Genomic DNA, 71,895 nt, shown 5'->3' on the forward strand with positions numbered 1-71,895 from the left:
CACCCTCATCCATAAAGAAAACCAGCTTGCAAGATCTATTTGCAAAACCTATTTGCAAGATCTGCCTAAGATCAAGCCAGACAAAACCCAAGTAAGGTGGGTAAGGGGTTCATGGCATTTTCTCTTAAGGAAATATCAAGTTATCCAGCTGTGAACTTAGTAAGTACCATGGCCTATCTTATACAGTTTGTTCACCTAGATATAGTTAAGGAGCTGAGGATCCACATGGAATTCCTTGAGATTAACATTACTCTTTTTATTTTTAAGCCTGAGCAGCAGAAATGTGCTATTCTCTATAGACCAATGACACCAGGTCATTCCCCACTGTTTGACAGCGCCACATTTACCAGTGTCACCTTTTATCACCAGTCAGTTTCGAGGGTGTCCATTTGAAGCTCTTGAATTGCAAGTATTTGTAGGTTTTCTTGCTCAAGAGAATGGCACACTTTTTTCGCAGGTCACCTCAGGTCAATAACAGGAAGGGCTGAAGTAGCAACCCTGCTATGTTTACGCTCATTCTTGTAACAATAGTCAAGATGTGCAAACAACGCAAGCACTCATCAGCAGTAGATGTATAGAAAAACCAGGCTGTGTAATTCCATTCAAATAGGTTTCTGAGTCAGAGTCAGGGAAGAAAACCACAGGAAGGTTTTTCCAGGGGTAAGAGCCATCGAGAAAGTTTTCAAGGGAATAAGGTAAGAGACACTTGGAGCTGGTAGCCATTGCCTGTTAACTTCCAATTATTCCAGAGATGAAAGAAGTTATTGGGTGAAGTGTGTTTGTGTGTGTGTGTGTGTGTGTGTACGTGTGCACGCATGTGTGTGTACGTTTATGTGTGTGCCACAGTACTGTCCTCTGAGCCGAACAAGTGCCATCACAGAGCTGTGGCCCTTAGTAAAAGACAATCCAGCAGGACTTAGTTACTGTTTACATCCCTCACAGGGAGTTGGGAGTGTTAGGAGTCCTATGTCAGAGTATGTCCCCTACCACCAGCTGCATGCAACTCTGCTCCAACTGTGGGTGGTCTTGGGGAGGGTCCAGAGAAGACTAGAGATGGATCTTTATCTATGCAGCTATGGGAAAGCTCTACTCCTTACTAAATAAAGGCATTCCACTGTAGCCTTTTCAGTGAGGCACATCCATGTGCCTGTAAGCAACCCATCATCTATGCTGTGTAAGGAGGCCCAATAAACTCATTGACTCCTCAGAGATAACTTTTGTGGGACTCTGCATTGGTTTGTGGGTGGGACCTTAGGAGGAGTAGATGCTGTTTATGTTTCCTGCTGCAAAGGAATTGTAACAACACTGTGTGCTCAAGTGAGAGAGAAAAGGAGAGAGAGAGAGAGACAGACTTCATCATATTGCACAATAAAAAGTCTTTGGAGCACATGACTCTACTTACTATCAAGTAATTTATCAAGTGTAATGATGACTGACAACATGGAATGAATAACAGTCCATAGTTTATTAAGTTCCCGTACATTTTTGATGATTTTATGTAGAGTATCTTTCTCAGATATCCAGAGGGAAGGATGAAGATCTGGGCTCAGAAGAGAAAGCGCAACAGGGCTTCATACAGTGAGAAAAGGAGAGTGAGAGAGAGTGGACTTGCATTCCATCAAGGTGACTGATGGGCTTCTGAAGTGCTCATAGCCTCAGAGGACGATGGGAGCTTCTGCCCACATGGCAAGACTGGTGTGACACAAGGACAGTTGTTTGGGCATTGTTCAGTTGGAAAGTTGATGAGCAGTAGGCCTGGGACTCAGCAGCAGGATTAGAGGGCCCAAGTGGTCACATGAGTTGGTTTACATCAGGTGGTCTAGCAGCAGGTGTTTTCACAGCAGGTTAGGTAGCAGCAGGGCTCACAGCAGCAGGGCTGGCAGTAGCAGATTTCACAACAGCTGGGTTGGCAGCAGGGTGTGCAGCAACAGCTGGTCACACAGGTAGGCTTACAACAGGTGGTCTTGCAGCAGGTGGTTTCACAGCAGTTTGGCTTGCAGCAGGGCTGGCAGCAGCTGGTCACACAGGTTGGCTTACAGAAGATGGTCTTGCAGCAGTTGGTTTCACAGCAGCTGGGCTGGCAGCAGGGTGGACAGCAGCAGCTGGTCACACAGGTTGGCTTACAGCAGGTGGTCTTGCAGCAGGTGGTTTCACAGCAGCTGGGTTGGCAGCAGGGTGGACAGCAGCAGCTGGTCACACAGGTTGGCTTACAGCAGGTGGTCTTGCAGCAGGTGGTTTTACAACAGCTGGGTTGGCAGCAGGGTGGACAGCAGCAGCTGGTCACACAGGTTGGCTTACAGCAGGTGGTCTTGCAGCAGGTGGTTTTACAACAGCTGGGTTGGCAGCAGGGTGGACAGCAGCAGCTGGTCACACAGGTTGGCTTACAGCAGGTGGTCTTGCAGCAGGTGGTTTCACAGCAGCTGGGCTGGCAGCAGGGTGGACAGCAGCAGCTGTTCACACAGGTTGGCTTACAGCAGGTGGTCTTCCAGCAGGTGGTTTCACAGCAGCTGGGCTGGCAGCAAGGTGGACAGCAGCAGCTGGTCACACAGGTTGGCTTACAGCAGGTGGTCTTGCAGCAGGTGGTTTCACAGCAGCTGGGCTTGCAGCAGGGCTGGCAGCAGTTGGTCACACAGGTTGGCTTACAGCAGGTGGTCTTGCAGCAGGTAGTTTCACAGCAGCTGGGCTGGCAGCAGAGTGGACAGCAGCAGCTGGTCACACACACTGGCTTACAGCAGACAGTACTGCAGCAGGAAGGCAGGCAGCAAGGAGAGCAGCAGGAGCTGGCCATGGTGTCAGCAGTGATTGGACAGTTCCTGTCAACAAGGGAGTTTTCTACAATACGGAGAGTTCTTGCATTCTGGACCTTTTATATGTCAGGCCTCCAAGGTTTGAACCAATCAGCAGACTTTTCCTTGATGTTGTTTACCTCATTTCCATATTCAGTACATGTTTCATAAGAAAGTGCTTCTCTGCTATGCATCACTGGAAAGTTTATTCTGATTCTTCCTCCAGAATAACTCGTAGGAAAACTTTCAATAAAGGGAAGGTTATGGCACAACCAGTCTCACTGTGTTCTTGGTCATCATCTGGTCATGTGGTTGCCCTTGCTGTCTTGGGATGGATAGTGAGTATGTCTGTCTACATTTTGTCTCTCCTCTTTGTAATTGATTTTTCTTTGGGCTTTGAAGGCCTATATTTTTACATGATATGGCAACCAGGCTCTCAAGCCATAGTTCGTACTTGAAGTGGTCACATACCTTTCAGACAGGCTGTTGTTAACTAACAAAGGGTCAGGATGTTGTTTTGCTCCTTCTCTGTATTTTGGAGGATGCTTGAATAGAGATGCTGATTCAAGCCTACCTGACTGAGCTAGCATACTGACCAGGAGGACTTGACAGAGCAGGCATAGGAAACAGAATGCTAATGAATTTCCCCCTCAGTTTTCATTTTGGTATAAAGGTTGCTTGGAGAATAAATGAGGAGAAAATTTTCAGACATGAACTCAGGATTTCCTGAGGGATCACGGAGAATCTCCCTGCTGATAAAGTCATATGAGTTGTGCCTTTATTCCCCTGCTTCCACTCTGGTCCAGAGAAATAATTTATGGTCTGGCTGCCACCGGACCTGCAAAGGGCTGCCTGCTCACAACAAAAACAAAAAAAACAAAAAATGAAAAACAACACACAACAAAGAGACTTTTTCTTCATTATGAAAGTTTGATCTTAGCTTAGGCTTGTTTATAACTAGATCTTATACGTTAAATTCACACATTTCTATTAATCTAAGTGCTGTCACATGGCCCATGACCTTTCTCCCTCCTGCATGTCCTGCTTCCTCTGCGTCAAGCTCATGCTATTGCCTTTCCTCTTCCCTGAGACATCTCTGTACTCAGAAGTACTGCCCTGCATATTTCTGCCTAGCTACTTGCCTTTCAGGTCTTTATAAACTATTCACAGTGACACATCCTCACACAGTGTAAGGAGTATCTACAACATTCTTTAGCTGATGAAGTACCTTCACGATGATGTTGTTACAGTCACAGTGATGGACTGTTTCAGTGTCTGTCCTTTTACACACAGAATCCTCACTTCAGATTAACCAAGGCATCTGTTTCCTTACCAGCTCCTCCACTGGCGTGTCTCAAAGGCACCTGGCAGAAAGATATCTGGCACAGTATATTATGTTACAGGGTAGACTAGAGGATAGATGATGTGGAAATGGAAATACATTAGCGTGAGAAGATTTCAAGATTTCAAAGTGGTGTGTGTGTGTGTGTGTGTGTGTGTGTGTGTGTGTACGTTCTGATTTCTCCTGTCCCAAGTCTTTAACCAGGAGGATCATGTTGAGATCTGGTATACAATGATTCAACCAAGGCAACCCGAGCCAGCAGGGAACTGCCAACAGACAGCAGATTCAACGCTCTTAGGTCAGTGTTCTTTCCCTGTCTTTTTGCCTTTTTTCTTCTGCCTTCCTTCTGTCTTTCCGTCTTTCTATCTCATTTTGAGGTACTGTCTTTATTTTCTTCCTCTATTGCCTCTTTTATGTGCAATAATGGATTAAAATAAGTTGAAATGGCACCTAATTTTGCAAATCTATAAATGTATTTAAATGAAATCATCTTAAGGTACGCCTACAGTCAAATGGTGAATAAACAATGTTACTATGGAGAGAGTATCATAAAATTAACATGTTCTTATTGTTGTTAATTAGGTGAGAAATAAAATTCTATTTTTTATGACAACCTCTCATTCGTCTTCAAGTAGAGATGATCGTTCTCTATCAACTTTTATTTCAGCTGATGGTGCCACCTTTGGGTTCTTTATCTTTTTGCAAATAAAAATTATAGTTGGCTTCTCCACTCAGCTTATGATTGTGGAAACCCTCACTATAACAATCTATTCTTTTTTTTCTTATTGGCCTATAATCTCTCCATTAATGGATTTGACACAATCTATGTGTGGGTTTTCTATGTGGAAAATGACAGCTTGTTTAAGTTTGAGTAAATTAAATTCAAAGATGTGATAAAAGCCATATATTGCACTTTTGGGAAGTAGATACAAATGCCTCTCCTGGGTGTATAACTATGTGGATAACTATTCATACAATTCTTCATTGTAATGGTTATTACTTCATATATTTTTAGCCACATTTCATGATTAGCTACAGAATTTACATATTAAACAAACCGTAATACAATGATTTGATACTATCTTAAGCAAAGAAAGAGAGTAATTTCAGTTTATAGAGCCATCTACACCCTCTAACACATACGTAAATATCACTTCTTCTAAATGGGTCAAGGTGACAAATGTCTGACCTAAAGTTGACTAGATTATTCTTAGATAATTATTTTTTGCTACTATTTGTGAACTAATTTAAAACCTCACATGTACTGTTTCTGAAATGTAGAAAAGCTAAATTTTCCATAGCACATATAAATTCTACAAAAGAATATATTAGACTGTGATTTCTTCCTCCCTGTGCATAGCACACTCTGATCACACTACTGTCAGCATAAAGCCCTCTGTACACCCTCTGCTGCCTCACTCAGGTCTGCTTTGCTCCCCTGTTATGTTCATGTCATTTTCTTTGTCTAATGTCCACAGTCAATACTTGTCATTCTGAATCTTGTTTACTTCACTTAACATGGTAACTCAATTCCCACAGTTTTCCTGCAAAATAATCATTTCAGTCTTTAAAGCAGAGTGATTTCACTCATTTATATACTGAACAGTTTACCGATTCATGAAATCTCTTGATGTGCTCTTGGTCTGATCTTACAAACCGACTAAAGTAATAGTTGCTTGATGGCCATGGTGGCAGATTTCCTCCACTGTATATCGACTTTGGTGTCTTTATGTGCACACAGAAGAGTGACAGTTTTATTTTTAACTTTCTAAGGAAAATACTTATAGAAATTGGTTTCTATCAGTAGTATGTCAATTTACATTCTCATCAAAAATGAAAAGAATTCTTTTCTTTTCTCTCAATATATCCTAAGCATTTATTGTTTGTTTCCTTGATGGCAGCCTTCCTGACTGGGTGAGGTGGAATTTAATAAGTAGTTTTGATTTGCATTTCCTTGGCGACTATTTATATTTACTTTTTTATGAATTTACTGGAAATTTGTACTATTTTATTTTTAGATTTTCAGACTATTTTCCCATTTTTGAATTAGGTTACTTTCTACTTTGTTTTTAATTTTTAAAGTTATTTTATATTTTCGATATGAATCCCTGGATGAATAGTTGGGAATGGATTTTGCTTACATCTTTCCATTCTGTTACCTGTCTTTTACTCTTTTCATTGTGTCTTTTTATTAGTGAAGAATCTATTTAATTTGATGCAGTTATATCTGCCATTTGCTGCTATTATTGTCTTATCTACTGAAGAGCTGTTGAGAATCTTATTGCCCATGTCCATGCCCTGAAGTGTTTTCTTCATGGAAGGCTTCTGCATCATTTGATATCTTCTTCAAAGCTTCATTGCCCTGGTCCTTCACATCCTTAGTGAAGGTCGTTGATAAGAACTTTGTTTGTGGGGACCTATTCTAAATGGAATGGTTTTCCTATCTTTTTTTCCCCGTGGAGTCATTATTGTTAGGAATATTTCCTAATGTGAGCTCCCTGCTGACACAAAAATTCCCAATCAAGCCAAATAAAAACAAGCCAAATTAAGAAATATCCAGGTTTAATGGGAGTTCTGCACTCTCAGTTGGCCTCAAGGGGAAACCAGAAAGCTGCCAAACGCAGACCCTGGGAGGAAGAAAGGGAGACCACGCATTCCTCTTTTGGGAACTCCTTTAACTACCCTGGGGAGTGGACCTGGCCTGCTGGGATTTGGAGTTCAGACCAGGCCTTGGGGGCTGGGATAGATGCAAGGGGCTGGGGCCTATGCTCCCAACTGGACAATTATTACTATGCAAACTACTGTTTTTGTATGTTGGTTTGTATCTTACATATAAAAGTGCTTGCCAAACATAGAGCTTTCTTTAGAGTCTGTAAAACCTTTTAATATTAAAATCATGCAGCCTCTGAACAGACACAATTTTGCTTTCTCTTCTGATGTTGCTGTTCCTTTGATAGCTATCTCTTGTCTTGCTGCACTGCCTGAGACTAAGCACAATACACAACAAGAGTGGAGGCTGTGAAGACCCTCATCTCATTCCAGCTTTAAAGGGAAGTGTTCCCAATTCAAGGACAATTGGGAGAGTTTAGGGGCCCACTCTCATATTTTACCACAATGTCACTGAATATCAGAGTAAACCTCAGCAAAGAAGATTTGCTTTAAATTCTACCATATGTCAACTGGACTGAATAGATATATACAGAATATCCAACCCCACATGTTAGAAATACATATTCTTTTCATCAGTACATGGAATCTTTTCAAGCAGTTGTCATATCATAGGCCACAAAGCAATCTTCACAGATTCAAAAGGAGACAAATCTTTGCATCCTTCAATAGTGCAGTGGAATAAAAGGAGAAACCAATAGCAAGAGCATGTACAGAAACTTCATGAATAATTAGAGATTGAAGTGTTTTTGAGTGAACAATTGGGCCATTGAAGTAGCAGGGAAGAAATCAAATTTTTTTTGACTCAAATAAGAATCAATGTACAGGATATCAGCTCTTCTGGGGAACATTTAGCACATTCCCAAATTTGCAGCTACAAGTGTTCCCACACACAAAACCTCAAAGAAGTCTTAAATAAACAACCTAATGATGCACCTTTATATGCTAGGAAAACAACAAACAGCTAATCTAAAACTTAGTATTTGGCAACAAATAACAAAAAGTAGGGCAGAAACCAATGAGCTAGAGACTAAAAGAACAATCAACCAACAAAGAGCTGATTCTTTGCAAAGATTAACTAGATTGACAAACCTATATCCCAATTAATCAAAATGAGGAATGCAAATATCAAAATGAATAAGATTGTAAAATAATGGGAGAAGTTACAGTAGACCCCAGTGAAATTCAGATTATTAGTAGATATAGCAAAAATTAGTTTTCCCCAAAGCTGGAATGCTTAGGCGTAATGGATAAATATAATATATGAATATAAAGACAACACAGTCCAAAAATTAACAATGAGACTGATATTCTCATAAAGAAAAGCCAGCACATAGACACTGCTGAATGTCATTAAATTCCAGGAACTACTACAACATTTTTCGAACTCTTTTATGAACTAAAAAGGAAGGAACATTACCAAATTCATCCCCATGAAACCAGTATTATCCTGACACCAAACCCAGAGAGGAACAATGTAAAAAAAAAAGCCTATTTTCCAAGAACATAAACACAATGTTCTGACCCTAATGCCCCCTTACCCTGCAATCTGCATTCTAGAATATGCTGAGAATGTCATATATCAAGAATAAGCAACTTTCTCATGGCATGGTGGCACATGCCTTTATTCCCAGTACTTGGGAGGCAGAAGCACGTGCTTCACAGTGAATTCTAAGTCAGCCTGGTCTGCATAGTTAGATCCTGTCTCAAAAACAACAACATCATTAATAACAATAACAACCAAGACCATGTAGATTTCATCCAAGGAATGCAAGATTGGTTCTAATGCAAATAAATAAGTGTAATTCATCATATGACTAGTCTTAAGGTTAGAAATCTCATGATAATTTAGAAAAGGTACAGAAAAGGCATTGGATAAAGCTCAACATGTTTTAATAATAGAAATCCTAGAGGAATTAGAAGTAGATGGGCCCCATTTCAAAATGCTAAAGGCTATATGAGAAACATAATTTAATAAATACAATTTAATGTTATATTAGATAATGCAAACTGGAAACATCCTTCCTTTTTCCCTCTCTCCGTCCTTCCCTTCTTCCTTCTCTCCCTTCATTTTTTCCTTATTTTTTCCCTCACACTCATAATCTCAACAGGAAGACCCCATCTGACCAATGCTGAGTACTTTTTTGACCTCTGCTCATCCATCAATGTCATTGTATTTGTTCATAACTTGATGCGTGTTCCTCTTCCGTACCTGACATCATACTCAATGTTGACTCACAAAAAATATTCCATGAAGCTTTGGAGGAAATTTTCTCTTCTATAGGTAAGGAGAAGATGAGAGTAGTGACTAGTATATCAGTCACAATCCAAACAAAGTATGAGGTCATTGTGAAACAGAGAAAGAAGAGTTTAGACAGTGAGTAGGGGATTTGAACTTTCATTGTTTTTCTACAATCAATTATCACTCATATCCTTTTTTTTCTTTTATCAAACTCAGTGGAATAAAAATTTCAATGATTGATAAGTTTTTTTTTTTAAAGTTTAATATCCTTTGAAACCATTTAGTGTTGCTTTCATGTGCCGGAGAGTGGGACCATGTACTGGAGCATGAGTAGGGTCTCAGTGCCCTCATCACTAAACAAACCAACTTCCCCTTTTGTTAAGATGTATCTAAGATCAAGCCAGACAAAACCCCAGCAAGGTTGGGGAAGGATTCATGGTATTTCCTTTTAAGGGAGGGTTTCAAGTTATCCAACTGTGAACTTAGTAAGTACCATAGCCTATCTTATGCGGTTTATTCACCTAGATATAGTTAATGAGCTAAGATTCTACACCCAATTCTTTGAGTTTAACATTAGTCTTTGCATTTTTAAGCCTGAACAGCAGCAATGCACTGTTCTGTTTAGATCATTGACATTGGGTCCATCCCCACTGTTTGACATAGACACATTGAACAGTGTCACCTTTGTACCACCCGCCAGTTTCATTTGCATCCATTTGAAGCTCTTGAATTGAATGCTTTTGTGGCCTTCCTTGGTCAAGAGAGTGGCAAACTATTTTCACAGGTCACCTCAGGTCAGTTACAGAAAGAGCTGAAGTACTCCTTTGTTTATGCCCATCCTACTAACAATATTCAAGATGTGTAAGCAATGTAAATACTCATCCACTGTAAATGGATGAAAATGCACAATAGAAAGACCAGTGCTGTGTGATTCCACTAAAATGAGGCTTCTGCAAGTCAGAGTTAGGGAAGAAAGAAGCACAAAGTTTTCTTTCCTGGAGCTGGTAACCATTGTCTGTTAACTTCCAATTGTTCCAGAAATGATGGATGATATTGGGTTCAGTGTGTGTGTGTGTGTGTGTGTGTGTGTGTGTGTGTGTGTGTGTGTGTTGGTGCATGTGTGTGGTACAGTACTGTCCTCTGAGCTAAACAAGTGCCATCTTAATGTTGTGGCCCTTTGTAAGAGATCATTCCTCCAGGACTTGGTAACTGTTTACATCCCTCTCAGGGAGGTGGGAGAACGAGGAGTTCCTACCTGAGTTTCCAGCTATCCCTACCTTCAGTTGTATCCAACTCTGCTCTAACTGGGGGAGATCATGGGGAGGGTCCAGAGAAGACTACGGATGGGTCTCTATGCAGTTATGGGAAAGCTCTCATCCCTACTAGCTAAAGACATGAGAGTGTAGCCTTTTAAGGCAGGCACACCCAAGTTCCTTTAAGCAGCCTCTCATCTATACTTTGTAAGAAGGACCAATTAACTCATTCATCCCTCAAAATCAACTTTGAAGGAATTATGCTTTGGTTTTTGGGTGGGACCTTAGGAGGAATAGATTCCAGTTACTCCAAGAGGAAGATGAGCATCGAAGAAGCTTCTTATGGAGTTGGTTAGCCATTTGGGCAAAGAATTGCTCTTACCTGGACTGCTGAATTAGACAAGCAGGATCCACAGAGAAATGACTACTAAACTTACCTAAAGGTGAGATGATCCTTCTAGGTTCCTACTTCATGAAAAAGTCTGTGAGACATTCTGCAAAATACAGAAAAAAGTGGCTGACAAATTGCCAATATAGGCAGATCTGTCTTTGAAATTTCCTGCTTTATGGAAAAGTCTGCTGGGTACTATGGTCCTGTAGGGCCCCAATGGTACAGAAGACTTTGGGTGGCTGTCCATGTAAAGAGATGTCTCTGTCAATCCTAGTGTTTGGAAGTTGCTTACAGTGCACTTCCTGTTTACTTTGGTAATAATATATCCTTATGGAGTGTTTGATGAAGTTGAAGGATAGATATAGTTTTCTGTACTTATGATAAAAGATAAAGTAGATATACATATTGTAAATGTAATTCTTGCTCAAATTTTACTATGTTAAAGCCTTCCATTTTGTTTAAACAGAAAAGGGGAAATATGTGGGGTGTCATTCTGTATATGAATTGCTTTTCTTGGTTAATGAATAAAGGAACTGTCATGGCCTATTGATAGGGCAGTATTTAGGTAGGCGAAGACAGAACTGAATGCTGGGAGAAAGAAGGGCAGATTCAAGAGACATTAAGGAGCTGCTGCAGGAGTCAGACATGGTAGAACATTAGCTGGTAAGCCACTGCCACATGGCAATACAAAGATTAATAAAAATGGGTTAAATTAAGATGTAAGAGTTAGCCAATAAGAAGCTAGAGCTAATGGGCCAAACAGTGTTGTAATTAATATAGTTTCTGTGTGGTTATTTTTTGGTTCTGTATGACCGGGATAAACAAGAGGGCCCTACTCCTACAGGTTTTTGGGTAGGACCTTAGGAGTAATAGACGGTGTTTATGTCTCCTGTTGGAAAGTAATTTTAACAACTGTGTGGTAGAGACAGACAGACAGAGATAGAGATAGAGAGAGAGACATCATTATATTGCAGAATGAAAAGTCTTTTGAGCATGTGAATCTAATAAGAAGTGATTTATCAAAGTGTAATGAGGACAGACAATATGCAATAAATAACATTCCAGAATTTATTAAGCTTCCATACATTTTTGATAAGTTTATTTAAAGTATTTTTCTCAGTTGTTCAGAGAGAAAGATGAAGATAGAAGATCTGGGCTCAGAAGAGAGACTGAGTACTGGGCTCCACACAGAGGAAGAAGACAGTAGGAGTGAGTGGATCTGTATTCCATCAAGGTGACTGATAGGCTTTAAAAGTGGTCATAGCCTCAGATGATAACGGGAACCTCTGCCCACATGGCAAGACTGGTGTGACACAAGGACAGTTGTTTGGGCATTGTTCAGTTGGAAAGTTGATGAGCCGTAGGCCTGGCAGCAGCTGAACTCACAGCAGCTGGACTAGAGTCCCCAGGTGGTCTCAAGCATTGGTTTATATCAGGTGGTCTAGCAGCAGGTGGTTTCAGAGCAGGTTGGGCAGCAGCAGGGCTCACAGTAGCAGGGCTGGCAGCAGCAGGGCTCACAGCAGCAGGGCTGGCAGCAGCAGGGCTCACAGCAGCAGGGCTGGCAGCAGCAGGACTCACGGCAGCAGGGCAGGCAGTAGCAGATTTCACAACAGCTGGGTTGGCAGCAGGGTGTACAGCAACAGGTGTTCACACAGATTGGTTTCCAGCAGGTGGTCTTGCAACAGGTGGTTTTACAGCAGTTTGGCTTGCAGCAGGGCTGACAGCAGCTGGTCTCACAGGTTGGCTTACAGCAGGTGGTCTTGCAGCAGGTGGTTTCACAGCAGCTGGGCTGGCAGCAAGGTGGACAGCAGCAGCTGGTCACACAGGTTGGCTTACAGCAGGTGGTCTTGCAGCAGGTGGTTTTACAGCAGCTGGGCTTGCAGCAGAGCTGGCAGCAGCTGGTCACACAGGTTGGCTTACAGCAGGTGGTCTTGCAGCAGGTGGTTTCACAGCAGCTGGGCTGGCAGCAGGGTGGACAGCAGCAGCTGGTCACACAGGTTGGCTTACAGCAGGTAGTCTTGCAGCAGGTAGTTTCACAGCAGCTGGGCTGGCAGCAGGGTGGACAGCAGCAACTGGTCACACACACTGGTTTACAGCAGACAGTAGTGCAGCAGGAAGGCTGGCAGCAAGGAGAGCAGCAGGAGTTGGCCATGGTGTCAGCAGTGATTGGACAGTTTCTGTCAACAGGGGACTTTTCTACAATATGGAGAGTTCTTGCATTCTGGACCTTTTATATGTCAGGTCTTCAAGGTTTGAACCAATCAGTGGACTTTTCCTTGATGTTGTTTACCCTATTTCCATATTCAGTACATGTTTCATAAGAAAGTACTTCTCAATGCTATGCATCATTGGAAAGCTTAATCTGTTTCTTCCTCCAGAATAACTCGTAGGAAAACTTTCAATAAAGGAAACGGTATGGCACGACCAGTCTCACTGTGTCCTTTATCATCATCTGGTCATGTGGCAGCCCTGGCTGTCTTGGGATGGACATTTTGTCTCTCCTCTTTGTAGTGGATTTTTTCTTTGGGTTTTGTAGGCCCATAGTTTACATAATCTGGTAACCAGGCTCTCAAGCCATAGTTTGTACCTGAAGTGGTCACATACCTTTCAGACAGGCAGTTGTTAACTAACAAAGGGTCAGGATGTTGTTTTGCTCCTTCTCTGTAATTTGGAGGATGCTTGAATAGAGATGCTGATTCAAGCCTACCTGACTGAGCTAGCATACTGACCAGGAGGACTTGACAGAGCAGGCATAGGTATACGTAACTTGTTGCCTAGGAAACAGAATGATGATGAATTTCCCCCTCAGTTTTCATTTTGGTATAAAGATTGTTTAGAGAATAAATGGTGGAAATTTTTCAGGACATGAGCTCAGGATTTCATGAGGCATCACGGAGAATCTCCCTCTCGATAAAGCCATGTGAGTTGTGCCTTTATTACCCCGCTACCACTCTGGTCCAGAGAAATAATTTATGGTCTGGACTGCCACTGGACCCAGTCAGGGCTGCCTGCTCACAACAAAAACCAAAAATCAAAAATGAAAAACAAAGACCACACATAACAAAGAGACCTTTTCTTCATTATGAATGTTTGATCTTAGCTTAGACTTGTTTATAACTAGATCTTATACGTTAAATTCACACATTTCTATTAATCTAAGTGCTGTCACATGGCCCATGACCTTTCTCTCCTCTTGCATTTCCTGCTTCTTCTGCGTCAAGCTGGCGACATTGCCATTTTTCTTACCTGAGACATCTCTGTACCCAGAAGTACTGCTCTCCCTATTCCTGCCTTGCTACTTGCCTTTCAGGTCTTTATAAGCCAACCACAGCGACACATCTTCACACAGTGTAAGGAGTATCTGCAACAGTCCTTAACTGATGAAGTACCTTCACGCTGATGTTGTTACATTCACAGTGATGGACTGGTTCAGTGTCTGTCCTTTCATACACAAAATTCTCACTTCAGATTAGCCAAGGCATCTGTTTCTTTTCTGGTTCCTCCTCCTGTGTATCCCAAAGGCACCTGGCATAAAGATATCTGGAAAAGTATATTCCGTATCAGGGCAAACTAGAGAACTGATGTGGAAGTGGAAATATATTAGAGTGAGAAGATATCAAAGTGATGTGTGTGTGTGTGTGTGTGTGTGTGTGTGTGTTTAGGTCCTGATTTCTCCTGTCCTGAGGCTCTAACTAGGAGAATCATGTTGAGATTTCTGTTATACAGTGATTTATTCAAGGCAACCAGAACAAGCAGGAAACTGCTGACAGACAGCAGACTCAGCACTCTTCGGTCAGTGTTCTTTCTCTGCCTTTTTGTCTTCTTCTTTCTGCCTTCCTCCTGTCCTTTTGTCTTTCTATCTCATTTAGAGATCCCGTTTTTATTTTCTTCATCTATTGCCTTTCTTTGTATGCAGTAATGGGTTTAAATGGTGCCTAATGATGCAAACCTATAAATTTATTTAAATCAAATCATTTTAAGGTGTACATACAGTTAGAAGTTGAATAACCAATGTTATGATGAAGAGGGTATCATAAAATAAACATGTTCTTGTTGTTGTTAATCAGGTGAGAAATAAAATTCCATTTTTTTTAATGACACCTTCTCATTCTCCAAGGAGAGATGATATCTATCAACTTTTCTTTCAATCGGTGGTGCCATCTTTGGGTCTTTTATTTTTTTGCAAATAAAAATTATAATTGGCCTCTCCACTCAGCTTATGATTGTTGAATCCCTCCCTGTAACAATCTATTCTTTTTTTTCTCATTGGCCTGTAATCTCTTCATGAATGAATTTGCCACAATCTATGTGTGTGTTTTCTTTCTAGAAAATGGCAATTTGTTGAAGTTTGAGTAAATTAAAGTTAAAGATGTGATAAAAGCCATCACTTTTGGGAAGTAGATACGAACACCTCTCCTGGGTGTATAACTATGTGGATAACTGTTCATCTTTGAAATGTTTATTCCTTTATATTTTTTTAGCCACACTTCATGAATGCTATAGAATTTATATATTAAATGATCTGCATAATAGTATGAGCTGATATTATTTTAAGCAAAGAAAGAGAATAATTTCAGGTTATAGAGCCTGAACACATTCCATAAACATCACTTCTTCTAAAGGAGTTGAGGTGATAAATGTCTGGCCTAGGGTTGACTGAACTATTCTTAGATAATCATTTTTTTCTGCTACTATTTGTGAACTATTTAAAAACCTTACATATATTGTTTCTGAATTGTAGAAAAGATAAATTTTTATTAGCATATACTAATTTTACATAGGAATATATTAGACTGTGACATATTTCTCCCTGTGCAAGGCACACTCTGATCACACTACTGTCAGCATAACGCCCTCTGTACACTCTTTGCTTCCTCACTGAGGTCTGCTTTTCTCCCCTGTTATGTTCATGTCAGTTTTTTTTCTAATGTCCATAGCCAATACTTGCCATTCTGAATCTTGTTTTCTTCAGTTAATATGGTAACTCAATTCCCACAGTTTTCTTGCAAAATAATCATTTCAGTCTTTAAAGCAGAGTGATTTCACTCATTTATATACTGCAGAGTTTACCGATTCATGAAATCTGTTGGTGTGCTCTTGGTCTTCAACTGACTAAAGTAACGGTCGCTTGATGGCCATGGTGGCAGACATTTCCTATCAACTTTGGTGTCCTTAAGTTCATACAGAAGAGTAATGTATCTGGATTATGTGGCAGTTTTATTTTTAGCTTTTTGAGGAAACTCCAAACTGGTTTCTATAGGTATTATGTTAATTTACATTCTTACAGCAGTGTGAGATGGAATTTAAAAGGCTGTTTTGATTTGCATTTCCCTGATGATGACTTTTATTATTTTTACATGAATTTCCTGTCAAATCATTGTTTCTCTTATGGATTGGGTTACTTTCATTTTTTTTTTAACTTTTAAAGTCATTATATTTTCTGGTTAGAGTCTGTAGAATTTTTTAATTATAGAATTATGTATCCCATGGTCAGGGTTCTGCTCTTTTGGACTTCGCTGCCTCAGACTTGCTCTGACCTAGATCACTGGCTCAGTCTTGCTCCTGTCTTGTTCACATCTTGATGCGTGTCCCAGTATGCATACCTGACACCAAACCCACAGTGAACTGACAAGAAAACATCCTATTAAGCCTGAAGGAAATTTCCTTTTTTTCCCCTATAGTTAAGGAGATGAAGGGAGGAGTGATGAGTAAATCAATTCCAGTCCAAACAGAGAAGTTCACTGTGAAGATAAACAGGGAAAAAGAGGAGTTTAGACACTGAGTAGGGAGTTTTGAACTTTAGTTGTTGTTTTTCTACAAGTAATTATCACTCATATACTATTTTTTAAATCAAACTCAGTGGATTAAAAAATTAATTATTTTTAGGCTTTTATTTAAATTTAATACCCATTGAAACTATTTAATGTTGCTTGCATGTGCATGAGAGTGGTACCATACATGAGTAGCACCTCAGAACTCTCATCCCGAAAGAAAACCAACTTTCCCTTTTCCCAAGACCTTCCCAAAATCAAGCCATCAAAAATGTCAGCAAAGTGGGGGAGTTGTTCATGGGATTTGGTCTAATGGAAAGGTGTCAAGTTGACCCAACTGTGAACTTAGTAAGTACTGTGGTCTATCTTGTGCAGCTTGTCCACCTGAACATAGTCCATGCACTGAGAATCTACATCCGATTCCTTGAGATTAACCTTAGTCTTTTCATTTTTAAGCCTGAACAGCAGCAATGCACTGTTCTGTTTAGATCATTGACATCGGGTCCATCCCCACTGTTTGACATAGACACATTGAACAGTGTCACCTTTGTACCACCTGTCAGTTTCATTTGCGTTCATTTGAAGCTCTTGAATTGAATGCTTTTGTAGACTTTCTTGGTCAAGAGAGTGGCAAACTATTTTCACAGGTCACCTCAGGTCAGTTACAGAGACAGCTGAAGTTGTAACCCTCTTTTGTTTATGCTGATTCTACTAACAATAGTCAAGATGTACAAGCAACCCAAACACCCATCAAATATAAATGGATGAAAATGCACAACAGAAAGACCAGTGCTGTGCGATTCCACTCAAATGAGGTTTCTGAAAGTCAGATTCAGGGAAGAAAAGAACAGGATCATTCTTTCAGGATAGGAGGTAAGAGACATGGGAGCTATTAACTATTGTCTATTTACTTCCAATAGTCCCACAGATCTGATGAATGGCATTGGGTCTAGTTTGTGTGTGTGTGTGTGTGTGTGTGTGTGTGTGTGTGTGTATGTATGTGTGTGTGTTTATGTGTGTGTATGCGTGTGTGTATGGTACAATACTGTTGTCTGAGCCAAACATTCAGCTTTGGCTCTTTGTAATCATTCCAGCAGGACTTGGTTACTGTTTACAACCCTCACAGAGAGATGGGAGGGTCAGGAGTCCTCACTTGAGATTCCAGCTATATCCTACCACCAGTTGCATGCTCCTGTAAGCAGTCCCTCATCCGTGCTCTGTAAGGAAGCCCAGTAGACTCATTGGTCCCTTTGAATCAACTTTCTTGCAATCCTTCTTTGGTTTTTTGGTGGGACTTTAGGAGGAGTAGATGCTTTGTCTCCTCTGGGAAGAAATTTTAACAACATTGTGTGTGTGTGTGTGTGTGTGTGTGTGTGTGTGTATGTGCGCACGTTCACACGTGAGAGAGAGAGAGAGACTTCATTATATTGCACAATAAAGTCTTTTGAGCATGTGGATATACTATCAGTGATTTACTAAAGTATAATGATGACAATGTGTAATGAATAATAGTCCAGAATTTATTAAGTTTCCATACATTTTTGATAATTTTAATTAAAGTGTCATTCTCAGTTGTTCAGAGGGAAAGATGAAGATCCAGGTTCAGAAGAGAAGCTGCAGACTGGGCTCCGTACAGAGAGAAAAGGAGAAAGAGTGAGTGGACATGCATTCCATCAAGGTGACTGATAGGCTTCTGAAGTGCTCATAGCCTCAGAGGATGATGGGAGCTTCTGCCCACATGGAGAGACTGGTGTGACACAAGGACAGTTGTTTGGGCATTGTTCAGTTGGAAAGTTGATGAGCAGTAGGCCTGGCAGCAGCTGGACTCACTACAGCAGGATTGGAAGCACCAGCTGGTCACATGAGTTGGTTTACATCAGGAGATCTAGCAGCAGGTGTTTTCACAGCAGGGCTGGCAGCAGCAGGGCTCACAGCAGCAAGGCCAGCAGTAGCAGATTTCACAACAGCAGGGTGTGCAGCAACAGGTGTTCACACAGGTTGGCTTACAGCAGGTGGTTTTACAGCAGCTGGGCTGGCAGCAGGGTGGACAGCAACAGCTGGTCACACAGGTTGGTTTCCAGCAGGTGGACTTGCAGCAGGTGGTTTCACAGCAGGGCTGGCAGCAGCAGGGCTCACAGCAGCAGGGCTGGCAGCAGCTGCTCACACAGCTTGGTCTCCAGCATGTGGTTCTGCAGCAGGTGGTCCTGCAGCAGGAAGGCTGGCAGCAAGGGGAGCAGCAGGAGTTGGTCATGATGTCAGCAGTGGTTTGAGGGTTCCTGATAATAGGTGCCTTTTCTACAGTATGGAGAGTTCTTGCATTCTGGGCCTTTTATATTTCAGGTCTTCAAGGTGTGAACCAATCAGTAAGACTTTTCCTTGATATTGTTTGCACCATTTTCTGCATTTGCTTTATTTTTTATGAGGAAGTACTTCTCAGTGCTATGTGCATCATTGGAAAGTTTAATCCGATTTTCCAAAATATCTCACAGAAACCATTTCAACAAAGGAAGGGTATGGCACTACCAGTCTCACCGTGTCCTTGGTCATCATCTGGTCATGTGACAGCCCTTGCTGTCTTGGAAAAGTGAGAGTCTCTCTCTTAGATTTTCTTTGGTCTGCCACCTCATAAAACACAAAATAAAGAACTTAATAGTAATTATGAGAGCTTGACCTTAGCTTAGGCTTCTTTCTAACAAGCTCTTATAACTTAAATTTGCCCATTTCTATTTATCTATATGCTGTCGCATGGCTCCTAGCTTTTTCCTCTACTCTGGCATGTCCTGCTTCCTCTGGGTCAGACTGGTACCATTGCCTTTCTTACCTGATTCATCTCTGTCCCCAGAGGTTCTGCCTAACCTCTTCTGACTAGCTGCTGGCTGTTCAGATCTTTATAAACCAAGCACCGTGACATATCTTCACAGTCTGAGTATTCTGTAGCAGTCCTCAGCTATGAAGAAGCTGCACAGTGGTGCTATGTTCACAGTGATGACTGTTGTGTTTGTCCTTTGACACTCAAAATCCTCACTTCAGTTTAGCCCAGCTATCTCTTTTTTTACCAGCTCCTCCACACAAGTGTCTTAAAGGCACTTTGGAGAAAGATATCTGGCTTAATACGTTCCAAATCTGGGATCACTGCATGACAGATGTGGAAGAGGAAATTCATTAGTGTGTGTGTGTGTGTGTGTGTGTGTGTGTGTGTGTAGGTCCTGATTTCCCTTTTCCTGAGGGGCTTGCCAGGAGGAACATGTTGAGATTTCTGCCATCTAACAATTTAACGGAGGCAAACCTGGGTAAGCAGGGAACTGCTAGTATACTGCATATTCAATACGCTTAGTTCAGTGTTCTTTCCCTGTCTTTTTGTCATTTTCTGTCTGCCCACCTGCCTGTCCTTCTGTCTTTCTATCTCATTTTTTTTGTCCTTTCTTTATTTTCTTCCTCTATTGTTTTCCTTTGGGGGCAATGATGCATTTAAGGTAAGTTGAAAGGTATATAATGATGTAAATACACTAATTTTCATTTATAACATTTATAAGGTCTATATACATTCAGAAAGGGAATAAATAGTGTTATGATGGCAAGAGTATCACAAAATGAAAATGTCTGTTTGCTGTTATCAGGTAAGAAACAAAAATTCATCCTATTTTATGTCATACTCACATTCTTTTTTAAGGAGAGATGATCGCTCTGTATCAATTTAACTTGCAGCTGTTGGTATCACCTTTGGGTTCTTTGCTCCTTTGCAAATAAATATTACAAATAAATAAATAATGGGCTTCTCCTTTCAGTTTACGATTGTGTAATCTGCCACTATAATGATCTATTGTTTCTTCTTTTCATTGAGCAGTATTCTCCCCATGAATCAATTTGACAATAGTTATGTGTGGGTTTCCTTTCTAGAAAAATGCAGCTTGTTTAAAGGTTGAGAAAATTAAAATTAATAATGTGATGAAAAACTTTCTATGGCACTTTTGGCAAGTAGATAAGAATATTTCTGTTTGGTGTGTAACTATGTGGATTACATGATTGTAATTGATTATATGATTCCTCTCTGAAATGTTTATTCCTTTGTATAATTTTAGCCCACATATCACACACAACAATAGACTTTACATGCTAAATAATACTGTAATAGAAGATCAGGTTTCTAAGCAAAAGAAAGAGAATAATTTCATGATACAGAGCCCTCCACACCCTCTGAGCACATTTATAAAAAAGTAACTTCTAAATGGGTCAAGGTGCCAAATGTCTGAATTTTAGTTGACTAGATTATTCTTAGGTACTTAGCTTTTCTGCTAGTATATGTGTTCTAATTAAAATCCTCACACCTACTGCTCTGAAATGTAGAAAAGATGAATTTTTATTAGAATATATTAATTTTTCAGAATAAAATACGAGATTGTGACATCTTTTTCACTGTGCATAGCACACTCTGGTCACACTCACCTCAGCACAATGCCCTCTGTACACCCACTGTACTCTCCCTTGGGTCTATTTTTCTCCCGTGTTAATTTTATGTCATTTTTTCTTCTAATTTCCATAAGCAATACTTGCCATTTAGAATCTCTTTTATTTCACCTCTATGGTAACTACATTTTTAATTCTTGTTTGAAAATCAAGTAATTAGGTTCTTTAATGCTGAATGATTTCCATCATTTCTATATTAAAAATTTACCTTTTCATTGAATTCATTAATGGACTCTTGGTCTGATTTTACAAACTGACTAATATAATGTCATGGTGGCAGACATTTTATTCTTTAGGCACATACTGATGAGCAATATATCTCGATCATGCAGCAGTTTTATTTTTAGCCCTTTGAGGACACTTCAAACTGATTTCCATAAGTATTATGCCATTTTGCATTCTCATTAACACTGAAAAGAGTTCTTATTTTTTCTTATATCCTAAGCATTTATTGTTTGTTTCCTTCACGGCTGCCTTCCTGAGTAGGGGTGAGATGGAATTTCATAGGTAGTTTGGATTTTCATTTCTGAGATGTCTACTTATATTATCTCTATTTCATGAATTTATTTTACCTTGTTGTGATATTCAGACCATTGGCCAACTTATGGACTGGGTTACTTTTAAGTTTGTTGTTAACTTTTAAAACCATTATATATTATGTATATAAATCCCCTGGATCAGTATCTGGGAATGAGTTTTCTCACGTTTTTCCATTCTGTTGGTTGTCTTTTACTGTGTTAATTGCTGCTTATTTGTAAAGAAGTTATTTAATTTGATGCAGTTACATCTGTTATTTCTTGCTGTTATTATCTGAACTATTGAGATCTGTTCAGAATCTTTTTTTTTGAGGGGGGGGGACAGCATTTCTCTGTAGCTTTGGAGCCTGTCCTGGAACTAGCTCATGTAAACCAGGTTGGCCTCAAACTCACAGAGCTCTGTCTGCCTCTGCCCCTCAAAGTGCTGGGATTATAGGCATGTGCCACCACCTCCCGGCTGAGATCTGTTCAGAATCTTATTGCCAGTGACCATGTCCTGTTGTGTTTTCTTCATGTAAGGTTTCTGTATCATTTGATATCTTATTTAATTTTGTTTATAAGCATGTTAAAGTTTTCATTGCATGGATCTCCCACATCCTTGGTGAAGTTCATTGATAAGAACTTTGTGGTTGGGAGCTATCATGAATGGAAAGATTTTCCTTACTTCCTTCATAGTGGGTTCATTAATGTTATGTATGCTACTGTTTTTTTTTAATGTTGGTTTTGTATCTTACAAGATAAATGTGCTTGGTAAATATAAAAGTTTTTTGGTAGGGCCTGTCAAACCTTTGAATTAACTATAGAATCATATCACCCATGAACAGACATAGTTTTGCTTCCTCCTCTCCTGTTGTTTTCCCTTTAATATCCTTCTCTTGTCTTGTTACTTTGACAGACTACGCACAATATGTAATGAGAGTGGAAATAGTGGGGACTTTGTCTCAGTCCAGGCTTAAGAGAAAATGTTCCAAATACAATAACAATTGGGAGAGTTTAGTGCCTCATTCTCATGTTTTACCACAGTATCATAGATTATCAAAGTAAACATCAGCAAGGAACCTTTAGGGTTAAATTCAACCATATGTCAATTGGACTTAAAGATAGTTACAGAATATTCCACCCCAAACATAAGGAATATACATTGTTTTCACAGCACTTTGGAATCTTTCCCAAAATTTAACACATCATAAATCACAAAGCAAGCCCGAACAAGTACAAGAAAGGAGACAATCTCTTGTATCCTACCAGACTACAGTAGAATATAAGTATAAGCCAGTAGCAGGAGTGTGTACAGAAACTGTACAAATTCTTATTTATTTATTTATATTGATTTTATTGAGCTATACATTTTTCTCTACTTCCCTCCCTTCTTCTCCCCTTTCCTCCAAACCTCTCTCAAGATCCCTATGCTCCCAATTTACTAAGGTGGTCTTGTCTTTTTCTACTTCCCATGTAGATTAGGTCCATGTATGTCTCTCTTAGGGTCTCATTGTTGTTCTCTGGGATTGTGATTTGTAGGTTGGCTTCCTTTGCTTTATGTTTAAAAATCACTTATGAGTGAGTACGTATGATAACTTTCCTTCTGGGTCTGGGTGACCTCACCCAATATGATGTTTTCTAGATCCACCTGTTTGCCTGCAAATTTCAAGATATCATTTTTTTTTCTGCCATGTAGTACCCCATTGTGTAAATGTACCACATTTTCCTTATCCATTCTTCAGTTGAGGGGCATTTAGGTTGTTTTCAGGTTCTGGCTATGACAAACAATGCTGCTTTGTGGTGTATGAGGTCCTTCTGTCTCTGTGTTGCTTTTATTGGTTAATGAATAAAGAAACTTCCTTGGCCTCTTGATAGGATATAACTTAGGTAGGCAGGGAAAACTAAACTGAATGATGGGAGGAGGAAGGGCAGAGTAAAGGGGAGCCTCCATGAAGCCACCACCAGAGATAGACGTGCTGAAACTTTGCTGGTAGGCCTTGACCTTGTAGTGATGCACAGATTAATGGAGATGGATTAAATTAACATGTAGGAGTTTGTTAATAAGAAGTTAGAGCTATTGGGCCCATTAATTAATTAATATAGTTCTGGTGTATTATTTTGATTCTGGATGGCTGGGACAAACAAGCAGCCCTCTTCCCCCCAACAAATTGGTGTGCCAACATGGTGGACTAAATCCATGTAAAACTTGAGAGAGCTTGAAAAGAAATTCTAGACACTAAAAAACAAAGTTTAGTCCCATTTTTCCCCCAAATGAGCTTTGCTTGAGGCGGCATGCTGAGCGGCATGCTGTGGTTCCTTTAAGAGAGGTCTTACTGATTCAGCAGTGGCAACCCATGTGGTTTCAAAATGATAGCTTCCTGGCTGTGGGCCATTCTGCCAGCTCAACCTCAGGTTTTCCCAGGAGACCGAGTGTTTGGATTGGGGGTTTGTGAGCAGTGTGCTGCAACTTGCTTGATGGCAACGTCGACCATTTGTACCTGAAAATGGGGCGTTGTGCATGGCTCAGAAGTGCAAGTGGTTTCACCATACTGGACTGTGTGGGGCAAGTTGAAAGTACTATATATATCATAATAATGGCGCAGATTAAGTTTTAGACTGGGCCAGCAAGCAGGAAGTACTGTATATACCATAATAATGGCTCAACTTAAGTTAGCATTTTAAAAAAAGTGTTCCTGGGCAGTAAAGAATTACAAATATATGATAAAGCCAGATGAGTCATAAGGTTGGATAAATGTATGCTTGAAAGTGAGAAGAAAAAGAGTATAGAGAGTCATAAAATAAAGTTAATGCTTTAAAAAAGGGTAAAGTCTTTAAAGAGATAGAGTATAGATAATCAGAGATTACAAGGAGTAAAGAAAAATAAGCCATATAAAGATGGATTATACACAGAGAATCTGGGTTATGTATATTATTGTGTTTTCTTTGAGTTTCTTTGACTGTGAAGGAGCTAAATACAAAGAGATATTTCATTGTATGGGCTGCTAAGCTAAGCCAGCATGAATATTATAAAGGTATTGTGACTTCCAAAGTTGGGTCTAAGGACATGTTACTTTGGAAAAGAGGTTCTTCTTTTGTTTCCACAGAAGATGAGAACCCGTGGATTGCTTCCAGACAAATATAGTTTGATGGAACAAGACCCCCTGAAAGGTTGCTGTGAACACCCTCACAAAGAAAATACTTCACCCAGCAAACAGCAGGAAGAAGTTTGGACAGAACTGTGCCCATAGTCACAAATTTTGTTCACATTTAAAGGGGGGATAGTCTATAGAGATGAATAGTTTGCATTGGTATGGATCTTGGTTTATTGATACAAATTTATGGTCAATTTTGTTATATATATATATATATATATATATATATATATATATATATTTGATCTTGATTAAGGTATTGTGTTTGTGTAGCTCATTTAAAAATATAATGTATAATTAAGAAATATAAGTTAATAGATACTCATCTTTAATAGTGTTGTTTTTAATCATGTTAGTTAGATTTTCTAGATGTATAGAGATATATTTCAGTTAGATAGGTATTCTTACAATCTTTTGGAGACCTTCAGAATATGGCATTTAAAAGTTTTAATAACTTAGGCTTTTTATGACAATGAGACACATCTGTTCTTGGCAGCACCAGTTACTTTGAGAGGAAGATGGATATCGAAGGGCTTCTTATCGAGTTGGTTAGTCATTTGGACAAAAAAAACTGCTCTTGCCTGATCTGCATGTGCAGAACTCAGAGAGAAATGACTGCTGAACTTGCCTAAAGGTGAGACAGTCCTTAAGGGTTCCTGTTTCATGAAAGAGTCTGCTAGACATTCTGCAGGACACCGAAGAAAATAACTTGCAAACTTATAATATAGGCAGAAATGTCTTTGAAATGTCCTGTTTTGTGGAAAAGTCTACTGAATATTATGGTCTTGTAGGCTGAAGATGGATGCACTATGGTACAGAACTTTGAGTGACTGTCCAGGTAGCAAGATGTCTCCTTCAATTCTAGAGTTTTAAAAGTTGTTTACAATGTATTTCCTGTTTACTTAGGTAATATTATACCCTTCTGGAGTCTTTGACAGAGTTGAAGAATTTATAGTCATAGCTATAGTTTTCCTTAATTATGATAAAAGATTAAGTAGATATAAATATTATAACTGTAATTCTTATTTGATACCTGTTTTGTTATATGCAATTTTACTATATTAAAGTTAAAATTTTCCTCTTTATTTAAACAGAAAAGGGAAAATGGTGTGGGAGGACTTCTGTCTATGTGTTGCTTTTATTGGTTAATGAATAAAGAAACTGCCTTGACCTCTTGATAGGGCAGAACTTAGGTAGGCAGGGAAAGCTAAACTTAATGCTGGGAGAAAGAAGGGTAGAGTCAAGGGAAGCTGCCATGGAGCCACCACAGGAGATAGACGTGCTGAAATGTTGCTGGTAGGCCATGACCTTGTGGTGATGCACAGATTAATGGAGATGGGTTAAATTAAGATGTAGGAGTTAGCCAATAAGAAGTTAGAGCTAATGGGCCAAGCAGTGATTTAATTAATATAGTTTCTATGTGATTATTTTGGTTCTGAACAACTGGGATGAACAAGCAACTTCATTCCTCCAACAACTTTGAACATAGTTGAGCACATGTCCTTGTGGTACAATTAAGTACCTTTTGAATATATACCCAAAAGTGGTATTGCTGGGTCTTAAAGAAGGTTGTTTCTTAATTTTTGAAGAAATCGCCATACTGATATCCAAAGGGGCTGTACCTGTTTGAATTCCCACCAGCAATGCAGGAGTGTTCCCTTTACCCCACAACCTCCCTAGCATAAGTTGTCATCAGTGTTTTTGTTCTTGGCCATTCTTACAGGTGTAAGATGGAATCTCAGAGTTGTTTTGATTTGCATTTCTCTGATGGCTAAGGATGTTGAACTTTTTCCTTAAGTATCTTTCAGCCATTTTAGATTCCTCTGCTGAGAGTGCTCTGTTTAGGTCTGTACTCCATTTTATAGTAGATTATTTGTTCTTTCGATGACGAATTTCTTGAGTTCTTAGAATATTTTGGAGATCAAACTTCTGTCTGATATGAGGTTGGTTAAGATCTTTTCCAATTCTGTAGGCTGTCGTTTTGTCTTATTGACTGTTTCCTTTACTTTACAGAAGCTTTTCAGTTTCAGGAGGTCTCATTTATTAATTGTTTCTCTCAGTGTCTGTGCCACTGGGGTTATATTTAGGAAGTGGTCTCCTGTGCCAATGCATTTCAAGTGTATTTCTCACTTTCTCTTCTATAAGGTTCAGTGTGGCTGGCTTTGTGTTGAGGTCTTTGATCCATTTGAACTTGAGTTTTGTGCATCGTGATAGATATGGGTCTATTTTCATTGTTCCACATGTTGATATCCAGTTATGCCAGCAGCACCATTTGATATATATAGTCAATGAGCTGAGAGTTTACATCTCAATCCTTGACTTTAACATTTGTCTTTACATTTTTAAGCCTGAACAGCAGATATCCACTATTCTGTTTAGACCATTGACATCGGGTTCATCTCCACTGTTTGATGTAGACACATTTACCAGTGTCACCCTTGTACCACCAGTGAGTTTCATGGGTGTCCATTTGAAGCTCTTGAGTTGCATGCTTTGGTGGGTTTTCTTGCTCAAGAGAGTATCAAGCTGTTTTCACAGGCTGCATCAGGTCATTTACAGGAAGAGTTGAAATAGTAGCACTGCTATGTTTATGCTGATCCTACTAACCTTGGTCAAGATGCGCAAGCAACCCAAACACCTACTAACTGTAAAAGGATAAAAATGCATAGCAGAAAGACCAGTGCTGTGTGATTCTACTCAAGTGAGGTTTCTTAAAGTAATAGTCATGGAAGAAAAGAGTAGGTAGGTTCTTTCCAGGGTATGGGGTAAGTGCCATAGGATCTGGTAATCTTTGGCTGTTAACTTCCAATTGTCCCAGAGATCTGATGGATGGTATTGGGTTGTGTGTGTGTGTGTGTATGTGTGTGTGTGTGTGTGTGTGTGTGTGTGTTATGGTACAATACTGTCCTCTGAACCAAACAACCACCATCTTGGAGCATTCATCGGTGGCCCTTTGTAAGAGATCATCCCAGCTGGTCTTTGCTACTGTTCACATTTCTCACAGAAAGGTGAGAGAGTCAGGTATAGCATGAATAATAAAAACCCAGAGACAGATATTGGGGTTCAACTGAAAGGTCAGAGAAGTAAAGCAGCCAACCACTAGAGAGCTCTTGCTTCTAAGAAATCTTCAGACTGAAAAGAGAGCAATTTCCCATCTCATCCCACTAATATATTCCCCTCTAGTGCTGGTATTAATGGCATACACCACCACTGCCTGGCCTCTATGAGTAACTAGAGTGGCTGCTGGGATTAAAACTGTGTGCTATCACTGCCTGGCCTGTATGTCTAGCTTTGCACTCTGATCTTAAGGGAAGATTTACTTGTTAGATCATAAACAAAATATCATCACAGTGAGGAGTGCCTCACCTGAGTATCTAGCTAATTTCTACCACCAATTGTGTACAACTCTGCTCTAACTGAGTATGGTCTGGGGAAGGGGCTAGAGTATCTAGGCCAGGGAATACTAGAGGTGAGGCTCCTACTCTGTAGCTATAGGAAAGCCCTCATCCCTGTTGGGTAAAGACATTCCAGTGTAGTCCTTTCAGGGAGGTACATGCACACTGCTGTAAGCAGTCCCTCATCTGTGTTCTATAAGGAGGCCCAAAAAACTCACTGAGTCCACAGAGTCAAATCTTAGGGAATCCTGTTTTGGCTTCTTGGTGGGACCTTATTAGGAATAGGTGCTGTTTGTGTTTCTTCAGGGAAGGGATTTTAACAACATTGTGTATGTATGTGTGTGTGTTTAAGAAAGATAGAAAGAGATAAATAATATTATTGTACAATAAAAAGTCTTTTGAGCATGTGAATCTACTATCAAGTGATTTGTCCAAGTGTAATAATGACAGACAACATGAAATGAAAAATAGTCCAGAATTTATTTATTTTCCACACATTTTTGATAATTTTATTTAAAGTATCTTTCTCAGTTGTTCAGAGGGAAAGATGAACATCTGGGCTCAGAAGAAAAGCTGAGGACTGGGCTTCGTTCAGAGAGAAAAGGAGAGTGAGAGTGAGTGGACTTGCATTCCATCAAGGTGACTGATAGGCTTCTGAAGTGGTCATAGCCTCAGATGATAACGGGAACCTCTGCCCACATGGCAAGACTGGCGTGACACAAGGACAGTTGTTTGGGCATTGTTCAGTTGGAAAGTTGATGAGCAGTAGGCCTGGCAGCAGCTGGACTCACAGCAGCTGGACTAGAGTCCCCAGGTGGTCTCAAGCATTGGTTTACATCAGGTGGTCTAGCAGCAGGTGGTTTCAGAGCAGGCTGGGCAGCAGCAGGGCTCACAGCAGCAGGGCTCACAGCAGCAGGACTCACAGCAGCAGGGCTGGCAGCAGCAGGACTCATAGCAGCAGGGCTGGCAGTAGCAGATTTCACAACAACTGGGTTGGCAGCAGGGTGGACAGCAACAGCTGGTCACACAGGTTGGCTTACAGCAGGTGGTCTTGCAGCAGGTGGTTTCGCAGCAGCTGGGCTGGCAACAGGGTGGACAACAACAGCTGGTCACACAAGTTGGCTTACAATAGGTGGTCTTGCAGCAGGTGGTTTTGCAGCAGCTGGGCTGGCAGCAGGGTGGACAACAGCAGCTGGTCACACAGGTTGGCTTACAACAGGTGGTCTTACAGCAGGTGGTTTCACAGCAGCTGGGCTGGCAACAGGGTGGACAACAGCTGGTCACACAAGTTGGCTTACAACAGGTGGTCTTGCAGCAGGTGGTTTCACAGCAGCTTGGCTTGTAGCAGGGCTGGCAGCATCTGGTCACACAGGTTGGCTTGCAACAGGTGGTCTTGCAGCAGGTGGTTTCACAGCAGCTGGGCTGGCAACAGGGTGGACAACAACAGCTGGTCACACAAGTTGGCTTACAACAGGTGGTCTTGCAGCAGGTGGTTTCACAGCAGCTTGGCTTGTAGCAGGGCTGGCAGCAGCTGGTCACACAGGTTGGCTTACAGCAGGTGGTCTTGCAGCAGGTGGTTTCACAGCAGCTGGGCTGGCAGCAGGGTGGACAGCAGCAGCTGGTCACACAGGTTGGCTTACAGCAGGTGGTCTTGCAGCAGGTAGTTTCACAGCAGCTGGGCTGGCAGCAGGGTGGATAGCAGCAGCTGGTCACACACACTGGTTTACAGCAGACAGTAGTGCAGCAGGAAGGCTGGCAGCAAGGAGAGCAGCAGGAGTTGGCCATGGTGTCAGCAGTGATTGGACAGTTCCTGTCAACAGAGGAGTTTTCTACAATATGGAGAGTTCTTGCATTCTGGACCTTTTATATGTCAGGCCTTCAAGGCTGAACCAATCAGCATACTTTTCCTTGATGTTGTTTACACCATTTTTATATTCACTTTATGTTTCATAAGGAAGTGCTTCTCAATGCTATGCAACATTGGAAAGTTTAATCTGATTCTTCTTCCCAGGTAGCTCCTAGGAAGACGTTTTATAAAGGGAAGGGTATGACACAACCAGCTTCACTGCACCCTTGGTCATCCTCTGGTCCTCTGGTAGCCCTTGCTGTCTTTGGTGAGTTAGAGTGTCTGTCTACATCTTGTCTGTTCTTTTTAGAAAGATTTTTCTTTGTGCTACCATCTCACAAGAAAATTACATAGAGATTAGTTATTAATTATGAAAGCTTGACCTTACCTTAGGCTTGTATATTACTAGCTCTTATATCTTAGATTAAACTTTTTCTAGTACTCTACATGCTGTCCTGCTGCTCATGGCTTTTCCTTCTTCTCCTGCATGTCCTGCTTCCTCAGCATCTTGAAGGTGACACTTTCTTCTTCCCTGAGACATCTCTGTCCCCAGAGGAACTGTCTAACCACTTCCTGCTTTGCGATTGGCCATTCAGATCTTTATTCAACACAGTTGACATATATTTACACAGTGTAAAGGAATATTCTACAACAATCCGTAGCTTATGAAGTATCTATACAATGGTGCTATGTTCACAGTGATGGACTGGTCAGGTCTCTGTTTAAAACACACCAAATCCTCACTTCAGATTTGCCTACACATCTCTTTCTCTACCAGCTCTTCCACCTGTGTATGTCAGAGGCACTTGTAGTAAAGATATTTGATTTGCATCTCTCTGATGACTAAGGATAGTGAACATTTCCTTAAGTGTCTTTCAGCCATTTTAGATTCCTCTGTTGAGTGTTCACTGTTTAGGTCTGTACTCCATTTTTATTAGATTATTTGTTTTGTTGATGATGAATTTCTCAAGTTCTTTTTATATTTTGGAGACCAGACCTCTGTCTGATGTAGGGTTAGTGAAGAGCTTTTCCCATATGGTAGGTTTTCATTTTGTCTTGTTGACCATGTCCTTTGCTTTATAGAAGCGTGAGAAATGCAAATCAAAACAACTCTGAGATTCCATCTTACACCTGTAAGAATGATCAAGATCAAAAACAGTGATGATCATTTATGCTGGAGATGTTGGGAGGTAAAGGGAACACTCCTGCATTGCTGGTGGGAATGCAAGCTGGTACAGCCCCTTTGGATGTCAGTGTGATGATTCCTCAGAAAATTAGAAAACAACCATCCTCCAGACCCAGAAATACCAAATGGTATAAATCCAAAGGGTGCTCAATTGTGCCACAAGGACATGTGCTCAACTATGTTCATAGCAGCATTTTTTTTTTGTCATAGTGATAGCCAGAACCTGGAAACAACCTAATTGCCCCTAGACTGAAGAATAGAAAAGGAAAATGTGGTACGTTTACACAATAAAGTACTACAGAAGAAAAAAATAACAACATCTTGAATTTTGCAGGCAAATGGATGGAGTTAGAAAACATTGTTTTGTGTGAGGTAATCCAGACACAGAAAGACAATTATCACATGTACTCACTCCTAAGTGGTTTTTAAACATAAAGCAAAGAAAATCAACCCACAAATCACAATCCCAGAGAACCTAGACAATAAAGAGGACCCTAAGAGAGACATACATAGATCTCATCTATATGGGAAGTAAAAGTAAATTGGGAGCATGGGGACCTTGGGAGAGGGTTAAAGGGGATGGAAGAGGCAGGGAGGGGAGCAGGGAAAAATATAGAGCTCAATAAAAATCAATTAAAAACATTTGGAAGTCTTAAACGTTTTGAATGGAATAAATAATGTTACAATGGATAGGCAACTCAAATCAGGTAAGAAATAAAAATTCATCACTTGTTTCTGTGACACCCTCTCATTCTTTTTCAAGAAGAGACATTGCTCTGTATCAACTTTACTTTTCAGCCAGTTTTACCACCTTTCATTTTATTGCCCCTTTGCAAATGAAAATTCTAATTGGCTTTTCGATTTATCTTATGATTGTGGAGTCCTTCATTGTAACGATGTATTCTTTCTTTTTCTCATTGACCACTTTTCTCCCCATGAATGAATTTGACACAATCTCCATTTGATTTTCTTCCTAAAAAATGCAGGATTTTTGAAGCTTAAGTAAATTAAGATTAATGATGTGTTAAAAGCTTTTTATGGCACGTTTGGAAAGCAGATACAAACATTTCTTTTGGATGTGTAACTACGTGGATATTTGATTGTACAATTTCTTTTTGAAATGTTCATGTCTTTATATATATTTTTAATTAATTAAGTTTTTAATCTTATTCTATATCACATTCACAGTTCTCCCTCCTAATCTCTTTCCACCTCACCTCACCTCCCCCCAAACCCACCTTCCATCTGTTCCTTCCAAGGGACAAGGACTCTGATAGGGAGTCAACAAAGTCTGGCACTTTGTTGGGGCAGAACCATATTCATCCACTCTGCATTAAGCCTGAGTATGGCATCCCACCATAGAGGGTTGGGCTCCAACAAGCTATATCATGCACCAAGGATATATTCCAGTCCTACGACCAAGGGTCCCTCAGAGAGTCCAAGCTACACCACTGTCTCCCACATAGGGAGGGCCTCGTTTTGTTCCAAGGAGGCTCCACAACTGTCAGTATAGAGTTTATGATTTTTCACGAATTTGGTTCAATTGTATCTGTAGATTTCTCCATCATGATCTTGACCTCTCTCACTCATATATTTCCTCCTCCCTCTCTTTGACTGGATTCCCAGAGCTCAGTCTGGTGCTTGCTTGTGAATCTCTATATCTGGTTTTATCAGTTACTGGATGAAGACTCTATGATGATAATTGGGCCCTTCACCAATCTTATTACTGGGGAAGGCCAGTTTGGGTACCCCGTCTACTACAGCTAAGAGTCTTAGCTGGGATTATCCTTGTGGATTCTAGGGAAATTACCCGGTACCAAGTTTCTCCCTAACCTCTTAGTGTCTCTATCAAGATCTCTCTTTCATTACTGTCCCACTCCATCCCTCCCCCACTCAACCATCCAGTTTCTTCATGTCCTAATACCCCCTTTCCTCTCCTTTATTGCCCCACCCCCAATTTACCCAGAAGATCTCATCTATTTCCCCTTCCCAAGGCAATATACGTGTCCCTCTTAGAGTCCTCCTTGTTATCTAGCTTCGCTAGAGCTTCAGATTGTAGTCTGGTTATTCTTTGCTTAACATCTAATATACACTTATGAGTGAATACATACTGTGTTTGTCTTTCTGAGTCTGGGTAACACACTCAGGGTGGTTTTTTTCTAGTTCCACCCATTTGCCTGCAAATTTCATGATGTTATTGTTTTTGCAAGTGGCTAATACTCCATTGTGTAAATGTACCACATTTTCTTTATTCATTCTTCGATTGATGGGCATCTAGGTTGGTTTCAGGTTCTGACTATTATGAATAATGCTGCTATGAACATTGTTGGAGAAGTACCTTTTAGGTGTGATTGTGTACCCTTTGGGTATATTTCCAAGAGTGATATCTCTGGGTCTTGAGGTAGATTGATTCCCAGTTTTCTGAGAAACTGTCATACTGATTTCCAAAGTGGCTGTAAAAGTTTGCTCTCCCACCAGCAGTGGAGGCCTGCTCCCCTGACTTTACAACCTCTCCAACATAAACTGTCCTCAGTATTTTTGATCTTAGCCATTCTGGCAGGTGTAAGATGGTATCTCAGAGTCATTTTGATTTGTGTTTCCCTGATGATTAAGGATGTTGAGCAAATCTTTAAATGTCTTTTGGCCATTTGAGATTTTTCTGATGTGAGTTCTCTGCTTAGCTCTTCTCTGCCCTATCAGGACAAGCCAGTTTCTTTATTCATTAATCAATAAAGCAACACATAGACAGATGGACCTCCCACATCAGCTCTCCACCCCATTTTAAAATTGGGTTATTTGGTATTTTGATGTCTAGTTTCTTGAGTTCTTTCTTTGTTTTGGGAATCAGCTCTCTGTCAGATGTGAGGTTAGTAAAGATCTTTCCCCGTGATATAGGGTGTCATTTTGTCTTATTTACCATGTCCTTTCTCTTACAGAAGCTTCTCAGTTTCAGGAGGTTCCACTTATTGATTGCTGCTCACAGTGTCTGTGCTACTGTTGTTATATTTAGGAAGTGATCCCTCTGCCAATGTTTTCAAGGATACTTCCCATTTTCTCTTCTATCAGGCTCAATGTAACTAGATATGTTGAAGTCCTTGATCCACTCGGACTTGAGTTTTGTGCATGGTGATAGATATGGATCTATTTCAGTCTTCTACATGTTTACATCCAGTTGTGCCAGCACCGCTTGTTAAAGATGCTTTTCACTTTCCATTGTGCCATTTTGGTTTCTTTGTCAAAAATCAGGTTTCATAGGTGTATGGATTAATGTCAGGATATTCGATTTGATTCCATTGGTTCATATATCTCTTTTTATGCAGAGGCCAAACTTTTTTTTATTTTTATTACTATAGCTTTATAGTTGAATTTGAAGTCAGGGATGGTAATGACTCCAGAAATTCCTTTATTATACTGGATTATTTTGGCTATTCTGGGTTTTTGTTTTTCCATATGAAGTTGAGTATTGTTCTTTCAAGGTCTGTGGAGAATTGTTTTGGGATTTTGATAGGGATTGCATTGAATCTGTAGATTGCTTTTTGTAAGATTGTCATCTTTATTATGTTGATCCTACCTATCCAGCAGCATGAGCGATTCTTCCATTTCTGGTATTTTCTTCAGTTTCATTCTTTAGCGACTTAAAGTTCTTGTCATATAGGTCTTTCACTTGTTTGTTTAAAGTTACTTCAAGATATTTTATGTTATTTGCGGCTATTGTAAAGTGTGATGTTTCCCTGATTTCTGTCTTAGTCCTATTATCATTTGTATAGAGGAGGGCTACTGGTGTTTTTTGAGTTAATATTGTTTTCTACTGCATTACTGAAGGTCTTTATCAGCTGTAGGAGTTCCTGGGTAGAGCTTTTGAGGTCAATTTAGGTATACTACCGTATCATCTGCAAATAGTGAAGGTTTGACTTCTTCCTTTCTAATTTGTATTCATTTGATCTCCTTTTGTTGTCTTACTGCTCTAGCTAGAATTTGAAGTACTATATTTAATAGATATACAGTGGCCTGCCTTGTCTTGTTCCTGATTTTAGTGGAAACGCTTTGAGTTTCTCTCCATTTAATTTGATGTTGGCTGTTGGCTTGCTGCAAATTGTTTTTTTTTTTTTATTATGTTTAGGTATGTTCCTTGTGTCCCTGATCTCTCCATGACCTTTATCATAAAGGGGTATTGGACTCTTTGGAAGACTTTTTCAGCATCTAATGTGGTGATCTTGTGGTTTCTTTTATTTCCATTTGTTTTTTATGGTGGATTACATTGTCAGATTTCCATATGTTGAACCAGCTTTGCATCTCTGGAATGAAGCCCACTAGGTCATGGTGGATGGTATTTTTGACATGTTCTTGGATTCAGTTTGCAAATATTTTATTGAGTATTTTTACATCAATGTTCATGAATGAGATTGATCTGTAGTTCTCTTTCTTTGTTGCATCTTTGTGCAATTTGGGTATCAGGGTAACTGTAGTCTCATAAAAGGAGTTTGTCAATGTTCCTTCTGTTTCTATTGTGTGGAGCAATTTGAGGAGCATTGTTTGAAACTATGGTAGAATTCTGTGCTGAAAACATCTGGTTCTGGAATCTTCCTTCCTTCCTTCCTTTCTTCCTTTCTTCCTTTCTTCCTTTCTTCCTTTCTTCCTTTCTTCCTTCCTTCCTTCCTTCCTTCCTTCCTTCCTTCCTTTCTTTCTTTCTTTCTTTCTTTCTTTCTTTCTTCCTTTCAGTTTGGAGACATTTGATGACTGCTTCTATTTACTTAGGGGTTATAGTTCTATTTAAATTGTTCATCTGATATTAATTTAATTTTGCTATGTGGAATCTATTCAGAAAATTGTTCATTTCTTTTAAAATTTTCCAATTTTGTACAGTACATGTTTTTGAAGTATGATCTGATGATTCTTTGGATTTCTTCAGTGTCTGTTGTTATGTTCCCCTTTCCATTACTGATTTTGTTAATTTTGATATTCTATCTCTGCCTTTTGGTTAGTTTGGATAAGAGTTTGTCTATCTTGCTATCTTGTTGATTTTCTTGAAGAACCAACTCTGTTTTATTGATTCTCTTTGCTTCATTCTCTTTGTTTTTATTTTATTGATTTCAGCCCTGAAATTGATTATTACCTGGCATTGTGGGAGAGGCTTCTTCGTTTTGTTCTAGAGTTTTCAGGTATTCTGTTACTTCACTAGTGTGGGATTTCTCCAACATCTTTATGTACACATTTAGTGCTATGTACTTTCCTCATAGTACTGCTTTCATAGTGTCCTGTAATTTTGTGTATGTTGTACCTTCATTTTCTTTAAATTCTAGGAAGTCTTTTATTTCTTTATCTGATTCTTCCTTGACCCAGGGGTATTTCAGTTGATCCTTATTCCGTTTCTATGAATCTGTAAGCTTTCTGAAATTTTAGTTGTTGTTGAATTCTAACTTTAAGCCATGGTGATCTGATAAGATTCAGGGGATTATTTTGATTTTTTTGTACCTGTTGATATTTGCTTTCTGACTGAGTATATAGTCAGTTTTATAGAAGGTTCCATGAGGTACTGAGAAGAAGGTATTCTTTTGTGTTTGGGTGACATGTTTTATAGATGTCTGTTAAGACCATTTGAGTCATAATGTCTATTAGTTCCCTTATTTCTCTGTTAATTTTCTGTCTGGCAGACTTGTCTATTGGTGAGATTGGTGTGTTGAAGTCCACCACTATTAGTAGTGGGGTTTGATATACAATTTAAGCTTTAGTGGTTGTAATTTAAAAAAAAAAACCACCATGTGAGAGAAAGATGCCACTTGACCTAGCTCACATGGAGGGCTTTTTTTTTATTAGGAAATGCTAATGTAAAAAGTGGGTAGGGGAGGGAGAGACTGGCCTCTGAGGACAGGAGTAGCAGAAGAGAAGAGAGAGGCAGGGATGGGGCAGAGAAGCAGAAAGAGAGAAAGGAACATAAAATAGAGACATAGCAAGAAAGAGAGACGGAACATAGTGACTGTGCACAGGGATGCTCTTAGTGGCTACAGCTGAGGTTGTACCCTGTCAGAACCACAAGGGCAGGTCAGAACAAGTGTCTGAATACTAACATTAGTAATTTTTGTTTTTCAAATGTGGGTGCCCTTGTATTTGGGGCATATATGATCAGGATTGATGGATTTTTCCTGTGATGAATATGATTACCTTTAGTTTGAAGTCTATTTTGTTAGATATTAGGATAGCTACATCAACGTGCTTCTTAGGTTTATTTGATTGAAAAGTCTTTTCTCAACCCTTTACTCTGAGGAAATACCTGCCTTTGAAGTTGAGGTGTGTTTCTTGTATACAGCAGAAGGATGGATTCTGTTTCTGTATCCATTCTGTTAGCCTGTATCTTTTTATAGGCAAGCTGAATTCATCGATATTAAGAGGTATTCATTAATATCCCTTAAAAAACAGTAATTGTTAATTCCTGTTATTTTTAGTGGTAGTGTGTGTGTGTGTGTGTGTGTGTGTGTGTGTATGTTTTCCCATGCTTTAGGATTTGCTGGTGTGGAATTATATATTGATTGTGCTTTTGTGGGAACAGTTACCTGTTACCTTTTTTGGGTTGCAGTTTTTCTTCTAGTGCTTTCTTTAGGGCTGTATATGTGGATAGGAATTGTTCAAATCTGGTTTTATCATGGAATATCTTATTTTCTCCATCTATGGTAATTGAAAATTTTGCTGGGTACATTAGTCTGAATTCACATCTGTGTGGTCTCTTAGTGCCTGCATAACATCTGCCCAGGACCTCCTGACATGGAGTCTCCATTGAGAAGTTGGGTGTAATTCTGATAGGTCTGCTTTTATATGTTTTTTGGCTCTTTTGTTTGCAGCTCTCAATATTCTTTCATTATTCTGTATGTTTTGTGTTTTAATTATTTGTTGGGAGCCACCTGGAGGCACAGGTGGTCCTGCAGTTTGGAGGTACACCTGGCTTAGCCACGTGGGGCTGAGCACCCTTGCCTGCACCCTTGCTTGCACATGCTCAGACCAGCAGAATGGCATTAACCAATCAGGACAGCATTCAAGCCTCTCCACCGTTTAAAAGCAGCTGCCTCGGGACTCTACTTCCTCTCTCTAAGCTTTCTCTTGTCCCTGCTCTATCTTCCCTTCCCCCAATTTTCCTCAATCAAAGGGCTCCGAATAAAGACGTGACCAGGGAAGGAATTCTCGTTTTTAGTGGCGTTCATTCCTTCTGGTCAGGATGCGCGTCGCAATTATTATGTGGAAAGGTTTTTTTTGGTGCAATCTATTTGGTATTCTATAAGCTTCTTAAATCTTCCTAGGCATTTTGTTCTTTATGTTAGAAAAGTTTTATTCTATGATTTTTTAAAAAATATATTTTCTGTGCCTTTGAGCTGATATTTTTCTCCTTCTATACCTGTTATCCTTAGGTCTGTTCTTTTCATAGTATCCAGATTTCTTGGATTTTATGTTTTGACTTTGCTGGTTTTAATGTATTCGTTGACGATGGATCTGTTTCCTCTATCACATCTTCAGCACTTGAGATTCTTTCTTCCATCTCTTATATTCTGTTGGTTATGCTTGTATATTCAGTTCCTCTTCCTTTATCCAGATTTTCCATTTTCAGAATTCTCTTAGTTTGTGTTTTCTTTATTGGCTCTATTTCAATGTTCATATCTTGAACTGTTTCCTTTACCTGTTTGCTTTTTCTTGACTTTCCTTAAGAGATATATTGATCTTTTTCAATTATTTGCCTTTTCCTCCATTTCTTTAAGGAAATTTTTTATTTCCTCTTTAAAGGTCTCTATCATCTTCATAAAGAGATTGTTAGATCGTTTTCTTCTGCTTCTTCTGGGTTAGGATGTTCAGGCCTTCCTGTTGTAGGACCACTAGGATCTGGTGGTGCCATGTTGTTCTTTAGTTTGTAGGAAGTATTCTTGCATTGGTGTCTACCTATCTCTTTCTCCAATAGTTGAATGAAGTATCTTTTCCTGTTGATCTGATCATTGCAGTCAGTGTCTGTGCCTCAGGGAGCCACTCTTGGTCTGCTCTGTGCAGTTGCTTTCTGTGTCTTCAAGAAGGAATCACTCCAGTCTCATCATTATCCTGTAGTTCATATCCTTATTCTTAAGCTACTCGAGGCTGCAGTCAAACAATGGCTAGTTGTGAATGGAACATCCAAGAATCTAGTAGTTGCTCAATCGATTGAACTGAGTGTCTCAGTTGGTCTTCTGTGTGTGCTCAAATCCAAAAAACGCAGACTCCAATGCCAATGAAATAATGGATATGCTGAGAGGGTGAGGGCAAGCAACGACCCCCTTTGTACATTTTTAGCAATACTTCATGCATAGCAATAGAACTTAATTATTAAACAAAACCATAACTGAATGTTCTAATATTATTTTAAGCAAAAGAAAGAAAATAATTTCAGGTTACAGAGCCCTCCATACCCTCTAAGCACATTTATAAAAAAGTAACTTCTAAATGGGCCAAGGTGACAAATGTCTAGTTGACTAGATTATTCTTAGATATTTAATTTTTCTGCTACTCTCTGTTTTCTAATTAAAAATCTCACATCTACTGCTTATAAAATGTAGAAAAGATTAATTTTATTAACATATATTAATTTTACAAAAGAATATATTAGACTGTGACATCTTCCTTTCTGTACATAGCACACTCTGATCACACTACTGTCAGCATAGTGCCTTCTTATTCTCTGCTGCCTCACTCAGGTCTGCTTTTCTTCCCTGTTATATTCATATCATATTTTTTTTCTAATTTCTATATCTAGCACTTGCCATTCTTAGTCTCATTCATTTCACCTGATATGGCAGCTTCATTTCCAACTGTGTGCATGCAAATCAAGTAATTATGTTCTTTAAGGTTAAATGATTCCAATCATTTATACATTACATGTTTTACCTATTTATTAATTCCACTGATAGATTCTTGGGCCGAGTTTACAAACTGACTAAAGTAATAGTAGTAGATTGACTGCCATGGTGGCAGACATTTCCTCATTGTATATCAACTTTGATTTCTTTATGTGCACACAGAGGTGTAAAGTATCTGGATCATGTGGCAGCTTTAGTTTTAGCATTTTGAGGAAACTCCAAACTCATTTCCATAGGTATTATGCCAATTTACATTCTCATCAGCAAAACAAAAACAACAACAAAACAAAAAAAGCAGTTTTTTTTTCTCCCTATATCCTATGCATTCATTGTTTGTTTCCTTGATGGTAGCCTGACTAGGGTGGGATGGAATTTCATAGGTAGTTTTGATTTGCATTTCCTTAATGACTACTTACATTATTATTTTTCATTAACTTACTGGAAATTTACTCTTTTAAAAGAGATATTCAGACCATTTCCTCATTTATGGATAGGGAACCTTTCAATTTTGTTGCTTTTTTTTTAAGTAATGGTATAATATGGATATGATTTCCCTATATGAATACTAGGAATGGATTTTCTTCTGTTTTTTCATTGTGTTGATGTCTTTTACTGTGTTCATTGTTTCTTTATTTGTGAAGAAGCTATTTAACTTGATGCAATTACATGTGTTATTTCTTGCTGTTATTGTCTGAGCTATTGAAGAACTGTTGAGAATCTTATTGCCTGTGTTCATGTCCTTAGTGTTTTCTTTGTGGAAGGTTTCTGCATCATTTAATATCTTCCTTAATTTTAATTTTGTCTTTCAACATGTTAAAATTCTCACTGAACTTGTTCTTTCACATCCTTGGTGAAGTTTTTTGATAAGAACTTTGTGGGGAACTATCACGAATGCATGGCTTACCTAACTTCCTTCACAGTGGTTTTAATTACTGTTTAATCTACCAAATTTTTACGTTGGTTTTTGGATATTACAAGTTAGAAGTGCTTGCTAAACAAGATTTTTCTGGTAGCGTCTGTAAAACCTTTTAATTATACAATCATGTAACCCATGAACAGATATAATTTTGTTTTTTCCTCTCATGTTGTTGTCCCTTTGGTATCTGTATCCTGTCTTGTTGCTCTGACTGAGACTCATCACAGTATAGAATAAGAGTGGAGATAGTGGGGACCATTGTCTCTGTCCAGGTTTTAACAGGAATATCCCCAATACAATAACAATTGGGAGAGTTTAGTGCCTCAGTCTCATATTTTATCACCATATCATAGCTTATCAAAGTAAACCTCAGCAAAGAAACTTCAGGGTTAAATTCTACTATATGTCAACTGGACTTGATAGATGTTTATAGAATATTCCACCCCACTAATAAGGAATACACAATGATTTTAGCAGCATGTGGAATCTTTCCTAATATTTAACACGATAGGTCACAAAGCAAGTTTGAGCAAGTACAAAAAGTCCCAATAATTACTTGTTTCCTACAAGACTGAAGTGGAGTAAAAGTAGAAACCAATAGCAAGAGTGAGTATAAAAATTGCATGAATTCTTGGATATTGAAGTGGACGTTTTAGATGAACAAGCAGATCATTGAGGAAATTGGGAAGAAATTAAAACTTCTTAGACACAAATGAGAATCAATGGACAATATCAGCTCCTCTGGGGATCAGTTAAGGCATTCATGTAAGTTAGAGTTATCATTGTTCCCACACAAAAAAACCCCAGAGAAGCCTCAAACAACCTAATGATGCACATACGCATGCTAGGAAATAATAAGCAGCAAATTTAAAACTAAGTTGATGGCAAGAAATAATAACAAGTATGGCCGAAATTAATGAGATAGAGGTTAAAAGAACAATATCAAGAATCAACCAACAAAGAGTGGTTCTTTGAAAAGCTTAACAAGATTGACAAACCTATAACCCAACTAACCAAAATGAAAGAACGAGAATAACAAAATGAAGAAAATCAGAAAAGAAGTGGAGAAATTACTACAGACCCCAGTGAAATTCAGATCCTTAGGAAATCCTAAAAGAATTATTTTCTCTAAGCCTGGTATAATTAAGTAAAATGGATAAATTTCTAAGAATATAGGACCTACCTAAAATAAATCCAGATAAGACCCATAATGAACGAGACTGATGTATTAATTAAAGATATACTAACAAAGAAAAAACCTAGAAAGCAGTCAGTGCTGAATTGTATCAAATTTTAGGGAATGACATAACAACAATGTTCTCAAACTCTTTTATGAACTAAAAGGGGAAAGAACAGTCCCAAATTCAAACAACAGATACCAAAACCAGAGAGATACAATAAAAAAATGATAAACCCATTTTACAAGACCATAAACAGAATATTCTGACCCCACTACCCCCACCCCTGCAAACCGAAAACTAGGATTTGCTGAAAAGAACATATATCAAGAAAAACTGGTTTAGCCAGGCATAGTGGTACACACCTTTATTTCTAGTTCTTTGTAGGTAGAGGCAATGGACAACTGTGAGCTTTAGGTCAGCCTGGTCTACATAGTGAGACCATGTCTCAAATACAACATCATAACAAATGACAATAATAATCAAGACCAAGAACATTTCATCCAAGGAATGCAAAGTTGGTTCAACATGCAAATCAATAAATGTCATTCATGACATGACTAATCTTCAGGATAGAAATCACATGATCATATAGAAAAGTGGATATTTGATAAAATTCAAAAGATTTTCAAGGTAGAAGTCCTGGAAAAAATTAGGAATAGATGAGCCTTACTTTAAAACAATAATTGCTATATGAGAAACATATAGCTAATGTTATATTAGATAGGAAAAACAGAAAACACTCTTCTTCACTTCCTTTCTTCTTTCTTTTCCTTCCTTCCTTCCTTCCTTCCTTCCTTCCTTCCTTCCTTCCTTCTTTTTCTCCCCCAAACCCCCACTCTCACCATGTAGCCTTCATCTGCCTAATGCTGGGGTACTCTTTTGTCCTCTGCTCATCCATCAAAGTCCTTGTATTTTTCTTATCTTCATGCATGTCACACAATGGGTAATTGACCCCATATTCAATGTTGACTGACAAGAAAACATCCCACAAAGTTCTGAAGGAAATTTGCTCTTTTCTAGAGGCAAGGAGAAGAGAGGAATAGTGACTGGTAAATCAGTTCCCATGCAAACAAAGAATCAGGTCACTGTGAAGATAAATGGAGGAAGAAGAGTTTAGACGGTGAGTAGGAGGTTTTAAAGTTCTGCTGCTTTTCTACATGATAATTATCACTCATTTGCTATTTTGCATTTATAAAACATACTGGAATAACACTGATTTGTTAGTTGTTTCTTTAATCTAACACCCATGAAACCATTTCATGTTACTTGCATGTGCACAATTATGGGACCATGTACTGGAACATGAATAGTGTCTCAGAGCCCTCACCACTGAAGAAAATTGACGTCCTTCCCCCAAGACTTTCCTAAGATCCAAAGACCTGGTGAATGGCATTGGGTTCAGTCTCTCTCTCTGTCTCTGTTTCTGTCTCTGTTTCTGTTTCTGTCTCTGTCTCTGTCTCTCTGTCTCTGTCTCTGTCTCTCTCTCTCTCTCTGTTTGCGGTGTATGTATGTGTATGTGTTTTACAGTACTGTTGTCAGAGCTCAAAGAACTGTGAACATCTTGTGTCATCCAGCTATGTTACTTTGTAAAATATCATCCCATCAGGGCTTGGTTACTGTTTACATCCCTCACAGAGCAGTGGGAGGGTCAGGAGTCCTCAACTGAGCATCAAGCTATCCCCTACCACCAGTTGCATGCAACCCTGCTCTAACTGTGGGTGGTCATGGGAAGGGTCCAGAGAAGATTAGGGGTGGGACTCAATCTATTCAGGTATGGGAAAGCCCTCAATGTTGCTAGGTAAAGACATGCCAGTGTAGCCTTTTTCAGGGAGGCACACCCATGCTCCTGTAAGCATCCCTCACTTGTGCTCTGTAAGAAAACCCAAAAAACTCATTGAGTTCTCAGAGTCAACTTTTATGGAATCCACTTTGGTTTGTTGGTGGGTCTTTAAAAGGAGTAGATGCTGTTTGTGTCAATGCAGGGAAGGAATTTTAACAAGAGTGTATGCGCTTATTGAAGAGAGAGAGAGAGAGAGAGAGAGAGAGAGAGAGAAAGAGACAGAGAGACAGAAAGAGACAGAGACAGAGAGAGACACACAGAGAGACTGTATTACATTGCACAATAAGTTTTTTGAGCACAAGAATCTATCAAGTGATTTATTAAAATGTAATAACGACAGACAATGAGAAATGAATAACAGGCAAGAATTTGTTAATTTTCCATACATTTTTGATCATTTTATTTAAAGTGCCTTTCTTGGTTATTCACAGGGAAAGATAAAGATCAGTCTCAAAAAAGAAGCTGTGGGCTGGGCTTGGTACAGAGAGAAAGGAGAGTGAGTGGATTTGCATTTCATCAAGGTGACTGATAGGCTTCTGAAGTGGTCATAACCTCAGAGGACAATGGGAGATTCTGCCCAAATGGAGAGACTGGTGTGACACATAGACGGTTATTTGGGCATTGTTCAGTTGGAAAGTTGATGAGTAGTAGGCCTGGCTGCAGCTTGACTTAGAGTAGTAGGGTTAGAAGCACCAGCTGGTCACATGAGTTGGTTTACATCAGGAGATCTAGCAGCAGGTGGTTTCACAGCAGGTTGGACAGCAGCAGGGCTCACAGCAGCAGGGTTCACAGCAGCAGGGCTCGCAGCAGCAGGGCTGGCAGCAGCAGGGCTCACAGCAGCAGGGCTGGCAGCAGCAGGGCTTACAGCAGCAGGGCTGGCAGCAGGGTGTGCAGCAACAGCTGGTCACACAGGTTGGCTTACAGCAGGTGGTCTTGCAGCAGGTGATTTTACAGCAGCTGGGCTGGCAGCAGGGTGGACAGCAGCAGCTGGTCACACAGGTTGGCTTGCAACAGGTGGTCTTGTAGCAGGTGGTTTTACAGCAGCTGGGTTGGCAGCAGGGTGGACAGCAGCAGCTGGTTACACAGGTTGGCTTACAACAGGTGGTCTTGCAGCAGGTGGTTTTGCAACAGCTTGGCTTGCAGCAGGGCTGGCAGCAGCTGGTTACACAGGTTGGCTTACAGCAGGTGGTCTTGCAGCAGGTGGTTTCACAGCAGCTAGGCTTGCAGCATGGTGTGCAGCAGCAGCAGCTGGTCACACAAGTTGGCTTACAACAGGTGGTTTCACAACAGCTGGGCTTGCAGCGTGGTGTGCAGCAGCTGGTCACACAAGCTGGCTTACAGCAGGTGGTCATGCAGCAGGAAGGCTGGCAGCAAGGCAAGCAGCAGGAGTTGGTCATGGTGTCAGGTGTGGTTGGAGGGTTCCCGTCAACAGATGAGGTTTTTACAATATGATGGGGTGTTGCATTTTCGACCTTTTATATGTCAGGCCTTCAAGGCTTGAACCAATCAGTAAGACCTTTCCTTGATGTTGTTTACCCAATTTTTCATATTCAGTATATGTTTCATAAGGAAGTGCTGCTCAATGGTATGCATCATTGGAAAGTTTAATCTGATTCTTCTACCAGAAAAACTCATAGGAACTCTTTCAGTAAACAGGAGGGTCTTGCTCTATCAGTCTTGTATGGTTGGTCATAATCTGATCACGTGGTAACCCTTGATGTCATGGGAGCATCAGAGTATCTGTTTTCATTTTGTCTGTTCTTAATGGTGAGATTTTTAGTTGGGCTGACAGCTCACGACAACCAACATGGATACTTACTTCTAATTATGAAAACTTGGCCTTATCCTAGACTTGTTTCTAACTCTCTCTTATAAACTTAAATTAATCCATTTCTATTAATCTATGTGCTCCCTTGTGACTCATGGTTTTTAGACTCCTGCATGTTCTGCTTCCTCTGTGTCTGGTTGGCAGCTCTTGTATTTCTTCTCTGAGGTCATCTCTCCCCATAAGTTCTGCCCAAACTTTTTCTGCCTTGCTATTCATTGTTCAGATCTTTATAAACCTACCACATGACACTTCTTCACACAGTAATTTAATATTCTGCAACAGTCCTCCACTTATGAAGTACATGCACGATGGTGCTATGTTCACAGGGATGGACTGGCTGAGTGTCTGTACTATTATACATAATTTCTCACATCAGACCAGCCCAGATATGTCGTTCTTTACCTGATCCTCCACCTGTGTGTCTCAAAAGCATTAGGGGTACAGATATCTGGCACAGTATGTCCTTTATGGTGCTCAACTATAGAAAAGAGATGGAAGTGTAAATACATGAGAGTGAGAAAATATCAAAATGTGTGTGTGTGTATGTGTATGTGTATGTGTATATGTGTGTGTAATGGTCCTGATTTCTCCTGTCCTGAGTGGCTCACTAGGAAGATCACGCGTAGATTTCTGTCATACAACAGTTCCATAGAGGCGAGCATGAGTAAGAAGATAACTGCTGACAGACAGTAGATTTAGTGCTGTTAGTTTCGTGTTCTTTCCCTGTCTTTTTGTCTTTTTCCTTCTGCCTGCTTGCATGTCCTTCTGTCTTACTATCTTAGTATGCCACCCCTTCTTTATTTTCTTCCTCTATTGCTTTTCTTTGTGTGTAGTGATGGATTTAAGATAAGTTGAAAAGCAGCAAGTAGACATGCACAATTTTTGTGTGTGTGCATTATTGATTATTCGATTCTGTTTTGAAATTTTTCCTTTTTATATTTTCACCATACCTTATGCATAATAATAGAATATGCATATTATATAACACTGTAAAAGAATTATCTGATATTGTTTAACATAATAGAAAATAGTTGTGTGCTGGTGGTGCATGGTTTAACACTTGGGAGACTTAGGCAAGGGTACTGTTTTGAATTTGAGGGCAACCTTGTTTACAGAGCTAGTTCCAAGACAGGCATGGATAGACAGTGAAACCCAGTTTTGAGAAAGTATAAGAAAAAAGAAAAAAAGGAAAATAATATCTGAGAAAAGGGTCCTTTTCAACCTTTGAACACATTTATGAAAAAGATTGTGATATCTTTCTCTCTGTGCTTCACACACTCTGGTACGCTGTTAGCATAGCGCCCTCTGTACACGCTCTGCTGCCTCACTCAGGTCTGCTTTGCTCCCCTATTATGTTCGTGTCATTTATTTCCTCTTTTCATGTGCAATCCTTGTCTTTTTTAGTCCTATTTATTTCACCAATATGGTATTTTCATTTCCAATGCTTACGTGCATATCTAGATTTTATGTTAAGGCTGAATGATTTCAATCATATATATAGTAAACATTTTACCTATTTATTAAAACTCTCAAAGGTTTCTGTGGCTGAATTTACAACCTGATAAAGCAATAGTTGTTTGACTGCCATGGTGGCAGACAGTTCTCCATTGTATATCGACCTAGGTGTCTTTATGTCTACACAGAGGAGTAATGTTACTGGATCATGTGATAGTTTTATTTTTATCTATTTGAGGAAACTCCAAGCCAATTTCCATGGTTATTATGCTAAGATGTACATTCTCATCAAGACTTAAACGAGTCCTTTCTTTCCTCCATGTTTCCTAAGCATTTGCTGTTGTTTTCCTTGATGGTAGCCTTCCTGAGTGGGGAGAGATGGAATTTCCTAGGTAGTTTTGAGTTTTATTTCCCTGATGACTACTTATGTTGTTTTTTCCATGCATTTATAGGACATTTGTACTATATTTCTGAAATATTCAAATAATTGTTTTACTTATGGATTGGGTTACTTTCAGTTTTATTGTTAATTTTTAAATAATTGTATATTTCAGACTTGAATACGCTGGATGAATAGCTGGGACTGGGCTTTCTTCTGTTTTCCTTTCTGTTGTCTGTCTGTTATCTGTTCATTGTATCTTACTTGCAAAGGAGTTATTTATTTGGTGTAGCCACATCTGACATTGCTTGCTGCTCTTGTCTGAGGTAATGAAGAGCTGTTGAGAATCTTATTGCCTGTGACTACCACCTTCATGTTTTTTTCATGTAAGCTTTCTGCAACATTCAAGATCTTCTTAATTTTGATTTTCAGCCTGTTAAGGTTTTCATTATACTGGTTCCTTCACACCCTTGGTGAAGTTCATCTATAAGATCTTTTTTTGTGTGGACCTATTGTGACTGGAATGGTTTACATAACTTCCTTCACAGTGGGGTCATTATTGATTTCTGCATGTTGATTTTATATTGTGTAAATTAAAAGTGCTTGCTAAATGTAAGAGTTTTCTGATAGATTTTAAAAAACTTTTAATAATAGAAACATGAACAGACATAATTTTTCTTACTCTTCTCAGGTCATTGTCCCTTTGGTGTTTGTCATTTGTCTTGTGGCTCTGACTAAGACTAAGCAGAATATACAAGATTGGAGAAAGTGGGGAACCTACCATTTTCTCTGTCCAGGTTTAAGGTAAAGTGTCCCCAATGAAATAACAATGGGGGAGTTTATTGCCCCACTCTCATAGTTTGCCATAATATCAATAATTGTCAACTTAAGTCTCACCCTAAAATTTTTAGAATTCAAGTCCACCATGTGTCTACTGAAATATTAGATAAATATAGAATTTTCCACCCCAAACATCAGGAGCACACATTCTTCTCAGCAGAACATGGAATCTTTCCTAATATTTGTCACATCATAGGCCAAAAGCAGGCATTAACAAGTACAAGATAATTCCTTTTATCCTATCAGACTGCATTAGAATAAACATAGAAACCAACAACAACAATATGTACACAACCGCATGAATAATTAGAAACTCACTCAAAACCTTGCCTTTGAGTGAGCTGGTTGTCATTGAATAATAGGGAAGAAATTAACTTTCTTAGACATAACTGACAATCAATGGACAGGCTATTAGCTCCACTGGGAATCAGTTAGGGAATTTATAAAAGATACAGCCATAAGTGTCTCTACACACAAACCCGCAGTAAAGTCTCAAATAAACAACCTAATGATGCATCTGAACTCTCTATATAAACAATAAGCATTTAAATTAAATTTTAGTAGAAGGTAAGAAATAATAAAACATAGGCCAGAAAGTAATGAGGTAAACACAGAAAGAACAATATACAGCATCCCAACACAAGAGAGGCAGAAGCAAGTGGATCCCTGTGACTTTGAGAACAGCCTGTTCTACAGCATGAGTTCCAGGACAGCCTTCAAACCTACACAGAGAAACCCTGTCTCAAACAACCAAAAGAAACAAAAGCACAATATACTTAACCAACCAACAGAAATAATGTTCTTTGAAAGACTTCACTTGACTGACAAACGTATGGCCCAGTTATTCAAAATGAAAGAATGAGAATATCAAAATGAATAAAGTCACAAAGAAATGGGGAAGTTACAGTAGACCCCAGTGAAATTCAGATGATTAGGAGATATTGCAAAAATTATTTTCCCCAAAACTGGAAAATTTAGATAAACTTGATAAATATATAAATATAAAGGGTCTAACAAAAATAAAGTCAGAACAGACCCATAATGAACAATGAGATGATGCAGTAATTAAATATCTTTCCACAAAAATGTTCAGAACATGGTCACTACTAAATTCTATCAAATTTTAGGGATGACCTAATAACAATGTTTTTCAATTCTTTTATGAATGAAGCATGGGAAAGAACAGTACCAAATTCACCCCCCAAAGCCAGTATTATCCTGACACCAAATTCAGAGATCCACAAATATAATATAATATTTTGATCACTTTTCCCCCTCTCCTGAAAATTGTACTCTAGTATACCCTTAAAAGATCATATATCAAGAATAAGTAGGTTTAGCCAGGGATGATGGCACTCACTTTTATTCCCTGTACTTAGAGGCAGAGGCAGGTGGATCATTGTGAGTTTTAGGTCAGCCTGGTCTGTTGACAGAAGGTTTTGTCTCACCTGGTCCTACTGTCATTCACTTCCAAAGAAATACGCAGAGTCGTATCTTAATAATAAATTGTTTGGTCTATTAACTCAGGTTTATTACTAATTATTTACAACTTAAATTAACCCATAATTCTTGTCTATGTTTAGCCTTGTGGCTTGGTAACTTTACTCAGTGAGGCATTCTTATCTTGCTTCCTCTACATCTCTGTGTTGACTGCAAGCCAAGTCTTCCCTCTTCCTAGAATTCTACTAGTGTGGTCACCCCACTTATGCTTCCTGCCTGGCTACTGGCCAATTAGCTTTTTATTAAACCAATGCAAGTGACAGACCTTTACAGGGTACAAAAGCATTAAAACACAGCAATTCCCTTTTTTCTTTTCAAAATATTAACTCTGAATCTAGTCTTCTTTGTTTACCTTTTTCTTGACCATTTTTCATAACCGCTTGTAACCAACACTTTAAACAAAGGTAAACATTCATAATTCATATTTTGGAATTGCGGGCAAAATTTTCTAGGCTACTTTCTGCTGATTGGGTGCACTGATAATCTTATGGAATCCCCCCAAATTTAGGATTATGGTCAAATCCTGCCTGGAATTTTCTTTGATCCTGAGTCATCAGCCAGCAGTCTTGAGGCTGTTATAGGTGTAGACTCAGAGGAAACTGCAAGAGAGGTGCATTGAAATGTTGGATCATCTGGGCCATCCACCCCTGATGGAGATATTTCAGGGGGTATTCTTCAATCAAAACTGATTGTTTTCAAATTCAGAATGAATCCACAGTCTCTCACTTCCTGTGGAAGCAAAAACAAAATCTCTTCTCCAAAGTTACATATCTTTTACTTAAATTTTTAAGTCAAGATATTTTCAAAATACATATGTTAGATTAATCTAGCAGCATTTATAATCAAATATCTTTTAGCAGCTGTTGCTCCTTTCTGAACAGCCAAACAATTCAAAGACAAGACAATAACATACATATCCAGATTCTCATTGTATTTTCTACTTTTATTTGGCTTTATATTTTAACTCTATTTCTTATATTTTAATTTTTAAGTATTGGTGTTTTGTGTCAGGGTTTCTTGGTGTATCTTTGCTTATCCTGGAACACACTCTGTAGATCAGGATGATCTTGATCTCATAGAGATCCACCTGCCTCTGACTCCCAAGTGTTGGGTGTTGTGTGTGTCACCACACCTTGAATGCACAGAGATCCCCCTGCTTCTGCTTTCCAAGTGCTGGGATAAATGGTGTGCCAATACCCAACTACTCTCTTTTTTCCCTTTATTATTTTATGTAGTTTATCCTTTTTCTTTTCTCTACCTAGCCAACACATATTTTTAAAAACATTATAAACCATATAGAGGTTTTCTACATCTGAATCTATCTTTACTGTGTATCTCTCTTTTTCTGACCACATGAGTCTTTAATCTGCTAAATCATATGACTAGGATTAAGGTTGTGGCTTTGATGGCTAAATGGCTAAATGGTTAAAGCCAATTCTTTAGCTTTCTGAGCATCTAGCCTCATGGTATTACTGGCCAGAGCCATGTTTATTGGCATAACTTGACGGCATTTCAAAATCCCTGCCACTAACAAAAAGCATACTGTTAGCTATTCATAGACACCATTTAAGTGGTTTGTGACAGGGCCTCTTAAAATGGCTGTAAAGGTGTTTTCAGCTAAAGCTGAATCAGGAAGTCTCTCTTAAATGAGACAGGCTTGCCTCTAGCAAACAGAGCCCACCTAAGAAAATTCTGCTACCAATAAGCCATGCTTAATTCTGTTCTTTTTGTGTCTAGAATTCCTTTAGCAAACTCTCTCAGGTTTAAGGTGGATTTAGTTATCCATGTTGGTGTCATTTGTTGACAGTAGATTATGTTCTGCCCAGTCCTGCAGCCATTCAGTCCCAAAGACTTGCAGAGGCTTACATTATTTATATACTGTTTGGCCCAGTAGATCAGGCTTCCTATTAACTAATTCTTGCAAAGGCATACATTATTTATATACTGGTTGGCCTATTAGCTCAGGCTTCCTATTAACTACATTAATTCTTACATCTTAAATTAGCCCATTACTCTTGTATATGGTTGCTGTGTGGTTTGCTACCTTTTATCTGTTAGGTATTCTCATCTTGCTTCCTCTGCATCAGGCTTCCTCAATGTCAACTGCAGAGTGACTCTTTCCTCTTGTCAGAAATCTCCTGCTTTTGTCACTCAGCGTCTACTTCTTGTCTGGTCACCCCACGTATACTTCCTCCCTGGCTACTGGCCAATACAAATCTTTACAATGTTCAAGACTATTGTCCCACAGCGTGGCTGAGAAATTAGAGCATAGTGTTGCGGCTTGTAGCAGATTTCAACATTAGTCTTTGGATATTTAAGCCTGAACAGCAGAATCAACTATTCTATTTAGAACATTGACATCTGGTTCATCCCCACTGTCTGACGATCCCACATTGACCAGTGTCACCCTTTCACCACCAGTCAGTTTCATGGGTGTCAATTTGAAGTTCTTGAATTGCATGCTTTTGTAGACTTTCTTGGTCAAGAGAGTAACAAACTATTTCCACCGGTTACCTCAGGTTATTTTCAGGAAGAAGTGAAGGAGTGGCACTCCTCTGTTTATGTCAGTCCTATGAATAGTCAGGAAGTCGTGCAACCCAAGCATCCATCAAACATAAATGGATGAAAGTGCACAAGAGAAAGACCACTTCTCTTTGATAGAACTCAAATGACATGTCTGAAAGTAGGAGTCAGGGAAGAAAGAACCAAGAAGTTTGTTTCCGGGTATGTTGTAAGGTAAATGGGGAGTGGACAGACATCTGCTGTTTGTTTCCATTTTTCACAGAGATCTAAAGGATTTTGTGTGTGTGTGTGTGTGTGTGTTTCTGTGTGTGTGATACAGTTCTGTCTTCTGAGCCAAAGAATCACCATCTTGGAGAATTCTTCCATGGCCCTTTCTAAGAGTTCCTCCCAGCTGGGCTTAGTTACTCTTTACATCCCTCACAGAGAGATGGAAGGGTCAGGAGTGCCTCACTTGAGTGTCCAACTATTCCCTGCCATCAGTTGTATCCATGTCTGCTCTAACTGTGAGAGATCGTGAGTAGGGACTATATCATGTAGACCAGCGAAGACTAGATGTGGGAATCCTACTCTGTAGGTATGCGAAAGCCATCAACCCTGCTAGGTAAAGACATTGCAGTGTAGCATTTTCAGGGAGACACAACCTCATACCTGTAACCAGTCCCTCATTTGTACTGTGTAAGGGAGCCCAAAAAGCATTGACTTCTCAGAGGCAACTTTGGTAGAATCCTGCTTTGGTTTGTTGGTAGAGATTAGGAGGAGAAGATGCTGTTTTTGTCTCCTGTTGGTAAGGAGTTTTATCAACATTGTTTTTGTGCTTGTGTGTGTGTATGTGTGTGTGAAAGAGAGAGAGAGAGAGACAGAACAGAGACAGAGATGAGACAGAGAGAGAAAGAGATGGAAAGAAAAAGGCCTTTTATTTATAACAATAAAATATCTTTGGAGTATATGATACAGTATCAAGTAGTTATCAAAGGGTAATAATAACAGGCAACATGAAATAGGAAACAGTCCAGAATTTTTATTAAATGTTCATACATTTTTGGAGAATCTGGATCAAGTTTTTATTTTTTATTTTTCATTATTTATTTATTAATAATTTCCACCTCCTCCCCTCCTCCCATTTTCCTCCCCTGCCTCTTGCTCCTCCTCCCCCTCCTCTCAAGTCCTAAGAGAAGTCAAGATGCCCTGCTCTGTGGGAAATCGGAGGCCCTCCCCCCTCTTTCCAGGTCTAGGAAGATGTGCATCCAAACAGACTAGGCTCTCCAAAAGCCAGTACATGTAGTACTATTATCATTGGCTTCTCAGTCAGCCCTCATTGTCATTCACATTCAGAGATCCAGTCTGATCACATACTTGTTCACTCCCAGTTCTGCTGGCTGTGGTGAGCTCACATTAATCACTCACATCATTTCAGTTGGTGGACGAACCCCTCGCAGCTCTAACCTGCTCATGTTCTCCCTCCTTCTGCTCTTCATCTGGACCTGGGGAGCTCAGTCCAGTGCTGCAATGTGGGTCTCTGTCTCTATCTCCATCCATCGCCAGATGAAGGTTCTATGGTGATATGCAAGACATTCGTCAGTGTGGCTATGGGACAAGGCCAGTTCAGACACCCTCTCTTCTATTGCCAAAGGGCCTAGCTGCAGACATCCTCTTGGACACCTGAGAATTCCCCAAGAGCCAAGACTTTTGCCAACCCTAAAATGGCTCCCTTAATTAAGATATCTTCTTCCCTGGGATAGGGTAAATATGACAAATAACACTGAATAAAAAACAGTCCAGAATTTTTAATAAATGTTCATACATTTTTAATAATCTTATAAAGTTTCCTTTTCAGTTGTTCAGCGGGGAAGATGAAGATCTGGAGTCAGAGGAGAAGCTGTAGGCTGGGCTCCTTACAGAGAGAAAAAGGAGAGTGAGTGTGAGGGGACTTGCATTCCATCAAGGTGACTGATGGGCTTCCTAAGAGGTCATAGCCTCAGAGGACGATGGGAGTTTCTGCCCACATGGCAAGACTGGTGTAACACAAGGACAGTTTTCTGGGCATTGTTCAGTTGGAAAGTTGATGAGCAGTAGGCCTGGCAGCAGCTGGACTCACAGCAGCAGGGCTGGAAGCACCAGCTGGTCACATGAGTTGGTTTACAGCAGGTGATCTAGCAGCAGGTGGTTTCACAGCATGTTGGGCAGCAACAGGGTTCACAGCAGCAGGGCTGGCAGCAGCAGGATTCACAGCAGCAGGGCTGGCAGCAGCAGGGCTCACAGCAGCAGGGCTGGCTGCAGCAGGGCTCACAGCAGCAGCAGGCCTGGCAGCAGGGTTGACAACAGCAGCTGGTCACACAGGTAGGCTTACAGCAGGTGGTCTTCCAGCAGGTGGTTTTACAGCAGCTGGGCTGGCAGCAGGGTGGACAGCAGCAGCTGGTCACACAGGTTGGCTTACAACAGATGGTCTTGCAGCAGGTGTTTTTACAGCAGCTTGGTTGGCAGCAGGGTGGACAGCAGCAGCTGGTCACACAGGATGGTTTACAACAGGTGGTTGTGCAGCAGGTGGTTTTGCAACAGCTGGGTTTGCAGCAGGGCTGGCAGCAGCTGGTTACACAGGTTGGCTTACAGCAGGTGGTCTTGCAGCAGGTGGTTTCACAGCAGCTGGGCTTGCAGCATGGTGTGCAGCAGCAGCTGGCCACACAGGTTGGCTTACAGCAGGTGGTCTTGCAGCAGGTGGTTTCACAACAGCTGGGTTTGCAGCATGGCTGGCAGCAGCTTGTCACACAGGTTGGCTTACAGCAGGTGGTCATGCAGCAGGAAGGCTGGCAGCAAGGCAAGCAGCAGGCATTGGTCATGGTGTCAGGTGTGGTTGGAGGGTTCCTGTCAACAGGTGAGGTTTTACAATATGATGGGGTGTTGCATTTTGGACCTTTTATACGTAAGGCCTTCAAGGCTTGAACCAATCAGTAAGACTTTTCCTTGATGTTGTTTACACCGTTTTTCATATTCAGTATATGTTTCATAAGGAAGTGCTGCTCAATGGTATGTATCATTTGAAAGTTTAATCTTATTCTCTACCAGAATAACTCATAGGAACTCTTTCAATACATAGGAGGGTGTTCCTCTATCAGTCTTTTTGTATCCTTGGTCATCAACTGATCACGTGATAACCCTTCATGTCATGGGAGCATCAGAGTATCTGTTTGTTTTCATTTTATCTGTTCTTAATGGTGAGATTTTCATTGGGCTGACAGCTCAGGAAACCAACATGGAGACTTACCACTAAGTATGAAAGCTTGGCCTTATCTTAGACTTGTTTCTAGCTCACTCTTATTACTTAAATTAATCAATTTCTGTTCTTCTGTGTGCTGCCATGTGACTCATGGTTTTTACAACTCCTCTTGCATGTTGTGCTTCCTCTGTGTCTGGCTGGCCACGTTTTCATTTCTTCTCTGAGGCCATCTCTCCCCAGAAGTTCTGCCCAAACTTTTCCTGGCTTACTATTCATCGTTCAGATCTTAATAAACCCACCACATGACACATCTTCATACCGTGCAATTTAATATTCTGCAACAGTCTTCAACTTATGAAATACGTGCACGATGATGCCATGTTCACCGAAACAGAGTGGTTGAGAATCTGTATTTTATACATAAAATCTAACATCAGATTAGCGCAGATATCTCTTTATTTACCTATCTTTCACCTGTGTGTCTCAGAAGCATTAGGAATACAGATATCTCGCACAGTATCTTCCTTATGAGGCTAGAGTATAGAAAAGAGATGGAGGTGTAAATACATGAGAGTGAGAAGATATCAAAATGTGTGTGTGTGTGTATGTGTGTGTGTGTGTGTGTGTGTGTGTGTGTGTGTGTAATGGTCCTGATTTCTCCTGTCCTGAGTAACTCACTAGGAGGATCATGCTTAGATTTCTGCCATACAACAGTTCCACAGAGGCGAACACAAGTAAGAAGATAACTGCTGACAGACAGTAGATTCAGTGCTGTTAGTTTCGTGTTCTTTCCCTGTCTTTTTGTCTTTTTCCTTCTGCCTGCCTGCATTTCCTTCTTCTGTCTTACTATCTTAGTATGTCACCCCTTCTTTATTTTCTTCCTCTATTGCTTTTCTCTGTGTGTAGAGATAGATTTAAGATAAGTTGAAATGTAGCAAGTAGACATTTATATTTTTGTTGTGTGTAGATGTGGATCATTAATTATTTGATATTTTTGAAATTCTTATTCCTTTTTATATATAGCCATACTTCATGCATAATAATAGAATATACATATTAAATAACACTGTAAGAGAATGATCTGATATTGTTTTACGCAACAGAAAATATTTGAGTGGTGGTGATACATGCTTTTATTTCAATCACTTGGGAGACTGAGGCAGGGTGATTATTTTGAATTTGTTGGTAACCTAGTTTAAAGATCTAGTTCCAGGACAGTCAGGGATATACAGAGAAACCCTTTCTGGAAAAACTAACAGAAAAAAAGTAAGTAATTTCAAGGAATAGGGCACTCTACAACCTCTGACATGTTTATGAAGAAGATTGTGATTCTTCCTCCCTGTGAGTACCACACTCTGATCACCCTCACTGTCAGCATAACGCCCTTTGTACACTCTCTGCTGCCTCACTCAGGTCTGCTTTGCTCCCCTGTTATGTTTGTGTTGTTTATTTCTTCTTTTCTTGTGAAATACTTGCTATTCTTAGTTTCATATATTTCGCCTAATATGGTTTCTTCATTTCGAATGCTTGCATGCAAATATAGATATTATGTTCTTTAAGGATGAAAGATTTCAGTCAGTTATATACTAAACATTTTACCTATTTATTAAGGCTATTGATGGTTTCCTTGGCTGATTTTAGAAACTGATAAAACAATAGTTCCTTGACAGCCATGGCGGCAGACAGTTCTCAATTGTATATTGACCTTGGTGACTTGAAGTGCAGACAGAGGAGTAAAGTAACTGAATCATGTGACAGTTTTATTTTTAGCTCGTTGACGAAACTCCAAACCAATTTCCATGGGTATTATACTAATGTGCACATTCTCATCAGCACTTAAAAGAGTTCTTTCTTTCCTCCCTATTTCCTAAGCATTTACTGTTGTTATCTTTGATGGCAGTCTTCCTGAGTGGGGAGAGATGGAATTTCATAGGTAGTTTTGAGTTTTATTTTTCTGATTACTACTTAAGCTATTTTTTCATGCATTTACAAGATATTTGCACTATATTTTTGAGATAGTCAAATCATTGGTCCACTTATGGATTGGGTTACTTTTAGTTTGTTGTTAAGTTTTAAGACACTTGAATACACTGATGAATAGTTGGAAATGGGTTTTTTTCCATTTTTTTCTGTTGTCTGTCTCTATCTGTTAACTATAAATTATTTGTGAAGAAGATATTTATTTGGTGTAGCTACAGCTGCCGTTCCTTGCTATTCTTGTCTGAGGTATTGAAGAACTGTTGAGAATCTTATTGCCTGTGCCCACCACCTTCGTGTTTTCTTCATGTAAGCTTTCTGTAACATTTGAGATCTTCTTAATTTTGATTTTCAGCCTGTTAAAGTTTTCATTGTACTAGTTTCTTCACATCCTTGGTGAAGTTCATGTATAAGATCTTTTTTTGTGTGGACCGATTGTGACTAGAATGCTTTACACAACTTCCTTCACAGTGCAGTCATTACTGATTTCTGTATGTTGATTTTATATTTTGTAAATTAAAAGTGCTTGCTAAATGTAAGAATTTTCTGATAGATTTTGTAAATTCTTTAATAGTAGAAACATGTACAGACATGCATGAACAAACATAATTTTTCTTACTCTTCTCAGGTTATTGTCCCTTTGGTGTTTGTCATTTGTCTTGTGGCTCTGGCTAAGACTAAGCAGAATATACAAGAGTGAAGAAAGTGGGGAACCTACCATTTTCTCTGTCCAGGTTTTTGGTAAAGTGTCCCCAATGAAATAACTATTGGGGGAATTTATTGCCCTACTCTCATAGTTTACCACAATATCAAAAATTTTCAAAGTAAAACTCACCCTAAATTTTTTAGAATTTAAATCTACCATGTGTCAACTTAATAATGGATAATTATAGACCATTCAACCCCACACAAAAGTAGTACACATTCTTTGTCAGCAGAACATGGACTCTTTCCCAATATTTATCACACCATAGGCCACAAAACAAGTATTAACAAGTACAAGAAAAGTGATAATTCCTTCTATCCTATCATATCACATTAGAATAAAAGTAGAAACCAATAAGAATTGTGTGTACAGACTACATGAATAATTAGAAACTCTCTCAAAATCTTGCTTTTCAATGAGCTGGTGTGTCATTGAATAATAGGGACAAAATTAACTTTCTTAGACATAACTGACAATCAATGGATAGGTTATCAACTCCACTGGTGATCAGATAGAGAATTCCTAAATTTACAGCTATATGTGTCTCTACACACAAACCCTCAGTAAAATCTCAAATAAACAACCTAATGATGCATCTGAACTCTCTAGATAAACCATAAGCAATTGATCTAAATTTTAGTAGAAGATGCAAAAGTAATAAAACACAGGGCATAAATTATTGAGGTTGACACAGAAAAAACAATATACAGCATTCCAACACACGGGAGGTAGAGGCAAGTGAATCCCTGTGACTTTGAGACCAGCCTTTTCTACAGCATGAGTTCTAGGATAGACTCCAAAGCTACACAGAGAAACCCTGTGTCAAAAAAAAAAACCTGAAAAAAACAAACCCAAAAAGGACAATATACAGAATCAACCAACAAAGATAATGTTCTTTGAAGGACTTCACTTGACTGACAAACCTATGGCCCAGTTATTCAATATGAAATAATGAGAATGTCAAAATGAATAAAATCACGAAGAAATGGGGAAGTTACAGTAGACCCCAGCAAAATTCAGATTATTAGGAGATAATGCAAAAATTATTTTCCCCAAAACTGGAAAATTTAGATAAACTTGATAAATATATAATATATAGGGCCTAACAAAAATAAAGCCAGAACAGATCCATAATGAACAATGAGATGATGCAGTAGTTAAATATCTTTCCACAAAAAAGTTCAGAACATGGTCACTACTAAATTCTATCAAATTTTAGGGATGACCTAATAACAATGTTTTTCAACTCTTTTATGAATGAAGCATGGGAAAGAACAGTACCAAATTCATCCCCCAAAGCCAGTATTATCCTGACACCAAACTCAGAGATTCACAATGAAAAAAAAAGACAATTATTTTTTACAAATATAACACAATATTTTGACCACATTTCCCCCTCTCTTGAAAACTGTACTCTAGTATACCCTGAAAAGATCATATATCAAGAATAAGTAGGTTTAGCCAGGGATGATGGAACTCACTTTTATTCCCTGTACTTGGAGGCAGAGGCAGGTAGATCATTGTGAGTTTTAGGTCGGCCTGGTCTGTTGACAGAAGGTTTTGTCTCACCTGGTCCTACTGTCATTCACTTCCAAAGAAATATGCAGAGTCTTATCTTAATTATAAATTGTTTGGTCTATTAACTCAGGTTTATTACTAATTATTTACAACTTAAATTAACCCATAATTCTTGTCTATGTTTAGCCTTGTGGCTTGGTAACTTTTCTCAGTGAGGCATTCTTATCTTGCTTCCTCTGCATCTCTGTGTTGACTGCATGCCAAGTCTTCCCTCTTCCTAGAATTCTCCTAGTGTGGTCACCCCACTCATACTTCCTGCCTGGCTACTGGCCAATCAGCTTTTTATTAAATCAATGCAAGTGACAGACCTTTACAGGGAACAAGAGCATTAAAACACACCAATTCCCCTTTTTTCTTTTCAAAATATTAACTCTGAATCTAGTCTTCTTTGTTTACCTCTTTTCTGACCATTCAATTAAACAACGGCAAACATCCACAATCCATATTTTGGAAATACAGGCATAATTTTCTAGGTTACATCCTGCTGATTGGGTGTGCTGATAATCTTATGGGATCTCCCCAAAATTTAGGATTATGGTCAAGTCCTAACTGGAATGTTCTTTGACCCTAGATCATCTCAGCCAACTGTCTTGAGGCTGTTATAGGTGTAGACTCAGAGGAAACTGCGACAGAGGTTCCCTGAAGTGTTGGATCATCTGGGTCATCCATTCCTTTTGACGATTTTTCAGGGAGTCTTCTTCAATCAAAACTGATTGTTTTCAAATTCAGAATGAATCCACAGTCTCTCACTTCTTGCAGAAACAAAAACAAAACTTCTTCTCCAAAGTAACAAATCTTTTGACTTAAATTTTTAAGTTAAGGTATTTTCAAAATGCATATGTTAGATTAATCTAGCAGCATTTATAATCAAATATCTTTTAGCAGCTATTGCTCCTTCCTGAACAGCCAAACAATTCAAAGACAAGACAATAATATACAGTATTCAGATTCTCAGTGTATATTCTACTTTTATGTGGCTTTATATATTTTAACTCTATTTCTTATATTTTAATTTTTAAGTATTGGTGTCTTGTGTCAGGGTTTCTTGGTGTATCTTTGGTTATCCTGGAACTCACTCTGTAGATTTGGCTGACCTTGATCTCATAGCGATCCACCTGCCTTTGACTCCCAAGTGTTGGGATTAAAAGTGTGTGTCACCACACCTTGAATGTACAGAGATCCCCCTGCTTCTGACTCCCAAGTGCTGGGATTAAAGGTGTACCACCAGTCCCAACTACTCTCTTTTTTCCCAGTTATTATTTTATGGACTTTATTCTTTTTCTTTTTTCTCCCAAGCCTACACATATTTTTAACCACACTATAAAGCATTTAGAGATTTTCTTCATCTGAATCTATCTTTACTGTATATCTCTCTTTTTCTGACCACATGAGTGTTTAATCTGCTAAATGATATGGCTAGGATTAAAGTCCTGCTTTGACAGCTGTATCCAACCCATTTTGTAGCTGAGAGTTTAGCCCCATTGTCGAGCTACTATCCAGGGCCATGTTTATTGACATAACTCTATAGCGTTTCAAAATCCCTGCCACCAACAAAAGCATGCTATCAGTTATTCATAAACAGCATTTATGTGTGTTTTGGCTGGGCTTCTTAAAAGGGCTTCAAAAGTGTTTTTAGCGAAAGCTGAGTCAGGAAGCCTCTCTTAAATGAGACATGCTTGCCTCTAGCAAACAGAGCCCACCTGAGAAAATTCTGCCACCATGCTTAACTCTGTTCTTTTTATGTCTAGAATTCCTTTTGCAAACTCTCTCAGGTTTAAAGTGGGTTTAGTTATCCATGTTGGTGTCAATTGTTGACAGTAGATTTTATCCTGCCCATTCAGCCATTCAGTCCCAAAGAAACTTGCAAAGGCATACATTATTTATATACTGGTTGGCCTAGTAGCTCAGGCTTCCTATTAACTGCATTAATTCTTACATCTTAAATTATTCTATTATACTTGTCTATGTTTACTGTGTGGTTTGCTACCTTTTATCTGTTAGGCATTCTCATCTTGCTTCCTCTGCATCAGGCTTCCTCAATGTCAACTGCAGAGTGACTCTTTCCTCTTGTCAGAAATCTCCTGTTTTTGTCACCTCTACGTCTATTTCCTGCCTGGTCGCCCTGCCTGTACTTCCTCCCTGGCTACTGGCCAATCATCATTTTATTAAAACACAAGTTACACATCTTTACGAAGTTCAAAACTATTGTCCCACAGCATGGCGGAGAAATTAGAGCATAGTGTTGTGGCCTGTACCAGATTTTAACATTAGTCTTTGCATTTTTAAGCCTGAACAGCAGAATAAACTATTCTATTTAGACCATTGACATCGGGTCCATCCCCACTGTCAGACGATCCCACATTGACCAGTGTCACCCTTTCACCACCAGTCAGTTTCATGAGTGTCAATTTGATGTTCTTGAATTGCACTCTTTTGTAGACTTTCTTGGTCAAGAGAGTAACAAACTATTTCCACCGGTTACCTCAGGTTATTTTCAGGAAGAAGTGAAGGAGTGGCACTCCTCTGTTTATGTCAGTCCTATGAATAGTCAGGAAGTTGTGCAACCCAAGCATCCATCAAACATAAATGGATGAAAGTGTACAAGAGAAAGACCACTTCTCTTTGATTGCACTCAAATGATATGTCTGAAAGTAGGAGTCAGGGAAGAAAGAACCAAGAAGTTTCTTTCAGGGCATGGGGTAAGGTAAATGGGGAGTGGACAGACATCTGCTGTTTGTTTCCAATTGTTCCAGAGATCTAAAGGATGGCGTTGGTGTGTGTGTAAGTGTGTGTGTGTTACAGTTCTGTTCTCTGAGTAGAATCGCCACCTTGGAGAATTCTTCTTGGCCCTTTCTGAGAGTTCCTCCCAGCTGGGCTTAGTTACTCTTTACATCCCTCACAGAGAGATGGAAGGATCAGGAATGCCTCACTTGAGTGTCCAACTATTCCCTGCCATCAGTTGTATCCATGTCTGCTCTAACTGTGAGAGATCGTCTACATGACTATATCATGTAGACCAGCGAAGACTAGATGTGGGAATCCTACTCTGTAGGTATGCGAAAGCCATCAACCCTGCTAGGTAAAGACATTGCAGTGTAGCATTTTCAGGGAGACACAACCTCATACCTGTAATCAGTCCCTCATTTGTACTGTGTAAGGGAGCCCAAAAAGCATTGACTTCTCAGAGGCAACTTTGGTAGAATCCTGCTTTGGTTTGTTGGTAGAGATTAGGAGGAGAAGATGCTGTTTTTGTCTCCTGTTGGTAAGGAGTTTTATCAACATTGTTTGTTTTTGCGCTTGTGTGTGTGTGAAAGGGAGAGAGAGACAGAGACAGTAACAGAAAGTGAGAGAGAGAAAGAGAGAGAGAGAGAGAGAGAGAAAGAGATGGAAAGAAAAAGACCTTTATTTATAGCACAGAAAATGTCTTTTGAGTATATGATGCAGTATCAAGTGATTTATCAAAGGGTAATAATGACAGACAACATGGAATAAATAACAGTCCAGAGTTTTTATTAAATGTTCATACATTTTTGATAATTTTATTTAAAGTTTCTTTTTTGGGTGTTCAGAAGGGAAGCGAAGATCTGGAATCAGAGGAGAAGCTGTGGGCTGGGCTCCTTACAGAGAGAAAAGGAGAGTGAGAGTGAGTGGTCAAGATGACTGATGGGCTTCCGAAGTAGCCAAGGCTCAAAGAATGATGGGAGTTTCTGCACACATGGCAAGACTGGTGTGACACAAGGACAGTTTTCTGGGCATTGTTCAGTTGGAAAGTTGATGAGCAGTAGGCCTGGCAGCAGCTGGACTCACAGCAGCAGGGCTGGAAGCACCAGCTGGTCACATGAATTGGTTTACATCAGGTGATCTAGCAGCAGGTGGTTTCACAGCATGTTGGGCAGCAGCAGGGCTCACAGCAGCAAGGCTGGCAGCAGCAGGGCTCACAGCAGCAGGGCTCACAGCAGCAAGGCTGGCAGCAGCAGGGCTCACAGCAGCAGGGCTCACAGCAGCAGGGCTCACAGCAGCAGGGCTGGCAGCAGCAGATTTCACAAGAGCTGGGTTGGTAGCAAGGTGTGCAGCAACAGCAGGTCACACAGGTTGGCTTACAGCAGCTGGTTTTGCAACAGGCAGTCTCACAGCAGCTGGGTGGGCAACAGGTTGGACAGCAGCAGCTGGTCACACAGGTTGGCTTACAACAGATGGTCTTGCAGCAGGTGGTCTCACAGCAGCTAGGTGGGCAACAGGGTGGACAACAGCAGCTGGTCACACAGGTTGGTTTACAACAGATGGTCTTGCAGCAGGTGGCTTTAGAGCAGTTTGGTTTGCAGCAGGGCTGGCAGCAGCTGGTCACACAGGTTGGCTTACAGCATATGGTCTTGCAGCAGGTGGTTTTACAGCAGCTGGGCTGGCAGCAGGGTGGACAGCAGCAGCTGGTCACACAGGTTGGTTTACAACAGGTAGTTGTGCAGCAGGTGGTTTTGTAACAGCTGGGTTTGCAGCAAGGCTGGCAGCAGCTGGTGACACAGGTTGGCTTACAGCAGGTGGTCTTGTAGCAGGTGGTTTCACAGCAGCTGGGCTTGCAGCATGGTGTGCAGCAGCTGCTCACACAAGTTGGCTTACAACAGGTGGTCGTGCAGCAGGAAGGCTGGCAGCAAGGCAAGCAGCAGGAGTTGGTCATGATGACACGTGTGGTTGAATGATTCCCGGCAACAGGTGAGGATTTTACAATATGATGGGGTGTTGCATTTTGGACCTTTTATATGTCATGCCTTCAAGGCTTGAACCAATCAGTAAGACCTTTCCTTGATGTTGTTTACCCAATTTTTCATATTCAGTATATGTTTCATAAGGAAGTGCTGCTCAATAGTATGCATCATTGGACAACTTAATCTGATTCTTCTACCAGAATAACTCATAGGAACTCTTTCAGTAAACAGGAGGGTCTTGCTCTATCAGTCTTGTATGCTTGGTCATCATCTGATCACGTGGTAACCCTTGATGTCATGGGAGCATCAGAGTATCTGTTTTCATTTTGTCTGTTCTTCATGGTGAGATTTTTCATTGGACTGACAACTCAGGAAAACCAATATGGAGACTTACTGCTAATTATGAAAACTTGGCCTTATCCTAGACTTGTTTCTAACTCTCTCTTATAGCTTAAATTAATCCATTTCTATTAATCTATGTGTTCCCTTGTGACTCATTGTTTTTAGACTCCTGCATGTCTGCTTCCTCTGTGTCTGTCTGGTTGCACTTGCATTTCTTCTCTGAGGCCATCTCTCCCCAGTTCTGCCTAAATTTCCCTGGCTTGCTATTCATCATTCAGATCTTTATAAAACAACCACATGACACTTCTTCACACAGTGTAATTTAATGTTCTGCAACAGTCCTTAATTTATATAGTACGTGCATAATGGTGCTATGTTCACAAGGATGTAGTGGCTGAGTATCTGTCCTATTATAAATAAAATCTAACATCAGATTAGCCCAGATATCTCTTTATTTACCTGTCTTTCACCTGTGTGTCTCAGAAGCATTAGGGATACAGATATCTGGCACAGTATGTTCCTTATGAGTCTATGATGTGGGAGAATTCCAATCAGTTTTATAACTCATGGAGATCTCTGTGTGATTTTCTTTGGGGCTTGCTGGCTTGTTGGGGTACCAGGCGGGACAGAAACTCCAGCAAGCCAGCCTTCATGTTACAAGGCTAGACTATAAAAACGAGATGGAAGTGTAAATACGTGAGAGTGATTAGATATCAAACTGTGTGTTTCTCTGTCTGTCTGTCTGTCTGTCTGTCTGTCTGTCTGTCTGTCTCTCTCTCTCTCTCTCTGTGTGTGTGTGTGTGTGTGTGCAATGGCCCTGATATCTCCTATCCTGAGGGGCTCACCAGGAGGATCAGACTTAGATTTCTGACATGCAACAGTTCCACAGAGGCGAGCACGAGTAAGAAGATAACTGCTGACAGACAGTAGATTCAGTGCTGTTAGTTTCGGGTTCTTTCCCTGTCTTTTTGTCTTTTTCCTCCTTCCTGCCTGCATTTCCTTCTTCTGTCTTACTATCTCAGTATGCCACCCCTTCTTTATTTTCTTCCTCTATTGCTTTTCTCCATGTGTAGAGATGAATTTAAAATAAGTTGAAATGTAGCAAGTAGTCATGCACATTTTTGTTTTGTGTAACTATGTGGATTATTGATTATTTGATTCTTTTTGAAATTCCTATTCCTTTTAATATTTTCAGCCATACTTCTTGCATAATAATAAAATATACACATTAAATAACACAGTAAGCGAATGATGTTATATTGTTTTACACAATAGAAAATAGTTTTGTAGTGGTGGTACATGGTTTATTTCCAACACTTGGGAGACTGAGGTAGGGAGATTGTTTTGAATTTGATGGCAACCTGGTTTACAGAGCTAGTTCCATGAGAGTCAGGTATTCACAGAGAAACACTATCTAGAGAAACTAAAAGAAAAAGAAAAAAATATAGGAAATATAATTTCAGGGTAAAGGGCCCTCTTTTACCTCTGAACACCTTTATGAAAAAGATTGTTACCTCTTCCTCCCTGTGCGTAGATCACTTTGATCTCACTGTCAGCCTAATGCGCTCTGTACACTCTCTGCTGCCTCACTCAGGTCTGCTTTGCTCCCCTGTTACATTTGCGTCATTTATTTCTTCTTTTCATGTGCAATCCTTGCCATTTTTGTCCTATTATTTCACCTAATATGGTATCTCCATTTCCAGTGCCTGAGTGCAAATCTAGATATTATGTTCTTTAAAGCTGAAAAATTTCAATCATTTATATAGTAAACATTTTACCTATTTACTAAAACTATTGATGGTTTCTGTGGCTGATTTTACAACCTGATAAAGGAATAGTTGTTTGACTGCCATAGTGACAGACAGTTCTCCATTGACCTAGATCAATGACCTAGGTATATTGACCTAGGTGTCTTTATCTCTACACAGAGGAGTAATGTAAGTGGATCATAGGACAGTTTTATTTTTAGCTCTTTGAAAAAACTCCAAACCAATTTCCATGTGTATTATGCTAATATGCACATTTTCATAAACACTTAAACAAGTCCTTTCTTTCCACTCTATTTCTAAGCATTTACTGTTGTTTGCCTTGATGGTAGCCTTCCTGATTGGGGAGAGATGGAATTTTATAGGTCATTTTGAGTTTTATTTCCCTGATACTACTTATGTTGTTTTTTTTCAGACATTAACAGGACATTTGTACTATATTTTTGAGATATTCAAATCATTGTTTCACTTATGGATTGGGTTAATTTCAGTTTTGTTGTTATTTTTAAAATAATTTGTATTTTAGACGTGAATACACTGGGTGGATTTTCTTCTGTTTTTCCTTTCTGTTGTCTGTCTTTTATTTGTTCATTGTAGTCTTACTTGTGAAGAAGCTATTTAATTTGGTGCAGCTACATTTACCATTGATTTCTGCTGTTGTCTAAGCTATTGAAGAGCTGTTGAGAATCTTATTTCCTTTGTGTTTTCTTCATGTAAGCTTTCTGTAACATTTAAAATCTTCCATACATTTGTTTTCCAGCCTGTTAAAGTTTTCATTGTACTGGTTCCTTCGCATCCTTGGTGAAATTCATCTATAAGATCTTTTTTTTGTGGGGACTTATTGTGACTGGAATGCTTTACACAACTTCCTTCACAGTGTGTCATTATTAATTTCTGTATGAAGATTTTATATTTTGTAAATTAAAAGTATTTGCTAAATGTAAGTTTTCTGAAAGACTTTGTAAAAACTTTTAATGATAGAAACATGTACAGACATGCATGAACAGACATAATTTTTCTTACTCTTCTCAGTTATTGTCCTTTTGGTGTTTGTCATTTGTCTCGTGGCTCTGGCTAAGACTAAGCAGAGTATACAAGAGTGAAGAAAGTGGAGAACCTACCATTTTCTCTGTCCAGGTTTTAGGAAAAATGTTCCCAATGAAATAACAATTGGAGGAGTTTATTGCCCCACTCTCTAGTTTACCACAATATCAAAAATTGTCAAAGTAAACCTAGACTTTTTAAGATTAAAATTTACTATGTGTCAATTGGACTTAATGGATATTTATAGAATATTTTAGTACATACAAGGAGCATACATTCTTCTCAGCAACACATGAAATCTTTCCCAACATTTATCACACCATAGTCCACAAAGCAGGCCTTAACAAGCACAAGAAATTCCTTTTATCCCACCAGACTGCATTAGAACAAAAGTAGAAACCAATAACAACAGTGTGTATAGAAACTAGACGAATAATTAGAGACCTAAGCTTGCTATTGAGTGAATTTGTGCGTTATTGGAGACATAGGGAAGAAATTAAATTTCTTAGACACAACTGAGAATCAATGGACTGGCAGTTAGTTCTACTGGGGATCAGTTAAAGAATTTATAAAAGTTACAGCTGTAAGTATCCCTACATACAAACCCCCAGAAAATTCTAAAATAAACAACCTAGTGATTCACCTGAACTCTCTTGAAAAATAGTATGCAGTTAATCTAAATTTTAGTAGATGGCCAGATATAATAAAACAGGGCAGAAATTAATGATGTAGACACAGAAAGAACAATATACAACATCCCAACATTCGGGAGGCAGAGGCACGTGGATCCCTGTGATTTTGAGGCCAGCCTAGTCTATAGCAGGAGTTCCAGGCTAGACTTCAAAGCTACATAGAGAAGCCCTGTTTCAAAAACCAAAAAAGTCCATTATGTAGAATCAACCAAGATATCGTTCTTTGAGAAGCTTCACTAGATTGACAAACCTATGCTCCAATTAATCAAAATGAAAGAATGAGAATATCAAAACTAATAAAATCATAAAGAAATGGGGAAGTCCAGTCAAATTCAGATCATTAGGGGATACTGTAAAAATTATTTCCCCAAATCTGGAAAATTTAGATAAACTTGATAAATATATAAATATGTCGGACCTAATGAAAATAAAATTAGAATAGTTCCATAATGGACAAATGGATTGATGCAGTAATTAAATATCTTCTCACAAAGGAAAGCTCAGAACATGGCCACTACTAAATTCTATCAAAATTTAAGGATGCCCTAATAACAATGATTTTCAACTCTTTTATTGTTGACTGAGGTTTCTGTCCTGCCCGGTTCCCACAGTCATTAAGTCCCAAAGAAATCACACAGAGGTCTACATTAATTATAAACTGATTGGCCTAGTATATCAGGCTTCTTATTAACTCTCATAAAAAGAAAATTTAGGATTATGGTCAAGTTCTGACTGGAATGTTCTTAGAGGCTGGATCATCTCAGCCAGTAGTCTAGAGGATGTTATGGGTGTAGAACTCAGAGGAAACTGCAACAGAGGTGCTCTAATATGTTGGTTCATCTGGGCCATCCACTCCTGTTGGAGATTTTTCAGGGGGTCTTCCTCAATTAAAACTGATTATTTTAAAACTCAGAATGAATCCACAGTCTCTCACTTCCTGTGGAAACAAAACAAAATCTCTTTTCCAAAGTAACATATCTTTTAACTTAAATTTTGAAATCAAGGCATTTTCAAAATATATATGTTAGATCAATCCAGCAGCATTTATAATCAAATGTCTTTTAGCATCTGTTACTCATTCCTCAACAGTCAAACAACTCAAAGACAACACAATAATATATAGTATCCAGATCTCTGTGTATTTTCCATCTTTACGTTCCTTTAATTTTTTAAACTCTATTTCTTATATTTTTATTTTTTATTTTTGGCTTTTGTGACAGAGTTGCTCTGTGTATCTTTGTTTGTTTTGGAACTCACACTGTTGACTAGGCTGCTCTTTAATACAGAGAGATCTGCCTGCCTCTTCTTACCAGGTTTTGGGATTCAAGACATATGTCACCACAACCGGCTACTCTATTTTTTTTTTAAGGAATGATTATCCGTACCCTTTTTCTTTTTTATCCTAAACCTATGTATATTTTTAAATACACTGTAACCCAGTTAGTGATTTTTTTCCATCTGAATATGTCTTTACTGTATATGTCTATCTTTTTTTGACCACATGAGTCTTAAATCTGCTAAGCGGTATGACTAGGATTAAAACTATGGCTTTGACCTCTGGTTTCTCCTCATTCCTTAGCTTTTTGAGAGTATAGCGCCATGGCATAGAGAGGGAAGAGACACATTTCTTATCACATCTGTGCAGTTTCTAGGTTTATGTCATCATCAAGACACATCCTGCTGGCTGCCCATGAACATTAAGTGTTTGGTGGCAGAGTTTCTTAGAAGAACTGTGAGGTTTTTGCAGCTAAACTTGAATCAGGAAATCTCTCTTAAAGAGCTGTGCTTCTGCTTTCCAACAGGAAACAGAGTCCACCTGAGGCAATGCTACTACCAAGAAGTTGTGCTTGACTCTGTTTTCTAGTCTGTCTAGAATCCTTTTTTAAAAAGCTTTCTCAGGCTTTAGGTCAAAATTCTTGCCAAATGTTTGGGCACCATTTGTAGATAGAAGTTTTTGTCATGACCTGTCCCACAGCCATTCAGTCTCAAAGAAAAACAGAGGCTTATCTTAATTATAAATTGTTTGGCCTGGTAGCTCATGCTTATTACTAACTAGCTCTTACAACTTAAATTAATCCATAATTCTTATCTATTTTTAGCCAAGTGTTTTGGTACCTTTTCTCAGAGAGACATTCTCAACTTGCTTCCTCTGAATCTGGCTGGTGACTAAAAACTAAGTCTTCCCTCTTCCCAAAATTCTCCCAGTATGATCTATGTAGTGAGACCTTTTCTCAAAAACAACAACATCAAACATCAATGACAATAACAATCAAGGTCAAGTAGATTTCATCTAAAGAATACAAGGCTGGTTCAACATGAAAATCAATAAATGAAACTCATAATATGACTAAACTTAAGGATAGAATCACATGATCTTACAGAAAAGGCATAGAAAAGGCATTTGATAAAAGTTCCACAAATTTTCATAACAGAAATCCTAGAGAAATTGGGATAGATAGGTTCTATTTCAAAAAATAAATGCTACATGAGAAACATATAGCTAATAGCTAATGTTATATTAGATAAGGAAAAGCAGAAATACCATTATTTCCTTCCTTCCTTCCTTCCTTCCTTCCTTCCTTCCTTCCTTCCTTCCTTCCTACCTTCCTTCCTTCCTTCCTTCCTTCCTTCCTTCCTTCTTTCCTTCCTTCCTCTTTTCTCACCCACCCATATTCTAACCAGGCAGTCTTCATCTGTCCAAGGCTGGGATCTGTTCTGCCCTCTGCTCATCCACCAAAGTCCTTGTGTTTGTTCTCATCTTCATGCACGTCACACCGTATGTAACTGACACCATACTCAATGTTGACCGACAAGAAAACATCCCATGAGGCTCTGGAGGAAATTTGCTCTTTTCTAGAGGTAAGGAGAAGTTACTGGCAATTCAGTTCCCATCCATACAAAGAATCAGATCAAATGTAGATAAATGGCTAAAGAGGAATTTATACAGTGAACAGGTGGTTTTGAACTTTTTTAAAATTTTCTTTAAGAAAATAATTACTCATTTACAAAACTCAATGGAATACATAAATTACTGAATTTGTAGGTTTCTTTTCAAATTTAACACCCATTGAAATAATTTAGTATTGTTTGCATGTGCACGAGTGCGGGATGATGAACTACTGAAGCATGGGTAGCCACAGAGCCTTCATCTCTGAAGAAAACTGACTTTCCCTTCCCCCATGATCTACCTAATATCAAGGCAGTCACAATCCCAGGGTGGATGGGGGAGGGGCCCGTGGGATTTACTCTAAAGGGAGGTGTAAGGTTGATCCAGCAGTGTAGTTTGTAAGTACCAAAGTCTACCTCATGCAGTTTGTGCACCTAGATATAGTCGATGCACTGAAAATCTACTTCCCAATAGTTGAGTCTTTTAGAATGCCTGAAACGTTTTCCTCTTAAGGCTCCCTTTCACAGTTCAATTAAAGATGCCATGAGGAGCTAAAGTGTGACTAGAAATCTGAGGGTAAAGATCTGAGGAGTAAGAAATCAACTCACAAGAGGAGTTGTTCATCCATATTTCTTTACAATTCTTCTTTCTCATTTCTA

General features: G+C 39.3%; 6 protein-coding genes across 6 annotated transcripts; all 6 read right to left on the minus strand.

Annotated features, from left to right (window-relative positions):
- Positions 1-1,819: 1,819 nt before the first annotated feature.
- On the minus strand, positions 1,820-2,788 carry LOC148120787 (uncharacterized). The gene has a single exon (XM_087909523.1). The coding sequence runs from the start codon at positions 2,786-2,788 to the stop codon at positions 1,820-1,822; it is 969 nt and encodes a 322-aa protein (XP_087765649.1).
- A 9,334-nt stretch (positions 2,789-12,122) lies between these two features.
- LOC148120788 (uncharacterized) lies at positions 12,123-18,703 on the minus strand. The gene is made up of 2 exons (XM_087909546.1): positions 18,473-18,703; positions 12,123-12,830 (listed from the first exon to the last, which is right to left on the minus strand). The coding sequence occupies exons 1-2, from the start codon at positions 18,701-18,703 to the stop codon at positions 12,123-12,125; spliced, it is 939 nt and encodes a 312-aa protein (XP_087765672.1).
- A 10,076-nt stretch (positions 18,704-28,779) lies between these two features.
- LOC148120789 (uncharacterized) lies at positions 28,780-29,763 on the minus strand. The gene is given in 1 exon segment (XM_087909547.1): positions 28,780-29,763. A coding segment is annotated over 1 exon segment (984 nt).
- A 14,773-nt stretch (positions 29,764-44,536) lies between these two features.
- Positions 44,537-45,205, minus strand: LOC146893293 (uncharacterized). The gene has a single exon (XM_085695782.2). It carries the CDS (start codon positions 45,203-45,205, stop codon positions 44,537-44,539), a length of 669 nt encoding a protein of 222 aa, XP_085551908.2.
- Positions 45,206-54,483: 9,278 nt separating this feature from the next.
- Positions 54,484-55,167, minus strand: LOC146893292 (uncharacterized). Its single transcript, XM_085695781.2, has one exon. The coding sequence runs from the start codon at positions 55,165-55,167 to the stop codon at positions 54,484-54,486; it is 684 nt and encodes a 227-aa protein (XP_085551907.1).
- An 8,500-nt stretch (positions 55,168-63,667) lies between these two features.
- On the minus strand, positions 63,668-64,481 carry LOC146893291 (uncharacterized). The gene has a single exon (XM_085694466.2). The coding sequence runs from the start codon at positions 64,475-64,477 to the stop codon at positions 63,668-63,670; it is 810 nt and encodes a 269-aa protein (XP_085550592.2). The 5' UTR covers positions 64,478-64,481.
- Positions 64,482-71,895: the final 7,414 nt, after the last annotated feature.

The sequence above is a fragment of the Myodes glareolus genome, chromosome 9 (genome assembly GCF_982192425.1).
Source record: "Myodes glareolus chromosome 9, mMyoGla1.1, whole genome shotgun sequence".
NCBI classification, from domain to species: Eukaryota; Metazoa; Chordata; class Mammalia; order Rodentia; family Cricetidae; genus Myodes; species Myodes glareolus.

Excerpts from the sequence above, each read along its gene's own strand:
- LOC148120787 (XM_087909523.1), bottom strand. The coding sequence starts at position 2,788 with ATGGCCAGCTCCTGCTGCTCTCCTTGCTGCCTGCCTTCCTGCTGCAGT.
- LOC148120788 (XM_087909546.1), bottom strand. The coding sequence starts at position 18,703 with ATGACCAACTCCTGCTGCTCCCCTTGCTGCCAGCCTTCCTGCTGCAGG. Across the intron at positions 12,831-18,472 it reads GCTGCCAGCCCAGCTGCTGT|GCCAACTCCTGCTGCTCTCC; the intron begins AAAACCACCTGC and ends GCTGACACCATG.
- LOC146893293 (XM_085695782.2), bottom strand. The coding sequence starts at position 45,205 with ATGACCAACTCCTGCTGCTTGCCTTGCTGCCAGCCTTCCTGCTGCATG.
- LOC146893292 (XM_085695781.2), bottom strand. The coding sequence starts at position 55,167 with ATGACCAATGCCTGCTGCTTGCCTTGCTGCCAGCCTTCCTGCTGCATG.
- LOC146893291 (XM_085694466.2), bottom strand. The coding sequence starts at position 64,477 with ATGACCAACTCCTGCTGCTTGCCTTGCTGCCAGCCTTCCTGCTGCACG.